Source organism: Anarhichas minor, unplaced genomic scaffold (assembly GCF_050575085.1).
Source record: "Anarhichas minor isolate MPS153535 unplaced genomic scaffold, ASM5057508v1 ptg000136l, whole genome shotgun sequence".
NCBI lineage: Eukaryota > Metazoa > Chordata > Actinopteri > Perciformes > Anarhichadidae > Anarhichas > Anarhichas minor.
Window position 1 is genome coordinate 7121751 of NW_027466582.1, and position 72089 is coordinate 7193839.

General features: G+C 42.0%; 4 protein-coding genes and 1 pseudogene across 8 annotated transcripts in view; 2 read left to right on the forward strand and 3 right to left on the reverse strand.

Moving 5' to 3' along the window:
- LOC142942292 (tyrosine-protein phosphatase non-receptor type 14-like) overlaps nucleotides 1-6557 on the reverse strand; it is a 40424-nt gene extending 33867 nt beyond the window's left edge. The window contains exon 1 of the mRNA XM_076084559.1: nucleotides 6183-6557. The gene's annotated coding sequence lies outside the window, so the exon portion shown is untranslated. The remainder of the gene's footprint in view (nucleotides 1-6182) is intronic.
- Nucleotides 6558-19714: 13157 nt separating this feature from the next.
- Nucleotides 19715-20778, forward strand: LOC142942255 (pro-opiomelanocortin-like). Its single transcript, XM_076084513.1, has 2 exons — nucleotides 19715-19834; nucleotides 20200-20778. Exons 1-2 carry the CDS (start codon nucleotides 19715-19717, stop codon nucleotides 20776-20778), a joined length of 699 nt encoding a protein of 232 aa, XP_075940628.1.
- Nucleotides 20779-24683: 3905 nt separating this feature from the next.
- On the reverse strand, nucleotides 24684-54342 carry efr3bb (EFR3 homolog Bb (S. cerevisiae)). 5 transcript variants are annotated; one of them, XM_076083823.1, is made up of 24 exons: nucleotides 54181-54342; nucleotides 53569-53708; nucleotides 44131-44207; nucleotides 42034-42161; nucleotides 41091-41241; nucleotides 38812-38933; nucleotides 38334-38483; nucleotides 36242-36376; nucleotides 35110-35188; nucleotides 33945-34080; nucleotides 33629-33790; nucleotides 33246-33357; nucleotides 33020-33071; nucleotides 32243-32415; nucleotides 32020-32095; nucleotides 31657-31818; nucleotides 30940-31071; nucleotides 30753-30820; nucleotides 30506-30633; nucleotides 29938-30029; nucleotides 29784-29832; nucleotides 27892-27998; nucleotides 27736-27785; nucleotides 24684-27628 (listed from the first exon to the last, which is right to left on the reverse strand). In XM_076083823.1, the coding sequence occupies exons 2-24, from the start codon at nucleotides 53573-53575 to the stop codon at nucleotides 27523-27525; spliced, it is 2454 nt and encodes an 817-aa protein (XP_075939938.1). In that variant the 5' UTR covers nucleotides 53576-53708; nucleotides 54181-54342; the 3' UTR covers nucleotides 24684-27522. The 5 variants fall into 5 exon arrangements, with proteins under 5 accessions (XP_075939938.1, XP_075939940.1, XP_075939942.1 ...); XM_076083825.1 differs by lacking the exons at nucleotides 41091-41241; nucleotides 42034-42161; nucleotides 44131-44207; nucleotides 53569-53708; nucleotides 54181-54342 and adding exons at nucleotides 39083-39257; nucleotides 39766-39810; nucleotides 39904-40520; XM_076083827.1 differs by lacking the exons at nucleotides 41091-41241; nucleotides 42034-42161; nucleotides 44131-44207; nucleotides 53569-53708; nucleotides 54181-54342 and adding exons at nucleotides 39766-39810; nucleotides 39904-40520.
- Nucleotides 54343-59030: 4688 nt separating this feature from the next.
- Nucleotides 59031-70797, forward strand: LOC142941888 (adenylate cyclase type 8). The gene is made up of 20 exons (XM_076084015.1): nucleotides 59031-59186; nucleotides 60491-61234; nucleotides 61704-61853; nucleotides 61959-62089; nucleotides 62211-62322; nucleotides 62425-62552; nucleotides 62689-62847; nucleotides 63766-64003; nucleotides 64083-64253; nucleotides 64340-64440; nucleotides 64898-65099; nucleotides 65525-65617; nucleotides 65835-65995; nucleotides 66639-66720; nucleotides 66870-67028; nucleotides 67278-67424; nucleotides 67733-67825; nucleotides 67954-68068; nucleotides 68195-68397; nucleotides 69082-70797. The coding sequence occupies exons 1-20, from the start codon at nucleotides 59031-59033 to the stop codon at nucleotides 69295-69297; spliced, it is 3561 nt and encodes a 1186-aa protein (XP_075940130.1). The 3' UTR covers nucleotides 69298-70797.
- Nucleotides 70798-70867: 70 nt separating this feature from the next.
- On the reverse strand, nucleotides 70868-70962 carry LOC142942988 (U2 spliceosomal RNA; annotated as a pseudogene).
- Between the last annotated feature and the right edge of the window lie 1127 nt (nucleotides 70963-72089).

Sequence of the window (72089 nt, forward strand, 5' to 3'; positions counted from 1 at the left end):
AGCTTGACAGGTGTTGCAACAGTGACTAATGGGAACTGGGTTTAACAGTCAGTTGAAGTTATGAGTTGACAGCTGACAGAAGACAGATATAAAATCAGGTAAATAACTATGTTGACACAGGTTTCACCCTCAGGGTGTGATGTTTTGCAGCCAGTCAAAAAGTTGACTTAAATAATGACTTTTACACTGACACAAAGACTAAATACAATTCCCAGGCATCTGCACAGTAACAGAGCTGCTGGTCTGGGTGCTCCGTCTCTCTCAGGGCAGCCCGTCTGTCACTTTGCTCCATTCACGTCCACACAATGGCGGGAACAAAACAGCACTTTGTCGCCTACTGCTAAGACCATTAGACGCAGTCCGCCAAGAGCTGAGGACGCAAGTGTAGCGTGTGTAACTCAATCAATCGGATCTCTGATGCTTGTCTCCGTCTGAAATAGCAACACCACCCTCTGTCCTCCTCCCCTCCTGTTACACATGAGCGCTGTAGCAAAACAAAGGGGTTAAGTGCTTCACAGCTCGTAACTTTACTCTTCCTCCAGCGGACCCTTTTTTACTGTTCGGTCTACGAGCTTAAACCAGGCCTGGATCACAGAGTAGGAGTTCCAATCGAAAGATAATTTAAAGTTAATGTGCTCAGGAGGCTTTTTCTGACAAATGATATTGATATTTAATGAAGTATCATAGACAGCCTAGAAAATCAGCAAATATTGACATTTGAGAGTGTGGAAGTAGTACCTTTTGGGCTTTTTGAGATGACTTAAAAATCAATGATCAATATAGTTGCCATTCTACATTAATCATTTAGAACATAAAATATTGAAACTAGTGAAGAGTACATTATTAAATTGCTTTTCATACCCGACTTAAGAAATATCCAAAACCTACAGATTTTCAATTATATAAATCAGAGCAAATTCTCACAATTTAAAAGCAGGAACTAGAGAATGTTTGGCTTTTGTTTATTTGTATTAATGACTTAAAGATCAATCCAAAATAACAATTAATGTTGATTAACTGTTAATTGACTAACAGTGTCAAATCAGAGAATCTGCAGTCACACAGACGACTCCTAACGAGACTATTTTTTCTACTGCATGTACCGTGTGTTTGTCTAAGAACTTAATTGTTGTATTGTCATATCTGGTGACCAACCAGAGCCAGAACATAAGAAAACATCTTCTCCGAAACAGACAGATTTGGTCTCATGTTTCCCCCGAAAAAAATCTTCTTAGGACTTTGATCCTCTTTTGCCCCACTGGCTTACCGTGGAGCTAAGACGAGCTCACTGGAGAGATGTTTTGGGGTAATAAGGCTGTGAAGTCTGCACACATTCCTGGATACATACAGCCGAAGTCTGTCTGAGAAACAGCAGATACTGGGAGCTGACCCTGGATCAGACTTGACCTGACTGAACCTTGCTGCCCAATCCACTGGGCAGTAAAACACAAATGGTGTAATCTGTTGCTTAATGAGAAAAGACCCAAACAGTAGATGAACATGCCTCCGCTGTACATAGCAATCGTTCTCCCAGCATGCCTCAGGGGCAGAAGGACACTCCATCAGGGCGCTCTGTTATCTGACACTCTGGCCATGCATGTGTGTGTGTGTACTTTCATTCTTTAAAAAACACACAGAAGACTATGCCTTTACGTTTCCTCGACTTAAAAGGAATGAACTTAGATTTTCCATTATATACTTTATGCTTGCTTCCACACAGTCCTGCACACACACACACATATATACACACACACGACGTACTGTCTGTCACACACAAACATTAGCAGCTGCAAACAGATGGTGGAGCCAGGCGGTCAGACAGTGTGTTTCTAACAAGCGCATCTGTTTCCTCACTTTCCAGCTCTCTTATTTTCCTCTCTCTCTCTCTCTCTCTCGCTCCATCTCTGAGACAAAGACACAACCAAACACACACACATGCACACGTTCTCTCTACTACATGAGAGCAGAGCGACGGTTACAAACACAGCGCAGAGTGTTCGCACAGAGGTGACATCCAGACAGTGAAGGAGCCTCGTCTGTAGCTTGACACAGTCGCTCTCACTCACACACACACACACACGCTCTCCTTCACTGTCTCCCCATCTATCTCCATCACACACACACACACACACACACACACAAAGGGGTTAAACTGGGGGTAGAAATCATCAAAGCCTCACTTAAAGGTTAAACAAAACTCACATATATTGTTTTCTTTTGAATTCATTAAGCAGCTGAGATTACAGGCTGTGAATATCTGCTACCATCAAACAATGCAACATCAAGTCCTATTTGAAAGTGGCATGCATTTAGGATTGTTCTGAAAACATACACGATATCTTCCATTTGCAGACGATAGCTTGGCCTGAAATCCTGATTCAAGGCCCATGTGCTTTGTATGTTGCATACTCCTTGTACCCTCCTGTGCAAAAAGAGGTATCTCTTCACATTTTGGTACCCGACTGAGTGTTGAGGAAGGTGGAGTTCAAACATTTTTGCAAAAACTGAAGGTCTTTCATTGGGGATGCAACGATCCAGCTTTTCAGGCCTGATAGCAATACCTGTACTTTCTTACAAATGCAACAGTTGATGGACAGAGTTATTATGAGTGTAGACAGAAGTAGGAGACATGAGGGTGTGCAATGACAAAATCACTACAAATCTAAAAAGATGCTGCTTTATTTAATCTGCTCCAGTCTCCATAAAAAAGGTGAATGATGTGATTTTTTTTTAACATTATTGATAGTGAATGTGTCCGACAGCATGCACACCCATGAACATCATGGTAGAAAAGGAACTGCAGGAATATAATAGAACTATGTGTTGTCGTGCTGCAGCACTGTGCCACAGTTGACAGTAACAGATGGGGAATGCCCCACGTTTCAGGCCGGCGTAGCCATATAAACACACTGTCACTAGAACATGAAGAGGGAGAGGATCAAAGAGGGATACAGCTTCACACAGTGGTTGGTTTTCCAAACCAACGATGACATAGCGCTGCCGACTCATCCTGTGGCAGTGAAAACTGGGAGATTGATGACATGGAAGGCAAGGAGAGTTTGGAGATAGGATTGAGAGAAAGAGTGCAGTGAGTGTCCAAACACCCGGTTGAGAAAATAAAGGGTCAAGATAAGCGAGGATATGTGGAACGGGGCATGAAGGGGAGAAGAAGTGCACCAGCGGTGTTTCTCAGGCTCTTATCATGTTGGTACAGTTGGTCAGCACGAGAGGGGGGTGGGGTGGGGGGGGGGCTGAAGGGAGGATGGAGCGAGGGAGTGACGGAGAGCGGGGCTGATAGCGGAGGCTCTCTCCACCTCAACAACAGAAACACAGGACCATCAACCGTCGGGCCACCGCGTCTGTTCCAGCCAAACCGCGGTGCTGTTCACATTTTCCATGCCCCCTCCCCTCCTGGGAACCACATCACACTCACACAACCATACGCACAAACTCCAGACACACACGCTCAATCACCAAAAAGCCACCGAGTGTTTTCTCACAGCTGAACCCAGAGGCACCAACACTAACAGGGGACCTCAACGGCAGGGAGTTTACAGGCCTGTGAAAGCAGCAACAGTTTGCTACTGCTTACATCCGGCTGTATACAACACACATAATGGCCGTGAGGGAAGGAGAAACTCACACGTTTTTAAACTGGAGATCAAATGGAAAATGTCTCTGCTTGATGCTCTATTAGGAGAAAAGAGAAGTGGGCTCAATCGCATACACACTTCCTCACAAAATACTCAAAAGTCATCGGAGAGCGAGGGCTCCGACCTTGTTTTAAGGGGGCGGGGCCAGCAGTGATTGACTAGCACCTGGAAGGTGCCTATGGTGGAGTGTGGGAGAGTTGGGCAAGTCGCAGCATGCCGTCTGCTCTGTTGTTGTCAGCCGGGCTGCCAGAGAGCACAGCACTTACACAACTCTGACAAAAGCATCTCGGCAAGTCTCGATACACTCAATAAACACACAAGTTGCTGATTACAGTCACAGACATTAACCCAGTTTGCACATTATTGTGTTTGACATTGTTTCATATTATTAGTGTGACTTTTTTATGAATATGTTTTTAAATACCGCTTTTCCTAAAACTGAGATTAATATATTATTTATATGAATGGCTATTTGTTTTATGATTAGACTGTGACACTGCTACAACTGACATGCCAATCATGAGGAATAATTGCATTAACGGCTGCAACTCATGGCATTAGCAATTAATGTGTTGATTATAAAATGTCAGAAAAAGGTGAAAAATGCCCGTCACAATATCCTACAGCCAAAGCTGATGTCTTAAAGTTGCTTGTTTGGGCGAACAACAGTCAAAAAACTGAAATACATTTAATTTACAATGATGAAAATAGGAAACCCTTACATTGGAGAAGCTAGAACCACCACATTTTGGGCAATTTAGCTTTATCTAAAGATTAAATAATCCATTTCTGTGAAATCTGAATTAGTATGTGCTTATTATTAATTGAGAAAACGTCACTGTGTATAATAATCTCAATACAGGATTTCATCCCGCTATTCAATTGAAAGACGATCAATTATCATAATACATTATCACCCTGTCCATATTAACGGGATAGAATTAGGGTTTAGGATGATATAATTATGACAAATCTATAACAATAAAAGGTTTGCAAAAGTTGCCTTTCATCATTTCAAAAACCTTTCAATAACCGCGATATGACTTTGAAGGAATCCTGTACATTTCTTGGCCTTCAGTTAAACTGCTACGACAACAACAACAACAAAAACCTTTCTCCCTCCCTCTCTTCCTGACCAAAATGAAAGGTGTGTTTGCTCCACAAATGGCCTCATGACCACTGGCTACACAAACAATAGCCACTTTTCCTTTTATATGCAGGCTTGCATTATGCAGTAAACACTTGTTATAATCTTACCATGCTGCACATAAACAAAACATGCCTTCGGGATGTTTTCAAATAAGACAGAACAGGACGTGGACGGCAACATTCCTTCGTGGGAGGAATTAAAAACATATATTAGATGTTTAACCCGCTCGTCCTCTTAAACAAGCCTCACAGTGAGGTGAGGAGAAGCATGGATGAAGGCGGAACCTACAACTCTGACTTTTGGTTCTTTAAATTCTCCACCAGTGTTTTAAAAGTGGTGTGTACTCCCAAGCCACTTGCTCTGGCACCATATAATTTACACAGCATGCCTTTGAGCTTATAAAGACAGCCAGATGTGTATGTATATATGTGTGTGTGTGTGTGTGTGTGTGTGTGTGTGTACGGCCTACGCCTCCTGCAGCTATGCTATATTTGCCTTTACATAACTCTCCTCTTTTCTTTTCTTTTTTTACAGTAATGGATGGTAGTCCAAGCTGCATGTCCAAACACATCTTTTTAACATACTCTCACACAAACATTTATGCTCAGTGCGCACACAGGGTGTGAGCAGGGCAAACAAAAGTGATAATGACATCATCACCAGGCTCATTTAACCCATCACGTAAAAAACCATTAGTCACCTCTGAGACGCACGCGTGTGCACCCCTTCAGTCTCTTGTTCCTACCTGAGCGACTCCATGCATCGTCCACTGAAAACCAGGTCAACAAGCTTCTGTTGATGCAGGTTGTTTTCAGTGTACACTAGTAGTAGTAGTAGTAGTAGTAATAGTAGGATGTAGATCATCCAGGTGGTGTAAACTTTGCCTGGCATGTGCGCATTTGCCTCCCCAAGGGATGTCCAAACTGGATCCTAAGGGGAGGGTCCTGCAGAGGGCTCCATAAAGTACCTTTAAGTGTATCAATACAACTTCGGGAGGCCTTCACTGAATGTTTTAGGCTGTTCTGAATGGAGGTGGAACTTCACGCTGTCACCTGCAGGTTGTTTAGTTCTTCAGTTACCTCAGTCCGCATCCTATCTAGAGGAGGATCGGGGGCCCGGTCTGTATTTTAATGTATGTTTATCTGGAGGAGGACGGGGGTGGGGGGGGGTGGGGGTTAGCATGAGAATATTTGTGATCCCCTGTCTGCCCTACGTGGCCCAGCCATTTGGCCTACATTTGCTCGTTGAGGCTTAAGAAAAAATTTGTTTTCCCCTACTCCAAGAATGTTTCGAGGTTTTGGAAACAACCAAAAGCATAACACACTTCTCTCCCGGAGGAGATTTTTTTTCTTTTTTCTTTATGCAACAAGACAACTCACCCTTAATCCTGCGCTACATGCCGTTTTCTGCTCCCCCCCGCTGGAGAAACTCCTCTTCGCTCGAAGGCGTTGAAGCTCACAGCGAACAGAGAATATTCCACATGTCGTTTTGTTCTTCGGAGTACGGTCCCAATGTAGAAGAGCGGAATCTCAAAAGATACTCTTGAATCATACGAGCGCAACAAAGTCGCAAACTCACTCCTGTCACTGCTTTGACTCCCACGTTTTGTTTTAGTCCGTTTTCTTTGTTTTTTTTTCGCGGAGCACAAAAGTCCTGAAAAAAACCAGTTAGAAAAAGTTGCTTAACCGGCCGTGGATGGCTACGACGTGGTCTTCTTCTCGCGTATATGGACTTTGGTATGTTTATAGTAGTGGTCCCTGTAGCCCAATGGAGGAGTTCAGGACAGGGGGAGAGAGTACCACACGCTGCATTCAAGAGCAGCAGGAAATATTGGAATCTGGAGTTTCTGTGTAAGGAGGCGTAAAGGAGTGGTTCGGGACCCTCTTGGATGGTCGCATAAGAAACCCCAAGGAGCCACAAGAGGATAAAGGATAGTAAGGAAGAAAATACATATTTCTGAATGTATTGGATTTTCATACTTTTCTTTTGCTTCATTGGTAATTAATGGATATTTTTTTGGCTTTTCCTACAAATTAGCCTCAGGAAAAGGGTTAAGATAAGGAAATTCCCATGAGGCTGCACAACCGGGGAGACCGTGTGCCAAGTTTTGTTTTAAGACAAGCCAACAGAGCTGGAGACACTTGTGTGTGATTTGATGTGTAAGAGGAGTTGATGGTGAAAGTCATTAATTACACAGAAACTTCCGTCAAAGTCATTTGGCATTTTGGGAAATAGCCTTCTAATTTGTACACTTTGTTTACTAATGTTTACTAATTATCTGGCTTTACAGGTGCTGGTACTTTGATTTTGTTTATATTGACAGAACCAGATTAGCTGTTTGACCTTGTTTCCGTCTGTATGCTAAGCTAAGCTAACTGGCTGCTGGCTGTAACTTCATATTTAGCATATTAAATATCAATAGGTATTGATTGATATTTTCATCTAACTGTCAGCAAGCAAGTGAAAAAGTTATTTACCAAAACCCAAACTATATGTATATTTTATTTTATTCCCACTCTCACACTATTATACATCAGCAAAACTCCTTGCTGCTAATTGGTCAAAAGAAAGCAAGTTTACAACAACAAAAAAGGCTAGAGTGGAAAAATATGTAGGCACAAACATGTTGATTATCTTCACTAAAACAATTAAAGAGTGCGAAAAATCCCTACATAGAGTAGAGCTCAAAAGTCGCAGCCATGTGAGGGACCATGAAGGCAGCATTTGGTCCAGATGCCGTCCCCTCCGCTCTGACATCAGACCGGAGGAATCTGAGGAATGCTGGGCTCCTGGGAGAAGTCCTCCTCGTTTAATGGTTTTACAGGGGCCACAGAGGTGACTAAACGTCGAACAAAGGAGGTCCCCTCGCATATTTATGTCTCCCCTTTGTGCCTTTTGGCCGGGGATGAGTTACAGCCACGGTGGGGCAATTTATTTGCATAACATACATTTTTACAACATGTTGGCTTTAGTAGGCTATGCATAGGCAAATTTATTTCAAACAACATATCGTTTATTTTTAATGATTTTATGTAAACTTACAGTAGGTTGTGAAATACAAGTAGTAAGTGGTAAGAAAAGGTCCATATTTCCCTTGTTCACGCAGGTGCTGCCAAATAATGCCATTTTCTGATTTGTATTTTAACCTTTATTTAGTTAGTTTAGTTAGTTATATATCTCCTTACACAATGTTTTTTAAGCCTCCACATTACAAAAGTATTCCCGATTGGTCGGACAGCATCACTATGTTCAGTTCAACAAATATCTTGAAATCAGGCTTCAAAAACCCCTCATGTCGAATTGACCTCTATTCTCAGTGGTGGATCTGTCCCTGTGGTAGTTAGTAGTTTTAGTATAACAGTAAAGTAGGTAAGTAAGTAGAGTATTTATCATTGACATTTTGTATATATGGTCGTACATACTGGTGATCATTTGTTGCTGTAATAATTTAATGTTTCTATTTTCACAACGATGCCTTAAACTGAAACTAGTCATCTTTAAGTAAAATGTCATTTGATATGCTGCTGAATACTCTTACCCACTTGCTGTCCTGCTGTTATGAGACCTCGGTAGAGTCCACAGTGGTCTCATTATACCTTTTTCAAAGCAAGCTATAAATACCACAGCACATGATAAATCCCTGTATCATGCAAGGGGATCACTGGGATGTTTAATGGAGCCACAGGAGAGTGAAAAAATACAAGAAATAAGAAATTACCTTCAAGTTTATTAGACAGGTATTTAATGTTCTGTTTGAGATGAGGGTGATGTTCAATAAGAAAAGATATTTAACTTATTGTGGTTCTCGGAAGTTACTCTTCAGCACTTATTTAGTTGAAAACAAATGTATATTATGAAAAATACACATATTCAACAACCAACGATAATAATTGCTTTGTGTTTATGTATGTAATTGCATGATCATCAGTCATAAAGCATGTGAAAAAGAACAATTCAACCCCGAGCAGAATAAAGACGACCCTGACTTATTTCTGGCCAAATTGCAGCCTCTTGTGGCTAAAATGTAACTTACAGCAGCTGCAATCAGCATCCATTATGTCAATTTATCACACAATGATTATTATAAGGGACACTTAAAAACATGTTGGTTCCAAAGTTTCGAAAATAGTTAAACCGGATAAAAGTTGTTTTAATAACAAAAACTTACAAACCAATATATTAATTATATGTCTTTGAGGTTAAAGCAATTGTAGTGCCACATTCATCACTAACAAATGTGTATTCTTGCAAGAATTTAATGGCAGAATTGAGCATTATTCAGACAGTATTACACACATTTTGCTATCAGACGGAGAGAGGCCGTCACTCTCAGAATTTCACACTAAATAGGTTCCTAGAAAAGTGACAGCTCCCCTTGGGGCATCCATGTCCGAAAAAACGCTGCAAAAGTGCCGAATTTCAGGTACAGACAACATTGCTGAGTTATGGCGACAGCATTATAGCAGCTTATTAGTAGAGTTTTGCTAAGTCAAATTAAGTTATCTTTTTGTTTTCTTGTGTTTGCTCATATTTGTGATTACCTGTATAGCATGGTGCCAGCTTTGTGTAAATAAAATACATGTTGTTATACCTGGACAAAGTTTTTGGCATCTACCTCCAAACTACCTTAGTCACTGGCCAGGCTTCCTCACACGTTACATAAAGGGACAATACATAAGTGTAAGAGTGTCTGAGAGACCTCCCTTATAGAAAATGATACTGTAGGCTGTGTCTCTATCTACTCTGACCAGTGGTTGAGCCATAGATCCAAGAGAAACAATTGCTGCATTCCAAATCGCAAAGTACAAAGTACTAATGTTGCACGCAGTATGCATACAATTGGGACATACCACTTTGTCTGTCAATAGGATGTCATCAGGCTGTCATCTGTTCGTGCTCTCTCAGCAGCTCAGTCAATGTGAATGAAGTATCCCCATCTGCTCAGAGGATAGTGGGTCAGAATATCCAGAAAAGCATGCTGGCTTGCATACTGCAAAATGTGACCGGCTGCAGTAGGATATCCGGGTATTTTTTGGAATTCTGCATTTGATATAGTATGTATTGGGACATTCTACATCATTTTCTGGCATCCTACATAGTAAGGTAGTATGGGTATTGAAATACACTCAATACATTTTTTTTTCTTTCTCTTTTGGAAACAGGCAGAGGACTGTGCTTCCTACGGTGTCCTGTGGGAGATGCTGTGGGAGTGTTAAACGCTGATATTGCTGTTATGAGACTTCGTTTTACACCCGTTGCTCTTCTTCCCTGACAGTAAGGCGGCTTTGAGACACTCAGTAGGGCACATGTGGTTTTTCCTTATTTATGTGTCTGCATTTATAGTTGTCATCGTCCTACATGAAGTAGTCTAGAGGGCTGAAGATATTGTATTTTACAAGCTTTCTTGGTTAGGTCATTGTTATTGCCAAAGTTATTGTGCACTCTGTTATTTTGCAATGTCAGTTATTGCACACTGTGGTAAGTCTCTGGGAAGGGGAGAGGTTGATAAACTTTGCAATTTAACCATGTCTGCTCTATTGGTCTTAAGTTAGTGAGACATGAAGCTTTAGGTAAATTAGTTTTCCATGCTTTGTATTGTCCACTTGATACGTACTTATGATGGAGAGCTGCATAAATAAACCTGACACGACTTAGACCAAACCACACATCATTTTACGGGAAAACTTTTCAAAAAGCGGCCAGGCAGTCACTATATGTTAGTAGCACAGACTGTTTTGATTTATTAAACTATTTATAACAACCTGTAAATTCAAGAAGGACACATAAGGAAAAATATAAAAATATCGGACTGGCAGCTCATGAAATTGACTGTATTTATCATTTTCATTTAAGTTACATGTGGAACTTTAGTGTGGGTTTGAAGGTCCAGGGGTACAGGGGGTTAACATAGTCTTCAGCATTTATTAACATCTGCAACTCTAAACACTCGGCGTCAGACTTGGGTAAGCTCCGGTGTTTTATTCGACGGATTTCACGTGCAGCAACTGTATTTTGTTTGCACACTTCTGTGTGCTGTCTAGTTTCATTTTGGTCCGATTTATCGTCAGATGCTTCGATACACCTATAAGTAGGCCACTCAAGTCACTATTAGTGTGTGATTTTATTGATTGGTGGCTCCTGTCTGACTTCAGTGTTTTGTTTGAATGAATATCTAAAGACTCAGCTCTTAATGAGATATTGTTGGAGACCAAAGATAAATATATATCCACGCCTCTCTTGCTCATTATTGGGTGAATAATTTGTTTTTTCAAACTCTTTTGAGATCTCAAGGGACCCCAAAAGCTCCCAAGTTCACCGTGTGTCCCTTGCTTATGTTATCTCGAATTTGTTCTGCTTACGTATTTCTTACTAATGCCTCCGTTTAGTGTTGTTGCTGGTAGCAGATTTAATAAATAATAATGAATTAATATTGATTTATGTAACTATTATGAGTAATCAAATTATCATTCATAAACCTGTACATTTGTATAAAAGAAAGATGGTCCTTAGCTTACGCAATAAGCCACCGTTAGTTTAACTAACAGAATATAATTCAAATTTGGACACCACCCAATTGTAGAAAAATTTTGAAAACTTCTAAATTTGATATTAATCAATTAAATCTTAATCTCAGGCTTGCTGCAGGGCTCTTCTCAAGCTGTACAGGGACCTATCATTTTACATATACACACAAATCAAATGATCGAATTTGATCATTTGATTTCAATAAATGAATAAAAGATCAAATAAACAAAAAGAAAGGTATGAATAAAGATGAGGATGAAGAGTACAATGAATAACAATGAACCACAACTAAATGGACAGGGTTACATGTGACCAGGTAGAATCAGGGACCCATATCTTTGACTGATTCTTTAAATTCGTCGATTGGCGTTTTACATTGAATCTCAGGATGTCCCCGCAGCAAGAACTTCATTTCCTCCCATTTTAAAAAGAACACCATGATCCCTCAAACACATGGAAGAGTTTGGGGGTCACAGACACAAAGTACAGGGGACACCCCCCCCCCCCCCCTACTGTTGGTCTGTTTCTTTAAGTAGTTTATTAACAATTGGATGATGTGAATGATCGTAAAAACCACAAAGACGGGGTCATAAAACATGGTAGACTCAGCCTTAACAATTTGAATGTTGAGTCTTATCTCTGAGTATGTCCAGCAGGCACATGGTAAAAGTGACAAGTGATCCATAAGTTGAGTGCAATTACTGAAAGAAGTTTATTAGTTCAGGAGGAAGATTTAACAAGGGGAAAGCCCCACCGCTCCGAGACGGTGCACCAATCATCTCGCTGCTTTCCACAGTGGACAAGTGTTGCTCATTAAACACCAGCAGCGAACAGTAAGCACATTCTCACAGGCTACAGGGCGAGGGAGTCAGACCGACAAACCACACACACATTCACACACATCTTGTGACACTTACACAGAATGTGATCAAATGCAAATGTGTTTAGAATGTGCATAGTACAATGAGATGTGTAGTACATTATTCATTTATGTGGTCCTGTCTCAAAGAGAGGCACTCGGTCAAAATCGAAACTTTATTACTTTTTCCAACACCTGGGCACCCACCGGCCTTGGCTGCAGCATCGAGGAAAATACAGTAATGGAGAAAACGTGTTACGCATTGCGTGCAGTGAACAGCTGAAAAAGGTGAAAGAAGATTATAAGTGTTGAAAGAATTGGCTGAACTTTGGAGAAATAAATGACAAAGGATTAGTGAATATTAGTCAAATAAAATAGTAATTTGTAGGTTTATTTAAAGTGATACTACAGCATAATCTTAAAACTAGAATACTAATGTACACATCTACACCTCAGTGGTGCCTGTAAAGTGTTTGTTGGAAGCAGCGTCCTTCTGTTTGCCCAAGGCTTCCTTGTGTCTGGCTTCAAACCAGAGCAGCTCTTGTTTTGGGAGGTAGAGGAGTAATAAAGCCCTGAGACTCAAAGACTTGTAAAGCTTTGCCAGCCTGTGAAGAGCATTTCAATATGAGGAGATGCAGATTACATCTATACCATGCAGCTAAGGCCTTGGCCACGGTAAATGCATATTGCAACCACACATCTCTCTCTTTGTTTTGCTCTTTCATCCACGCCAAGCCGGACTTTACCCGCTTACAAAAACTCAACTTTTCTAAAAGGCTCTTCCAACGTGATAACCTGAAATTAAAAACAGCTGCCTCACATTGAATGGTTGGAAAAAAAATTGAGCTTTTCAAAACAATCTGACTTTTCTCAACCTTTTGCGGAATGTAAACAAGCCCTAATATTGACATACGGCTGAGCTGAGATGCTCTTGTAAAGCAACAGAGGACATCACAAATAAAAGATGCCATGGAGTAAAAAGGTGGCGTGTTATTTTTAGGACAGTCAAACAGTCTGCTCGTCAGGACGTGGGGGCTGACAAAAGTCCAAGAGAAAATGAGTGATGTCCAAAGGGCAGGAGGATGTCCTCAAGTGTGACCTCATTGTTCTTAATAAACCTATTGGTGAAACTTTAAATACCAGATCGTGCTGATATGGCACAAACATGGTCAGTATACTTAACATTGAAGTGGTAATTCCTCCTTTTGCAACAAAATAAGCTTGCACATTTGACGAAGATGAAAAAATACATAAATCAGCATAAAGCTTGGTTATTCCATCTGCAAAGGTGCGATCTGAAAATGACTGGTTGAGACCTTCACAGTCTGTGAAACCTCCTCAGATGGATGTGATGATGATATTAGTGTGACAGTTGGTTAAATGGCAGTACAGTCTTTGTAAGGCAGTGATTCACACCCTGCACAGCCTTGTCCGGGGGTTGCATTATTATTAAACGGTGGAAGTCAGCAGCATCAACAGGAAATTACATCATCTCATTTTGTTTTATAACCTTTATTTATCCATCGAAGATGTGGCTAAGCATGCATGCTCTTTTTGTTTCAGCATTAATATCCAGTAATGACTCAAATTCACAAGCAGGAGCAAAACAAACACCATCTGCAGAAGGCTGGACGCATGGAGGTAAAGTGGGTTAAATAGATTAGAGAGCATTACTTCCACGTCAGACTGTCCCGGTCTGAAATCTCACTCTCGTTATTGTTTTTAACCATTTGTACTCTACTACCATCACGCTATAAAATGTTTTTTTGAATCATCATGCACCCCTTATTCGAATATTAGCTCTTTTTTTTTAATGTGGGGTTAGAGCAGCACTTTTAATTTGAAAACAAATGTATATTTCTCAACACTTCATTTGAGTCACGCAAACAGAGCATTATAAAATGCCAGAAAACACATTTTACATTTTAAAAAATGCATAACAGTAAATCAACGGAATATCAGATGTGTAAGGAAAGGCGAATGATTTATTCTCATTGGAAGGAGGAGCGAAGTGATTTCCAAGAAAGTAAACTCCCTTTTTAAGGGGTATGTGAAGTATTTATTAGACGATTTGTCGGAGGACAACATTAACTTATGTGTTTTTTACATTTAATTTGGGTGAGATAACACTAGAGACCTCTTTGGAAAAGCACCCTTTGTTCTCATTCATGCAGCACACTGAAGCCCTGAAAACAGGCCGTGGAAGAGAAATAGACCCTCTTTGTCCTTTTGATGAACTCGGTTATGTTATGATATAAAACAGATGAAACATGAACAAGGCTTCACCCTAGAGACACGTATTCTCTGTTGTCATTACAAAAGGGTGCTCAATATCATGACTCAGTTGTCCTTTTTCCTTTATTGTTGTTGGATTTGACAAGAAAATGACCTCCTGGGAAAGAAAAGCATATTGTCCCAATTAAAAAGATAAAAAGAATCCAATTAATAAGGTTCATAGAACTCAATTTTCTTTTCATACATTTAAATCAGACAATAGCCTTGATTACTTTGCATGGTAACCGCGCTACTTTGCACTAGTTTACATTAATTTAACAGGTACTTGTTGCCATATCAACTACAGACAAACTTTTCTTTAATTGTATTCAAGTCTTACTCGTTGTTTAGTCACTTAGGCCTTCTAAAAACACTGCAGGCAGGACGAATGAACATATTTCAAGGACAATGCAAAAATGAAAGAGATAAATTAACTAAATAGACAGTATTTTGAAAGAAAAGTGATTAATCAGCGTCTCTTACAACAGCCACTTGTTGTCTCCTCTTGCCCTCCAGCTAACCTGAAGTTATTCCGTGTGTTTCGTCCTTGTCACCGTTGTCCTTGTGCATTATTCCTTGAACACATATAAAAAGGACATTATATAAAATGTGTGTGGTACTGGCATTTAGCACATGAAAGGAAGGTCGTTCTTTTCAACAGCATCGCCTTTCTTTGTGCGTGTGTGTGTGTGTGTGTGTGTATGTGTGTGTGTGTGTGTGTGTGTATGTGTTTGTGTAGTCATGACGTATAAACAAGTGAGTCAGGTCTCCCTAATGAAGTTTCCACACAGGGATACATGCACACCTGGTAAACAAGAACCGCTGAAAAACGATCCAATCCGTCAAATTGATTTGAACACTTCACCACGGCTCCTCATCCCATTTGAAAGGACCTCTGGGCGTCATGGCACTGACCTTTTCATGGATTCAAAAAAAATGTAACTGAGAGCTCTTAAACATCCTAATAATCACCCATTCAGGAGTCAAGATTGCAACCAGAGGAAGACGCAGGAGGAGACGGGGGAGGGCAGCAAGGTAGTTCACCAAGGCTTCACCTGTTGTTGTGGTGACGTGAGCTGCACCATTGATTAAAAAGTGTGTGGGTGGCCTCTGTAGGCCTATCTACCTTACACACAAATACACAATCCTCCCCGTCCAGAGAGGAGCAGGAAACCCCTTACCTTAATCACTCCCCAAGGCCTTGAGACTCCAAACTCCACTCATGCGTCTTTAAAAAGAGCTTTCCTCCTCTGAGGAAGCAGCAGACCCGCTCCTACCGAGCATTTCATTACAGAGCAGACAGAGAACAGAAGAGGAGGAGCGGGATCATAGTTAAGAGTCGCCACTCTGGAAGATCTGTGGACAAACACAAGGAGAAAAACAAGAAGAGAGGAGAGGACCGCTTTTGGAAAAAGGTAAAAAACAAAACTAATGTCTTTAACTTGTTTGTGGATTCTTGTTTTGGCATGGATCGCAATTGCGTCTGGTTGTTGTTAGCTTCTTGTTTCACACATTCACTGATTTAGGATTTTCTGACGTGTACAGATAATTATAGTTAAAGTGGATTTATATTTCAAAGTCACACCTCAGCTTTTTGCAGAATATGTTGTCTTTAATAATTGCTTGCCATTAACATAAACCTCCACAAACACAAATCTAGCTTACAGACATAACAATAATAACTTAGTATTTTATTAACACACACGGTTTAAATCTATTTTAATCACAGCTGAATATGTCTGTGGAGAGCAGCGCTTCGCTCAGTGAGTCATAATGTAGGAAGAGTGTAGAGTCTCTGCCAGAGTTACAAAGACGATGGCCCACCAAGGAGTCACTCCTTAGAATAGAGGATGGAGGGAGAGACAACAAGAAGCAATTTCCCTACAAAGGAAAGGAAATTAACTCATTGCACCAAAATGAAAAATGTAAAAGAGAAAAGTAGTATACCCAGGTATCAATTTCGTTTATATTTTCTATGTTATTTATAGCTTCTACAAAATAAACTCCGTAAAGATTATGTTTTCTACATAAATGTTTAAACATGGGAAGAGAGCGCATGGGAGGAGGCAAAAGGTAATAGCAGCAAAGAGACCAGGAGGAGCGTTTGCCAGATCAAGATGCGTCATAACTATTATTCATCATTTGAAAGAATTTGTTTGTAGATCTTCGTCATCACCTAAGAATGAAGATATCCCTCCTGATATATGCGTGGTCCATATGAATGCAGCCTCCAACAATAGCAATCTGTTTCCTTGCATTCATTCGTCCATGTCCATCGATCATTGTCCTTGAAGTAACATAAAAAGTAACGTTTGCTGGCACCACTTATCTCACAAAGCAACTTTAATGGTCATTTTTAATTAATAGTCACCGACCTTTCAATGTTTGGCTGCAGAGCTCCCTATTACTGTTACTAAGCTGGGGAAATACAGCCTATTTACTCCAGTACTAAGTTACTACCATCATCATTCTGGTGTGCCCTTGAACAACTATATAAAGGGACTGCTCCATTCACTTTCATTTTTTTTGATTCTGGTTCTTTTTTTTCCTGCAAGTTTCCTGCATTACATTCAGAGCCAACTGGAATGTAGTTTAGGGACTGTGTGGAAATGACTGCAGTGCGGAACGGGGGATGAAAGTATTGTTTGATTTTTTTCAAATGAAAACCTTCCCCAGGGCCATTAAAGAGTAACTGCACACTCAAACGTATTTTTTTTAAGCTGTAAACTAAATGATATAACTGTAGCCTACTGTGATGAAACACATCGATGCTGGTGTTAACATTGACATTTCTCACCACATTTATAAAACAAAAAAAAACGCCAAAACGGTTCAAAACGCCATCTACTCTTTTAAATCAGACCTAATCTTGCAAGGCCAATTCTGACCTCACCACAGCGCCTATCGTTTTGACTTTTTCGGAAACCACTTTGATGCATTATAACCACACCTGTTCTCTCCTTTCTGTGACTGGAGATTAAGCCATCAGCACATTACACAATCCTGGTTATCTGGCAATAGCGATGTGCTTTCCTACGATGTGACAAAAGAGTGTAGATGAAGCATTAACGCCAGCTTGCTAATTCCACCATGTTTTCATGCTAACCTAACACTGGTAACAGATGACGGATCAGTGGGCTGGTGGGCAGCGGCTGCTGCTGGGTCCCTGCTCCCCACTGCTAGGAGACCATACAGCCCAGAGGAGAGCAGACGGACACTCTGGAGACAGAGGTGCTGGCTGACTTTGAGTTGCTACAGCCAACATGCTTTTGCCCACTTTTTTTTGCCTTTTTCAAAATGATGCAGTGGCTCAGACCTGAGAGTGAAGTTACACTTTAATTATTGCTTTGGGTTATTCCCTTCACCTCAACACCTCAACTCAGCCACAATTATCTCAGGTTTAATGTGTTCATGGAACAATCATTCACAGTCCAAATTGCACATTAGGAGTGTAATTATCACTTGGCAAAACTGTAAACATAAGTGGTGCATCATGTTTGCCGAATTACATTACAGCTGCTCTAATTTTGTACCAAGAGCCACTAAATGATCAGTAACATCACTGACATTTAGATTTTTCAGCACTGCAATATTTCCTATTCATTCTTCATACTATCAGGTTGGGTTTGAATTTGCATTTGCATGTTATGGGTTAAAGTTGTAAGCCTTAATAGTTCAGCCCCGAGCAGCTCAACTGTCAGAAATGCACATTGTATCAATAAAGTCAACCTGACCTTTTTTCCATCACGCCAGGCAAACCCGTGATTTGATTTAGTGCTGATGGTAGTGTGGGAAGTAGTTTCCCACACTACAGCTCCATGGCTTTTTTTGCCTTTCTTTTACTAACTAACAACAGTCTTTATTGACTCATGTTTGATCACCGTTAGCCCAAACCAAAGGGACAAACAAATTGCGACTCCTGTGGAAGCTTCTCAAAAAAAGCCACCACCATTTTTCACCAATGGAATAATTAGAATGTGAAGCAGCAGCTGTGTATAAGGCAACAAGGGAAGGACCCAAATGCAGTCGAGAGTGATTTACTGAAAAACTGCAAATACAAAAGCATACGGGTTGCAAGTCCAAACAGACTGAAGTAGCTGGAGACAGGTGTAAGGTAAACAGGAGCGGGGCAGGAGAAAGTTCTCAGAGTTATGAGGTTCAGGTGGCTGGAAAGCAAGAGCACGCAACATTGACAATGCGGCAGGAAATTAATGGAAATGTAACGTTAATATGCTGCAGGGCTGATGAGGGGGATGTGGAAACAGGTGAGCAGGGAGTTAGTTAGTAAGAGTTAGCTGACTGGGACAGTCAGGAGAGTCTGAGGGCATCTGCTTGATAGATGGAGATTGACATTGACAGCAGCAGTAGACAATGCTCAGTTCGCAGTGATAGCAATGAGATAAAATGAAGCTGGATTACATGCATGCCTCATGTGTTGTGTATCCTTCATGTGTGTGAAGCCGACTCAAATCCAGTGCAGGAATGGCGGACTCTGCCTCTAACAATGAAAACTACCAGAGAGGGAGGTAATTGCAAATACATGGAATACCAGTCGACCCTTTTACAGTTTGTAAACAATGATGAGGTATTTATGTGTGTAAACACGAGTACAGAAGTGCAGCCTAATCCAGCGGATTGCATATATTGTCAAACTGTGCAAGGGCATTAACCACCAAAGATACACAGGTTCATTTTACGAAATGTATGTATTTGACGTATTCTTGCCCTGTTGTTAGTTGGCTGTTTTATATAACTATTGCCTGTAAATTTAGACTGTATGGCCCAATAGTAAAGGTGACATTTTCTAACCCTTTCTGTCCCTTTGGGTTAAGAGCCGCAAACCTTAACCAAACACACACGTTTTCAAGGCATTTCTTTCATCAACCGTTTCAATATGATTCACATGCAACTGATAAACAAGACCATCTGTTCAAAGACTCACATGATGTCGGTAGAGGAATGTGGATGAATGGTATTTGAGCTCACAGTTACTATTCAGTTTGGAGACACTAAACTACAAATCCACCAACAACCTCAAAGATATGTACGAAGGAAGTGTTTTGCAGAGACATTTCTTGTATTTCTTCACACACTAACAATGTCTCGCAGAATAAGTGACTATTTGAGCCTGTTAGGACTGTAGAGTTATTGAAGCCTCTTCTATGTTTTGAAGAGAGTGCCCCTTGCTGTGGCTTTGCTTTCTTTTCAACTCATAGCCTCACTTGTGTTTCTGTCCTCCACGCCAGGCTGAAGATGATGTATCTATCTTGGCTGTTGGTGGTGGTGATGGCTTACGTGTGCGTCCCCGGCTTTGGGTCGGTGTGCTGGGGCAGATCCCAATGCAACGACCTGAGCAACAAGGGAAGAATACTGGTAGGTCAAACTGTCTCCATCCATTTCCTCTCTGTCACTGCCATTAGGCAAAGCCTGGTGTATTTCTATAAAAGACTTCACACAGGGTCATTTCAAAGTGATTACAGTGAACAGACTAAAAGAAAAAGTAAAATAGCATAAAAAGTAACATTTTGAGCTTCATTCTTGACTCTCAAGATCCATTTAGTTGCCGTCCCGGAGCTTTCAATGTTCTTCTTCAAACTCTATCTGCTTTGGAAGCGTGTGTGTATCATTGAAAGCTCCAGAACACTCAGTATCAAAGCGATAAAAAGTGCTCATTAGTGTCACATCGTCAACTCTTCTCTTAAAATGTTGCTGGTTTTTCTTTGATTCCTTCCATGCAGGACTGCATTCGCCTCTGCATGTCTGCGATCCAGTCTGAATTCCCTCAGCTCAGTGCAATGGCCCTGAAGGTGAATGATAATGATGATGACCTCCTACTCAGCGTCATTCTGGCCACCACGGTGTCCGAAAACAAGATATCAGAGTCGGATCTGAAAGCCCACAGTGACGAGCGACGCTCCTATTCAATGGAGCATTTCCGCTGGGGCAAACCCTCCGGCCGTAAACGTCGACCCGTAAAGGTTTTTGCCTCTTCTCTGGAGGGAGGGGGCCCTTCTGAGCACAGTTTCCCCCCTCAGTCTCGCATGCTGCTGGGCAGTAACAATGATGAAGTGAGGGATCTGAATGGAGGAAGTCGAAACCAAGGTTTGCAAAGCGTCAGCCTTAAGTCACACGTCCCGGTGAGCCTGCAGGAGAGAAAGAATGCGGCCTATCGGATGAGTCACTTCCGATGGGGGAGCCCACCGGCCTCTAAACGCAACGGCAGCTTTATGAAAAAGCGAATGAAGAAACGTCAGGGGCAGCTGGACAAGCTCCTCAGGAACATTATAGTCAAGGATGTGCAGAGGATAATGGGCTGATTGAAGGATGGAGGAGAGGGTGGGTGGGTGGGGGGGGGGGAGGGGGGGTTGAAAGAATCGAATAGCCATTGCATGTTCGCACACACAGGTACTATTACAGACACTTATCACTATCGTTCGCATGTTGTTGAATGTCTTTTCTGGGCCAAAGGTTTCTCTCATTAAAACCTTAACTAAAGATAAGAAACAAGGCAGTTTAATGTTGAATAAAAACAACAATGCACCCACGGACTGCCTTGACCTTCTTGGTCTGAATGCGAAGCTTTCTTAAGAGTGTTTATTTTATTTTATTGAAGGATTAGTCATTATTGATCCATATGTTTGGAAACACAGAGAATGCCATTCCAGGGCAAGAGGTGAGTGTAAATGTTTATTTACAGAGTGGTGTCTTTTTTTGTAAATTAATATAATAAAGATAAATTCTGTATGTGGCAAACAAAACAAGTAATTGGCTGATTTCACAATAATCACAGACTTTCTACATGAACTAAATTATTATCATTGACACCAGCTACCTGATGAAGGCCCATAGCTGCAGCTGAAAGCTTTGGGGGGAATCTAGTAAGTGGACCGTGTGTGAGGAACTGACATGAAGACAAAACAACAAAACATTAAATCTAAAAGCATGTATTAGAAAAATTGGGAAGACTGATTAAGTTAATGTTTATTTTGTGTTTCACATAGGACACAAACGGCGGCCTCTTGGCTAAAAGTCCAGGATCAAAAGGGGTGAAGCATATCAAAAATCATGTGTAGCGCACCTGCCTGCCTAACTTGCTGTCCACCTTGACCTAACCTAATTAACTTATAGGCGTGAGCAGGTGTGTTGTTGAGTGAAGCTACAATGGTCGGTTGTGCTTCGGAGCAACGTCTGACACTTCAGCTAACATTTAGAAGATAGAAAATGTGTATTTACATGTAGAGGCAGGTGTGACGCGGTTTTTATTGTGTAATGTGTCAGAGAATACGGCGCAAAAACAACATTTAAGCAAGCTGCACGGCATTCACAGGAACTTCTGTGCAAAAAGCTGTTTGTTATGGTAGTTCTTTCACATATAGTGACTAAATATTAGGTATATTAATTATATTATCAATTAACTTGAGTTTGATAAAGACACCTAATCAAACATTTTGTAAAACCTAAGCAACAGTTTCTAGTTACATGTAGAGGCAGGTGTGACGTCATTCTACAGGACACGTGTTTGCCCAAAACAGACTCCCAAAGACGATTATGTGTATTAACTATCAGTTTGTTGACAAAGTAGAGTTGTCAAATCAGCATATAAGCCTCCTGCGTGTACACCCAGAAACCTTCAAACAGATAATACTGACTGAGGACTGCAGTCAGGAGTCAACAGGGTTATGATGGACGTGTCAAGTCATGTCAACGTACAGTAAACAACCCCCTTCAGTCTTTCGACCTTTGATTTGGATAAATGTCCAATCCCTTGCAGTTAAGTTTTCACGTTTCCTGTAAAGCAACTGATTGAATGTTGCATTAAGCAAGAGCCAAGCTGGCAGCTCAGTGGTGCTCTGAGCTAAATGCTAACATCAGCATGCTAACAGGCTCGCAACGACAATGTTAGCATGCTTGCTAAATAGCACTAAACAGAAAGTACAGCCTTGACTGATGGGGATAAAGTATCGACCTTTTTGATTTGATAATGGCGCTTAATGATTTCATGACAATAGTTGACATATTTCCACAGTGATGGAGAGGCCAAATCGACCGACAGATTACCATTCCTAGAGCCATATTTATATATACACATATGTATATATAAATAGATATACATATATCCTACCACTTTTTTTAAGTTATCAATTTTGAGGCTAGTTTGTTCATTTTAATACCACGAGATGTATCTCAAAAGGACACAAGTATGAAGCAGAGCTTCTAGGCTAATGAGTTCTACGTTGTTTTTGGATACTACATTCTGTCGAACGCCGTCACAGTAGGAGAAAAGACGCCACTAAAATACACGTTGAATTTAATTCTGATAAACCACCCAAGCAGATGACAGGCATGGAAATGGCAAACACACAATACAGGCACTGATGCAAGTAGTGCAACAGAAACAAAACAGTCCATTACAGGCAAGTAAAAGAAAAGCACTACAAGCACAGTTAAAGAAACTTTGCAATTGCTTAATACATGTTAATGTATTAATACAATACAAGTATTAATACAAGCTTTCTTAAGAGTGTTTATTTTATTTTATTGAAGGATTAGTCATTATTGATCCATATGTTTGGAAACACAGAGAATGCCATTCCAGGGCAAGAGGTGAGTGTAAATGTTTATTTACAGAGTGGTGTCTTTTTTTGTAAATTAATATAATAAAGATAAATTCTGTATGTGGCAAACAAAACAAGTAATTGGCTGATTTCACAATAATCACAGACTTTCTACATGAACTAAATTATTATCATTGACACCAGCTACCTGATGAAGGCCCATAGCTGCAGCTGAAAGCTTTGGGGGGAATCTAGTAAGTGGACCGTGTGTGAGGAACTGACATGAAGACAAAACAACAAAACATTAAATCTAAAAGCATGTATTAGAAAAATTGGGAAGACTGATTAAGTTAATGTTTATTTTGTGTTTCACATAGGACACAAACGGCGGCCTCTTGGCTAAAAGTCCAGGATCAAAAGGGGTGAAGCATATCAAAAATCATGTGTAGCGCACCTGCCTGCCTAACTTGCTGTCCACCTTGACCTAACCTAATTAACTTATAGGCGTGAGCAGGTGTGTTGTTGAGTGAAGCTACAATGGTCGGTTGTGCTTCGGAGCAACGTCTGACACTTCAGCTAACATTTAGAAGATAGAAAATGTGTATTTACATGTAGAGGCAGGTGTGACGCGGTTTTTATTGTGTAATGTGTCAGAGAATACGGCGCAAAAACAACATTTAAGCAAGCTGCACGGCATTCACAGGAACTTCTGTGCAAAAAGCTGTTTGTTATGGTAGTTCTTTCACATATAGTGACTAAATATTAGGTATATTAATTATATTATCAATTAACTTGAGTTTGATAAAGACACCTAATCAAACATTTTGTAAAACCTAAGCAACAGTTTCTAGTTACATGTAGAGGCAGGTGTGACGTCATTCTACAGGACACGTGTTTGCCCAAAACAGACTCCCAAAGACGATTATGTGTATTAACTATCAGTTTGTTGACAAAGTAGAGTTGTCAAATCAGCATATAAGCCTCCTGCGTGTACACCCAGAAACCTTCAAACAGATAATACTGACTGAGGACTGCAGTCAGGAGTCAACAGGGTTATGATGGACGTGTCAAGTCATGTCAACGTACAGTAAACAACCCCCTTCAGTCTTTCGACCTTTGATTTGGATAAATGTCCAATCCCTTGCAGTTAAGTTTTCACGTTTCCTGTAAAGCAACTGATTGAATGTTGCATTAAGCAAGAGCCAAGCTGGCAGCTCAGTGGTGCTCTGAGCTAAATGCTAACATCAGCATGCTAACAGGCTCGCAACGACAATGTTAGCATGCTTGCTAAATAGCACTAAACAGAAAGTACAGCCTTGACTGATGGGGATAAAGTATCGACCTTTTTGATTTGATAATGGCGCTTAATGATTTCATGACAATAGTTGACATATTTCCACAGTGATGGAGAGGCCAAATCGACCGACAGATTACCATTCCTAGAGCCATATTTATATATACACATATGTATATATAAATAGATATACATATATCCTACCACTTTTTTTAAGTTATCAATTTTGAGGCTAGTTTGTTCATTTTAATACCACGAGATGTATCTCAAAAGGACACAAGTATGAAGCAGAGCTTCTAGGCTAATGAGTTCTACGTTGTTTTTGGATACTACATTCTGTCGAACGCCGTCACAGTAGGAGAAAAGACGCCACTAAAATACACGTTGAATTTAATTCTGATAAACCACCCAAGCAGATGACAGGCATGGAAATGGCAAACACACAATACAGGCACTGATGCAAGTAGTGCAACAGAAACAAAACAGTCCATTACAGGCAAGTAAAAGAAAAGCACTACAAGCACAGTTAAAGAAACTTTGCAATTGCTTAATACTGTGTTGAACACGGCAACTGACTGAGCACTCAATGTTAACAAGACATCGGTGTTTGCAGTCAAAAGGTTATGTTCATACGCTGCATGATCGCACTCTGCAGCTTCCTGTATCTTAAGCAGAAACACATTCCACTTTCCCTTTCACCAGAAAACAAATCAGAAACAGATCAGACATTTTCTGGTTACAGACACATTTATTGTACAACACGGCAACATCACCAGCATGCAAAGTCAGGTATGACACTCATAAGGCATTTTGTCCATGTAAAAGCTGCCTTTGTCACTAGGTAATCCAGTTTTTAAAGTGCAAAGTTCACAGAATGAATAGATTTGACCTACAGCACTACATTGTAAACAGATCTATTAACCAGACATGTAATGACAAAAAGTAAGATTGAATTACCGTCAGTTAATATTACATTACGCTATGCAGTGACAACGAGCACACTGATCGATTCACAGGTCTTCCCTGCAAAGTTGCAAGATGCTGAAAAGACAATTTTACAAGGTGTAACTGGAAGGTTTAGACAGCTGCACATTGCACTAAGATAGCTCATTCTTTGTTAACGTGGTGGAAAGAGTCACTGGACGAAGACTGTAAACCGCGTTTGAAAAGTTTGGTCTTGGGTAACGACGATAAAGACACGCGTCTGCATGAATGGTCATATAGACACATGAACAAATACACACACAATTGTGAACTGATCTGATACACTGGCATGTGTGGATGTGAATAAACCAACAGACGACACTACACTGTAAAATAAATAATAATAAAATGAACAACCAACTGGACTGTGACACATGACAATCAGGGACAAACTAGACACTGCCGTCTACATTGAACAAGGGTGGCTGCAACGCGTTTCACGTCGCCGTGAATTCACAGAAGCGCAGGAGCGGGAGGGTCGGTCTCTTCACGACATCACAAAACTGACCACCACAGCACAGCAACAAGAGTGCACAATTTAAAAACACAAAAAAGGATCTGCTACCAAAAGGTTGAGCTGTGTTAGCCAGGCTAGTGGCACATTATTGCCATTATACCTTGTGTTTTTTTTTTTTTTTTTTAATACCTGTGTGTATGTGCACACATGCACACAAAATGGCTTTTAGACTTGTTTAAATCTTGCTGAATGAGACGGGTTGCGCTGCTTGGAGGCTGCAGCAGCTGTTATGGCGTAAAAACAGAGTGCAAACGTATTCCAGCAGGACTGAGAATGTAACGGCAACAATACAGATCATGATGCTGCTGCTGCTAAAACTTGTCCCCAACATCGGTGGCCATTAATGAAGTTGATTATTTCCGGTTCATTGATTCGTTAGCGGAACACTTTCAGACTTCACTCGTGCGTTGTACTGATTTGGAGATGATGTAGATTTCTACTGTGGGCTGTTTCACCTCTTTGATTTCATGTGTTGCTGGTTATCTATGTGAGAATTTAACAAACGTATCTGAACACTAACTAAGTAGCTCTCTTCCTTACTTATGGACACAATTAGTGCAGTGGCAGTCTAAAATTAGAATCAATATACAGTATATATATATACACACACACACGGAAAAAATCTCCCTACTCTGTACATCAGCTTAAAGATTTATATATTTCTCTGTATATACACATTTATATGGAAAGGAGAAAAATAAAGGATTCATAATAATCTAGTGTTTGATCAGGTAAACATCACAGTAAACACTTGAGAAGTTTAGTGTGGTCATGACTGTGGCGCAGTGTGTGTTTTTGTGTATGTTTTTAACTTGAGTCACCTGTAAGGCACACTCACTTTGGGAGGATAGCACACAGATTGACAGTTTTCTCTCATTTAAACCACGGCTAGAATAAATAAAAAGAAGAAGAAGAAAAACAAAAACTAGGTGCAGGAAATAAATGCCCGTCATGAAAGAAAAAGCACTTGTGGCTGAACAAAAAATAAAATAAAGCATTGAACACTGAAGACAGATGTTCAGAGCTGAGTAACATGGGCGATGGGAAGGAGTAGCTTCATATTTGTATATCTATCCATATTTCATTCAAACATACACAAAAATACACAATCAGGTCAATTAAAATGCATCTAATTCACATGAGCTCTTCCTGGCCATGAAAACAATAGAAAGAAAAGAAAAGAGGTATAAAATATCAGTATCACTAAATCTTAATTTTGTGATCAAGGATAGTATGGCACCCTGTAAGGGACAAACGGGTCAAAAGAATGTCCAATAATTGCAGTGCTATCAAAAAGGTGACGTTACAGGGCATGCGACAAGTCAATTCACTCTCAAGCCACAGAAGTGACTCAGATTTTCCCCTCACAGTTCTCTGCAATCTCTAAATTAAAAATCCAACCAGTGGAGTTTCTACAGACATCTAAGGAGAGCTGAGGGGAAAACACAAGTTCGCCTTTAGTGCTGCATGTATTGACATTAGCAGGCTTGTTTTGGCTGCTATCACAGGGAAACATTCTCAGACAACTAAGTTAATAAAGAAGTAGCTTGTTCTCGAGTTGGCTTCAAAACAACTATGGGTTTTCTCCTCCTCCCCTATGGTTGTTTGACTCCATGATCAAAGATGGCTTAACAGTGAGGATCGGTTGCCCCTCCCAAATCCCTCCCGCCCCCTCAAATGTGAAACAGTTCTGTGAATTTGCTTTCCTGGTCTAGTACACACAGAGGTCAGGAAACTTCATCTCGTAGATGGGCACAGATCGACTCTGGCTTTGGCCATAACCTGACGAAATGGTCCCAGACGGGCTGGGCGGGGGTCTGAATGGGAAGAGCAAACCGTCAGCATCAGCGCGAGTTTAAAACATCTTCATCATCTTAGTCAGTATCACATTTCATTCGAGACATCCCAAAGCACCACCTCTTACCTGATTGTAATCTCAAAGATCTGATTTAGTTTGCTCTGCAGTAGTGTGGCCTAGACAGGACAAAAGCAGATCATATGAGACAATAGTACAAAGCTGAAGCAAGAAAAACAGTTTAAAATAAACAACACAGATAGAAGGAAAGTGTTCTCGTTGTACCCTGGCACCACAGTGGGCAGCTATCTCCTCGAAGGGGGCCTTCTGAAACTTCTCCACCACTTGTCTCCTCCGCTCCCTCTCCTGCTCCTCCATGCCCACACTGTCCACTAGAGGGAGACACAAACGATATTTACATTTCAACATCGCTCTGTGCTGCAGTGTATTGTACGTTGAAAGTGACAATGTCGCGTTAGTGCTTCTCACTGCAGTAAAGGAAAGTTGTATGAACCATTTCAATCCGTGTTTAGATCTCATCACAGCACAGAAACCGCCCCGATCAAAGTCACCCATGACCTCCTCCCCTCCTCTCTTGAGTCCTCCCTCCACATTACTGACACAGCCCTCTCCTGGTTCAAATTACTCCTCTCTGACCGTGAACAGTTCATTAGCATCAATAAATTCACGTCTGACACATCCCCTTGTCTCTCAAGGTGTCCCTCAAGGTTCAGTACTCGGTCCCCTCCTCTTCATCCTCTACCTGGGCGACTGTGGCTAAGTGGAGAGCAGGGCCGTCCTTCAATCAGAGGGTCTTATGTCGATGTGTCCTTGAGCAAGACACTTAACCCCAAAATTGCTCCCATAGCTGTGCCTACGGTGTAATGTGATAGAATCTGAATTGTAAGTCGCTTTGGATAAAAGCGTCTGCTAAATGACTGTAATGTAATGTACCTGCTCCCCCTTGGCGACATCATACGCCACCATAGTCTCCATTTCCACTGCTATGCTGACGACACCCAGCTCTACATCTCCACCAAATCCATCACCCCCACCACCAAGTGCCTCAAAGACATAAAGACCTTAAACTCAACAGCGACAAATCTGAAATCTTCCTCATCGTCCCCAAATCACTAAACAAATCCCAGCACAACTTCTCCCTCTGCATCGATGGCACCACTGTTCCTGCTTCCACAACATGTCCGTAACCTTGGAATCATTTTTGATCAAACCCTCTCCTTCGAACGCCATGTCAATCACATCACAAAAATACGCCTTCTTTCATCTCAGAAACATCACCCGTCTCCGCCCCTCCCTCTCCTCCTCAGCGACTGAGACACTCATCCACGCCTTCATCACCTCTCGACTGGACTACTGCAACAGCATCCTGTACGGCTCAACCACCAAAACCATCAACAAACGACTATACATCCAGAACTCAGCTGCCCGTCTGCTCTCCCACACCAGAGACCACGTCACCCCGGTCCTTCAAAACCTCCACTGGCTCCCCATACAGCAAATAATCCAGTTCAAGATCCTCCTCATCACATGCAAAGCCCTTCATAACCCTGAACCCCTTCACACCTTTAGACCTCCAGCATCGACACGCTCCCAACCGCGACCTCAGATCTGCTGACACCAACCTCCTTACCCCCCCCTACTCTGTCCAAGCATCGGACCTGGGGGGACAGAGTCTTCTCCATTGATGCCCCCTCCCTCTGGAACTCCCTCCCCCAGCACCTCAGACATTCTCCGTCACTCGCCACTTTCAAAACTCTATTTAAATCTGCTTTTAACCTGTGATGCTAGTTATGTATGTTTTTGTTTCTTACTGATGTCATCTCTCTGCCTTGTTTATATTTTAAATGCTCCTATTGTTCCTGTTTTTAACATGTATTAAAGCACTATACAAATAAAATGTATTATTATTATTAATTGTATATATTATTAATTTGAATATGAAAAGTAATTAGTAACTTAAATTATCATATACATTTAGTAAAGCATAGATTGGAAATACTCAAGTAAACAACATTGTTACTTAGTCACATTCCACCACTGGTTTCAACCACACAGGAGGAACATCAATACAAATCAATAGAACGTTTTACACGTGGTGATGCTGTGTTGATGCACGGTGAGAATGTCATTTCATGAATACTTTAAAAAGGACGTACCAATGGCATTTTTCAGGGTTTCAAAAGTGATCTCCTCTGCTGGTGTCCTCTGTAGAAAAGAACAAGAAAAACGTAGTGTATGATGCACCAACAAGGTACTTTAAACTTCCCTAAAGTGGGTATATTTGATTTCGGGAGCGTGAAATCTCTTTACCTCCTCTTTCTCCGGACTGTTCCTGGACTCCACCTCCACCTGCAGTGAGATAGTCTCCCCGATGCTCTTCCTCTTGGACAGACGGTCCTCATCTGGAAAGAGAGCGCAGACCTGTTTTCTCTTTTTCTTAAATGGAAAACTATATATATTTCATGTCTGATGCATTTATTGAGTCTGTAAAACCTGAGTAAACCCATATAGAATAAGACGGAGCCTTTGATGATCTGACAATTAATATAAAAGGTGAAGCGGCATCATAAAGGTTCCCAAACACTAAGTTAGAGAGTGCTTGACCTTTAACTCAATGATAAGCCTCAGAGCTCTGCGCTGATGAAGTGTCCTTCAATGAAACACTAAATCCCCGCTGGCTCCAGGGGAGCAGTTAAGCTCTGCATTTACAAACAGGAATCAATAAAGCACCAACACAAAGTTGTAACACGCCGGCAAGCTGATACACATTATTCTTATTTATTTACTTGAGGAGAGGAGCACATTTCTCACTTTGAGAATTCCTCTCATTTGCCACAGCTGTATTTTGAACTTGATGTGAACAAAAGAGCTGTATTACCAGTATACTGAGGGACATAAGGCGTAGCCAGTCTATCGGTGTTATAACCACTTCCTCCGAGGACCTCGGTGATCTTCGACTGGAGGAACAAAACATCTCCTTCTACCTTCTCCAGTGAAGAAAGCAGCCTGGGAAGAAAGAGGGAGTAGTGATATACACACACACAACCATTATTAAATATAAAAATATCAAATGTAGCAATGGTATAGTTTGGGAGAAAGGAAAACTAAATGTGGCTGGTTCATACTTGGGATTATCAATGAAGACGTCCTCAGGCAACAGGTAGGGACTTTCTTTCTGTCTCACCTCAATTACCTGCAGGACAGACAGAAAAGGCTCTGTATTAAAAAGAGGTTCTTGGTATTCACTTGTACACACACACACACACACACACACACACACACACAATATAAACAAAGGAGCCCAGGCCAGACCTCGTGTATGTGCTGGCAGAAGGCTGGGACGGTGGTGAGCTGGCAGATGAGGTTGAGGTAGGCGGCAGCAAGGGCATGAACAGCACAGCGGTTGAAAACGGGCATAGCCTCGTCGGTGGACAGAGCCAGGTCCTGACAGGAGACAGAGAGACATCAGCAGGGAACACTTCAACGTATAACACCCTGCATGAGGAACTCAAGCACACACATTCTCCATAACTTGTATAGAATAACTTCCTCAAATACACTCGGCCTTGTTAGGACTCTTTGACCGTTCCCACCTCTTAATCTTGTGTTATATATTGGTATTTATAAGCTGCATTTACTGTTAGTTTTTTTATCACTCATCTTGAGATTTTGAGCCTTAAATCGATAAAATAATGGTTGAATCGTTTGAGAAAAATCATATAAAAATCATTAGCTGTAATTAATAAAGTGTGTGCATCCACTATTTGTGACATGCTCATTGGTTTTCTTTCCAGTCCACATTTGTTTTGATAGAATGTGTATAGACCTATATTATATATGTATATAGTTTGTTTTAAATATCGTTTGTATGTGCAAGAATCCTCGTCTATGGTATCCTGTGTAAAACGATTATCATGTCACATATTCAATAAAAAGTTGATCACAGATAACTGCGTCTGGAGGTTATCGACAGCAAATGCCACAATTATTCAAATGATCTAAATGATGTAAAACACAACACATCAGTACCTGCAAGGCAAGCGCCAGGCGAATGAGGTCCACCACCACCTCTTCGTTAGCCAGCTCCACGCTGAGAAGACCCAACAGAGCGAAGAGCGACTCGTAGTGCTGCCGGCCGCTGCTCTGCTCCTTACAGCCCAAGTAGATGTGTCGATACAGCTGCTGGCCGTGCTGTCAGTGGGACGAGAGGACGCTCTAGAGTTTAAGTGGCTACTTTTTCTGCATCACAAGTATGTTCAAAGGTCAGAAACAATACTTGATGTGTAATGGATTTTTTGATTTATACATTTTTGTTTTCATTGGCAGGGAATCAAACTTAATACTGAATTCAAATGATACACAACTCGGCTCTAAAATGGACAGACGGCGTACCTTTTTCATGAATAAGTTGTCCTGTCTGGAACATTTGTCCACTTTCAGTTTGAGCACAGAGATGTCGGAGATGATGCTGCGTAGAGAGACGGCACAGCGATTAACGCACTTCCATTGCTCCCAACGTACTACAAATGAAGCCCCACAACACAAACGCAGAACCACCATGTTTCCTGTCAACGCTCCCTCACACACACACACACACACACACACACACACACACCTTATGTCGGAGAACTTGGGCGTGTTGTCGTGCCTGTCGATGAGACTGAGAAGGATCTGGAGCACCAGCAGCCGAATCTCTGGATCCTCTGTCAGAGAGAAGGAAAGCAGCGGCTCCAGGAAAGAGGTGGGGAGTGCCGTCAGCATGTTGGTGTTCTGGAAACCGGCCGTCACCTGAGAGATTAACGATCACACTTTACAGCCTGCAAGCTACAACTCATTTCTAAAACACATAATCAGAGGGTTCACCAGGTTCATACATGTAACTGTCGGATCAAGTCTGACGAGGCCACTGACTGATTTTCGATCTGTTGCATGTAGAGATTCCGATGTTTGATTCTGTTTACACGACATAAAATACTTTAATCCATCTGGATAGACGGATGGTTGCTTTCATAAGGACACATATTTAGGGTTTAGTTCAAAGCGACCACCAGAAAGGTAGCCGTGCTGAGCGAACACTCCTCGGATCATGGGGAGACAAACGTGAAGCTGTGCAGGGAAATGAAAGACGAGGTTAAAAGAATTGTGAGACCATTAGAGTTCTGCCAAAACACACACGGTTTGTGGAACATGAGAGCTGTATGCCGAGATAAAGTTTGATCGACGACAGCCATCAGCTGAAATGTCACTCGGACTGGACTGAATTTACTTCGTATCAACAGTGATAAACACAGCTTGTAGCACTATTATATAAACCACTTTAAAGCTGTGTAAAAACCCACACAAAGAACCGATGACATTTTAAATTATTAATAACGCAAGGCTGAAAACGTACCTGGACCAAGGACTTCAGTAACATGACCTGAATCATCCTGGTACCCTCAGGTCTGGAGATGGAAACAAATTCAGATACAAATTAAGACTCTTTGATTCACCAACACTCAGGTTTACAAAGTACAGTTGACTGAAGGACGGAATGTAGTAAAATAGAGGATTACATGAGCACATGCAGCGTTCGGTTTTGTGCATATGTAGCACAATGAGAGCAGTGAGTAACTTACCCAGAGCCTGAGGAGGGCAGAGCTGGGTGAATCCCAGGGACAGGGATCTTGCCCATGATGAAGAGCATGACCTCTGACCTCTGGTATGTCGGTAGAGTGTTGGCAAATGAACCTGAAAGAGAGAGAGACGGAAAGAGAGATGGGCATCAGATGGGTAGGAGGAGGATTTGGAGCAAAGGGGAAATAAAAGAGAGATATGTGCGGAAGAAAGAAGATGAGCACTAGTCTGTACAAAACCCACACATGTACACACAAAGGCATGAATACACACAGAGGTAGACATAATCATCACAGACTAACTGTGTGTGTGTGTGTGTGTGTGTGTGTGTGTGTGTGTGTGAGAGAGAGGCTTTGCAAGACAGGATCACACACACGAGACTCACCAATGGTCCTGATGACAGCCTCCTGCAGCTGCCTCTCCTCGTGAGCTTTGATGATCTTTGTGCCGATGTTGGTGCTGCCGTCATAGGAGCCGGTCAACTCGTAGTCCACACTCAGGCGGAGCTGCCGCAGCAGTGTGTTAAACACCTCCAACACGGTGGGGCCTGCAAACACAAACAAGTCAACGATCAAAAGACTAGTTCACCCCTAACACACACGACAGGGGCTCCAGACTGCATGATCCCACTAACAACTCGCCAGCCTGTAATTTAAGAGTGTATATGTATATATGTGTGTGTAGTGTGTTAATCTCCTCACCTACAGAGCCGCTGGCTGCAATGGCGGCTGCCTCCAGCAAAACCTCCACTATCCCAGCTCGCACTGTGGCTGAATTCTTGCTGTTAGCGTCCAGGTGACCGAGGAGCTGCTGGATTACCAAGTGAGAGTGCTGGGACTAGGAGAGAGGGAGAGAAGGAATGAATGAAGCCAGATTAGAAAAATACAAGATGGCAGCCTCGGTGTTGCACTCTGTTGTGCTTTTTCTGTTTTTGTTTGTTTGTTCAGTTTTCAGCTCTCTGGTTACAAGTTCGAAACTCTCGAAAAGTAACGATTTCACCGCTTTTCATACAACCAGAAGGTTTTGCAGAGCTTTTAGTTGGAGCGGCAGCAGCTCTGTATGGGATTACCAGGAGACGCAGACGACTAGATTCGATTTATTTGTCCCAGGGGGATGTTCGTTTCCACAGCCAGTACACAGAAACATACAGATATACAAATAGCGGCATACAAACCGTTCAGATATACATTAAATCTTCACGTATATATGCACTCATTCAGCGCAGCTGAGGTAGATTGTTCAGGGCTACTATGGCAGGAGGTTGCCAAGTGTTCTGTGTCTCTGACCAGACGGTAATAATGTGAAGTGGAGTGATCCGTGTCATCTGATATTTTGAGTGCTCGGCATGTAATGGCTCTGAGGTTCATATCCCAGAGACGGGGCGCAGGAAGGCAGACGATCTTGGAGGCAGTGTGTGTGGGATGCTGGAAGATGTGTTTTCTTTTGTTGGAGATGACGAAGAAGCAGAGGGAACACTGCAACTTACAGAACACTTGACTTGTATATTAACTATTTATTATATTGTATTATTGGTCATTCATGTTTTTTATATATATATATATATTTACATAATATTTATGTACACTAAACTTATTTTAACAGTCCCGTCTATCCTTTACCTTTATGCGTCCAGCTCTGTTTATTTTATAAAACTATTTTTGGCTGTAAACTCCATAAATACTGGAGCATGTTTCACCCATACGAGATTAAAAAAAAGATTTTAAAAAACATGGTACTGAGTGAATCACACAAAATGTTTCAGGTTGTCATTATTTGGACCTGGATTTATGGTCAACAAGGTGAAAGACAGAATAAAAGGGGCGAGGAAGAGGTGTTTGTGGATACGTAGGCACTAAAATCACTCACCTGGATGGAGTACATGATAATTTTAAAGCAACGCACTGCAAAGGTCTTTCCCTCCCATAGAGAGTGGTTATCCAAGTGCCTGAGGGAACACAGACAGGAGGGGAGGGATGAGGAGGATACAGAAGATGTCATAATAGAGTCACAGTAATAATGGAAAGCAGCAAGGGATAGAGAGAAAATGCTAAACACATATACATATATATATATACATATATATATACACATATATATATATACATATATATATACATATATATATACATATATATATACATATACATATATATATACATATACATATATACACACACACCTTATCAATGGTAACAATCAGTAACAACATCCATCAACCATGATCAAGATCATTACTACTGAATCCTTAAGTACACAGAGAAAGAGGAGGAGGAGTCAGAAACATTTCAGAAATACTGAAATATTTTATCTGCAGAACCGCTCAGCAGATTTCTAAAACTAATTTGCTTTTAATCTAACGTCTATTGGAAAATTAAACCATATCGTCAGCCTGCTACATCAGCTGAGGTGCAGGGAACGAAGCCAAGAGGGCCAAAGAACAGGTGGCTACACTAAAGACAACAAATGAAAAGTCAACTCAATACGGAAAGGAATAGTTGATGTCTGGGGCTCAGAGAGATATACAGGGAACGGCTGAGACAGATAAAAAGAAAGAACAACAGAGCTGTACATATTTAAACTAGAGAGAGAAGGAGGAAGCGTGAGATGAAAAGAGAGACAGACGACCAAATAAAACACCGATCACAGAGGACATCCACAGCTAAATCAAAACATCACAGAAGATGACCTCAGAAGCACGATAAAGCTGCAAAAATTACAACCTTGCAAGGCAGACCTCAACATAAATGCAGTAATATACAATTAAAAACATCCTGTCTGCAAATCATGCACTCACATCTAGTCTGGAACAACTATGTAACCTTGCATTCACCTTGTCGCGCCCCCTCATGCCAATCAGAGCACAGATAAATATTCAGCAACACGGCGTTAACATACATCCTTTCCTTCCGTTTTAGTCAATGCGACAAATAAACAACACATGCATAAAAGGAAGGAATCCCAAAAAGAGGACAGAAGAGTTTAGTAGAGGTGGTCTCACATCAACACCGGCGTGACGGCATTCTTGATGTTGCCGTAGGCGGCTCGTCCCAGCAGCTCCCTGAAGCAGCGCTCCGTCAGCTCCACCGGGCTCTCCTTCTCCTTCTCCGACGCCTGCAGCGGAGAGGGGGAGCGGCTGGTCGGGAGCGATGCAGGTGAGGAAGCAGACGAGAAGGAAAGGAGGGGAAAGAGAGCAGGGGGGGGGGGGGGAGGAGTCGGGGAGGGAGAGAGAGAGAGCGAGAGAGAGAATGGACAGGAGTTTGAAATCAATTTGATTCAATCACACTAACGTTTCCACTAAGATTCGATTTCTTGCACAAGCACTCTGTGGACGGCCGTGTCACTGCAGCCTTCCCGCCCGAGGTTACTCTTCCCTCAGCAGTTTGTCTACAGTGAAAATGAGGAAGCCTGCGTTAGCCGGCATGTGTGAACGCATCCGTTGTCATCAACAGGAGACATGTCCGTGTCTAAGTTGGTATGTGTGGGCACTCACGCCGGCCCGTCTTTGTTCTCATGCATAGTTAAAACCTTCACTATAACTCCATCTTAGTCATGACAACCCTCGGGTGGTCCACCAATGACGGCATAATTTATTAACCGCCTCACACTTTCATCTTGCTTGCTGCTGCTGTGGAGGAAATGGGACTTCCTGCCTTTCTAACTTAGCTCAAATCTATAAAAAACAATGACATTTAAGGGGCAATTAAAAACAGCAGAGGCAAGAATAAATACAGGATTAAGATACCGGTTTAACTCTAAAGGGAAACAACTTAAATGTAGCAATTTTCTTTTAGGGCTGCCAATGTGGAAAACGCAGGTGAGTTATAAGCTGCTGGTGTTTAAATGTTGAGCATTTGTTCAGCAGTAACGAATAATGTTTACAAAGCAGTTTACAAAGTGCTTCTAAAAAACACACCCACCGTAGACTTCATTCTGCACAGCTTCGTCTAATGATTTGGAAACGAGAGCAAATCAGCATAAAAGCCTACTTGGCTGCAGCAATCTGACCTCTCATCTGCTTTCAAACAATTCACGGGGGCGATTTTGAGTCTGCGGCGTGGTAATGTTAAAAAGGCAAGGATCATTTCTGTTAACATGTTCTGCTGAGGCAATGCCGAGAGAAAAAATGCTCGTGGGACATTCAGCTTTTGCAGGTACCTGAACACCTCATTAAAACCAGCCGATCATGCTTGCAGTTGTTCTTGAAGTACTTCAGTATCTCCAGAAATAAAACAGAAATTAGTCTCAGCTGTCAGAGGGCTCGACTAAAACTGTGCCTGGTTTGATCTTTAAATGAACTTGTACCCGTGCATGGGGATTAATGCAGAGAAAAATGCACCATCTGTGAGTTTAATTAGACTGTACTGACTGCTGTGGATTTTATGGATGCTAATGAGTGAGGATGCACAGCAGGGGCCGGCTTCATAACACACACAGAGCGAAGGGAAGCTGAGAGGGAACTGTGTCTCTCTGCTGGAGTGTCTGTCTCTCGATCTGTCGCTCTCTTTTCAATAAGCTTCGTATTTCCATCACTGTACTTTCTATTATCTCCACCCAGTCTTCAAATGTTCTTCTCTCTGCCCTCCCCCTTTGCTTCCCTAACCTTCAGATCTCGGCACTGACGTCAAAGTGAATTTCAGTATGTGGAATACTGCCAAGAAAGGGAGGCTCCAGACTCTGCATATCTCTCCCTCTCTCCGGCAACCTCTAGCTCTCAATGCAATTGTGATGCTATTATTCTCCACCCATTGCACTCTCTTTCTTCACGCTCTCCCCCGTTCTCTTTAAATTGTTCTTGCCATGTCTTTGTCCTTGGATGCTGCAGGTTGACAAACAGACGGCCATAAGGGGAGCAGAGCTGTCAGTGGGTTCACTCCATGGTGACAATGATGATGAATGACGGCCGAGTAGACTGCCAGGACAAATATTGCCTAACGTAAGACTAAACCGGTCGGCTGCAGGGTGACTGATGTGTGAAGATGACACGCTAACACCAGGGCCGTATTCACCTCAGGTCAGTGTGTTTTACAGGTCTGATGAACAGCAACATGTAAAACCCAATCAGTTCACATTTCCCTTGTTAACACACTCACCTCTCCGTGCGCACTCCGCTCTGCAGGTTGAAAAGCAAAGAGGGGACGATCTTGTCCATGTGCTGAGGGTCCCAGATGTTGGCCTGCAGCTCGTCGTTCACCGTCTTCCTCACCACACCCTGCAGGCCCTTGATACCTGCCATGCGGATCCTTGGAGGTAACAGAAATAGAAGAGCGGATATCAGGCACTAGACATCGTTTGACTGGTAACCGAATCTATAAATGGATGATTTATATTTAGGAAATCTCATTTTTGTCTTGTTTGGATCCCTCGGTGTGGCTGTTACCCTTAAATTCTGCAACTCTATATTTAACCGTTCAAAGACATCACTTTGTCTATTTTCAGAAGACAGGATCAGAAAGATGTAAGTGTCCAGAGGGAGTGGTAATCTATAAAAAAAGACTTCCTGGAGCAGTCTAAAAACAGAAAGTACTTAATAATTCTCCCTCTAGCGCTATCAAGCATCTGTCCACTCACTTAGTGCGGATGTCAGGGTCCTCGTAGCTAGAGTGGCACATCTCACTGAAGCGGGACACAAAGAAGTCATAACTGCGGTGGTACGACGGCGTATCCTCTTCTATGTTGGCAAACTTCACAAACTGAGAAGGGAGAAAAATAAAATACATTTTCATGTCAAACTGAAGGAAAAGTCTCCTCCTCAAAGGCTCCAGTTTGTTGGGGGATTATTTCAATTTGATTAAAAACTCTTTAATGAATTAAGCCTAAATCCCCATGATGAATATCTCACAGGATAAAGTTAAACCACAGTGCCATAACATCTCAATTAGAGTGAGGGCAAAGGGAGGAGGGGGGGCTCTCCCACTGGGCCAGAAAATGTCACGCTGACATTTAGCTTCACAGCACCCTCCAATTAATAAATGATGAAATGGATTTCTTGAGGATCGAGACAGAACGGATGCTACCTGAAGCAAGAACAAACAGCAGATGGTTATTAAAGTACATAAATCCCCCATTCACAAACACAGGCTGGACTAGTGCAGTAACCCAAACAAGCAAGAATAAAAAGGAATTTATGGAGCAAATGAACATCTAGAGGAAACCCCTTGTGAATCCATTTCCTGCTCACAAAATGAGTGTTTGGAGTGGGTTTGTAATGAAAAGAAGTACCCTTGAGCTAATTAAAGGAAGTGATCCCATCACTACATCTGTGCTCAGTTTGCTGCAGTTAATTGCTGTCGCGGTTGATAACCGGAAGCTGCCCAGTATTACCTGCAGGTCTATTGGGCAGCTTCTAGGTATCAATGTATCGACTCTCTACCTGATCGAAAGCTTTAAGAATAGGGTTAAGCCTTAAGGATGGAGAGATGAGATTATGAACACTTTTGTTGCGACCAAAGGTCACACCGGGAGAAACTAACCCCTGCCCGGAGTCTTTTTTTTCACATAAAGCAAGCGGACAGAAACACTAACTCAGTGACTGATGTGTTGAAGAGTCGGCTTGTGTTAGAAAGGGCTCTGCAGAAAAAAAAAAAAAAAGGTTTTAGGTCAGAGAAAACCTGGCCGGGCTCGAGTCTTGTGGTGATAAACTCTCTAATCCGCTCTCGTCACCTCTCGCTGATACTGGTCTGCTACAGCATTAGCTTGCACTGAAAAATACAGAACATGTATAGTTCTATGTGTGAGGAAGCCCGAGGTTGTGTTTGTACAGTAGGGATTTTCTGCAATTACAGCAAAACTAATCCCAATCAATATCATCACCATGTTCAACAACAAGCAGTCGGAATGCAAAGCGTTAAATTAGCACATACTGCAAAACTCCTCTCCTATTGATCGTGGTAAATAGCACTGTGATGCACAATTAATTACACGCAGCACTGATGTGTGTGTGTGTGTGTGTGTGTGTGTGTGTGTGTGTGTGTGTGTGTATATACGTATATGACTGGATCAGTATGGCCTCTGCATTTGTCCTAAATACACACTCGTGAGTTTGTGCAAGGGAGATTGGTAGCATGAAGATTATGCGTGAGAGGCTGGCGTGACGCGTCAATCTCTGCAGAGCTTTGCTGCTGTGGTTCTGCAGCTAATCTCATTTCCGCTCATCCAACAGCGCCGATAGCTGCACATCAGAGGATACTCATCACCGTCACTCCCTCGCTGAGCTCTGATCTTCCTCAAATAGTGACGCAGTACTCCTCTTAAGGTCTTTTACTTTCCGGTCAGTATGCAGTCATCCCATCAAGAAAGTAAATGCAGCCTGTCAACGTTTGATCAGATAGTACCCCTAAATTCCCTAAATTCGGCATAAATTGATGGACAGAAAAGCTATGAAATGTTGTTTTTTGTTATAAACTAACACACATTAGACATTTTACTGACCAACAGTTTGAGGATGTGGGTATTTATATACATTTATATCAAAACAACATTGTCTGTGTTTGGCTTCTGCAGTAAATTGAAACTGTACATCCATGAATCTAATCACAGACATCCAGTTGAACAGTGCATTTACTCTCTCCTGAATGCAACGACTCACTTCCAAGACTTGTAAAAGGTAAATGCATCAATATATGTCCTTATTCTAATCTTCATCATCTCTTTTATTGCAGTTTTCAGTTATTACAGTGGTGAAAGTTTGTTGCAGATACTTTTCACGCTGTACTTCTGTCCTAGCAAAACTAAATTCTTATCATGATGTTTTATAATATGCAGGGTTTTCTTAATCTATTTGCTTCAAAGCTGCAAAAACAACAAAACATCCGACGTTCTAAACTGGTAATATAGTCGTGTAAACTCACAGAGTTGGTTCCGAGGATCTGCAGGCTGGGTTTGTCCGACTCCAGCAGCTTGCGCACCATCTTGAGGAAACTCTCCACGAACAGGTTGATGCTCTGACAGTGGCAGGCCATCAGCAGCTGGTCCAGGGCTTCCATGGCTATGCACACATACCTGAACAGGAGGGGAAAGAGACACAGAAACATCTGGATGACGCCATTAACCCTGTAGGCAATGACAACTGTTTGGATATCGTATATGGATATATGCATATTCTAAATGTCCAACTGCACACAGCAACAGAAATATAAATGTGATAAGCTCTGCCAGAAGAACTATGGAAAGTCGCATATTGAACAGATTTCAGCCGGACTCTGCCAAGTGCAAATGTATTCTGTGCAAGCTGTTTGCATTGGCGGGAATCGTCACAGAGCGTCCTCGTCATGAGTCATAAAAACCATCAACTCCTCTGGCATATAAAGTAAATACAGAGTGTACAGAAACCCTTGATGCCCGTACACCAACCTGCCTCCCCTTCCACTAGGCTACTTTGTATGGAGTGCACAACAGATATTTTTCATTATAGAGACAGAAAAGTGTAAAGAACACAGACGTATCTGGTGTAAATTCAACGGCATGAAAACAGTTTGCGTGTGGGTTACATGAGACATGTATCCCTTTCGACAGGTCTTTAAAGCATCTTAAGCTCTTTGGTGGACCGTCAGTGGAAATCTTTATCGTGAAAGGCTAATCTGTGCACCATCTATCACTTCACAGCAAGATGACTTTAGATTCTTATCACGATTTGAATGCGTTCACTTCAACTGTGTTGAATTTAAATCAGTTAAGTTCACGTGTGGCAGAGAATAAACAATACAAAAAAAATGTGCAAACAGTATTTCTTAAGGGCTGAAATGTTTTTTCGAAATCTTGATGCGTTTTGAATGACGAGTGACTGACGCTCACCCGTATCTGTGTCGGGCCACATCCCTCGACAATCTCTCAGACAGGTAGGCTCCGATACGGTCAAGCTTCTCTGGAGCCGACAGGGCGTAGAATGTCAGCTTCTCCATGTTGGCCTTCACCAGCCCATCCTAGGAGGGAGACAGAGGGGAGACAGAGAGGGGGGGGGGGGGGGGGGGGGCAACAAGATAGAGAAAATAAGAAGACTTTAGCGTCTCATTTGCATGGTTTAGAATCCTAGAGGATTATTACACCCAAAACAAAAACATCAGTCACTCTCAGGTCAGAGGAGATGCACGTGAGTCTGGTATGTGAACTAAACAAAGAAGCAGCTGATTAAGACAAAACGTCCGTTTGCTTTCACTGAGGAAAAACACATCAGTGGCATTTTTTGCACTAAATCAGGGTAAATAGATCACGATTAATTAATGTGTTCCACTACTGTTCCATAAACATGTCTGATGCAATAGTGTGTGCTTCTCCTTAAAACCCAAATTGTATTAGTAAATCTAGTTCACAAAGTTTCACCACCTACTTTCCCCCTTGACCCACTTCACTGCTCTTCAGTCTGGTCAGGGAGGATTTGTTGGGAGATATGCACTCCAAGCATCCTGTAGCAACACAGCTATGCAATGCAAAGTGGCTCTAAAAATACTGACCGTGATACACGGGCAGAGCATCATCCATCATTTACAGAAATGCCCCGAGACAAAAACAAAAAAAAAAAAAGAGAGAGAAACGTGAGCTGGGAATATGCGAGCAGGAATCCCATTCTGACTAGTAAAAGCACAGGTATTACTATTTACATTTACAACGATCTATTCAAGCACGACAGTAAGTCACGCCGGTGAGCAGGCATGTACGACACCGGCAGCCTGAACTGAAGCAGTTAAATGGAATTCAGCCACCGTTCATTTCTCCACTTGTGGTTGTTTTTTTCTCATATTATATGTAGCATCAACTGCCTTTTGGTCCAATGTAAGATCTTAACTGTCCCGGGGCTTTCCTATTGTGCACTCCGGCTCATTGGCACGGCTTCCTGGCACACCCCAGTGAAAGGAGGGCCTCGTTAATGTTATTAGTTGCACCGGCCCTTTCAAGTCAAAAAAGGGCCAATTCCACACATCAGTGGCTTATTCTAGAGGTCAGCACCGGGCGATTCTAAAACATCCTGTGGCTTTGAATCCAGTGCAGGCTTTTTTTAAAGTGTTAACAATATAATTTGTAATTTCTTCCTAATGATAAAATCCAAGCATATGCAGTCCAAGTGAAACTAGCAATGCACACTACTGTGGTGCCACCTTACCACCAATTATCTGGGAGAAACACTGAAATATAGCAACTGTGTACAAAACATATCCACATGCTCACACAGTGCGACACATTTTTTAATGTAAATGTTATCAGAGGGCTTCGTTATTCCCCAGCTGCTGGGATACATTTAGTTACAGTCTCAGCAGCCCTGGGAGTACAATGACCAGACGCGCACGAAAAACGAGGTCTGCTTGTACTAGTACGTCCTGTATGCTGCAGACTTGGCCACAGACGTGATTGGTAAAGTGGGTTACTGCGGTAGCAAAGAGGCAAAAAGAAAAAAGTTTCCTCTGCAACAAACTGTCTCGTTCTTCTCCACCCGAATGATTCTCTTTATGAGTCATCGGGATCAGATCTCAGACGGTGAGCTGAGGTTTGATACCGACAGCTTTGAAGTAGATAGTTAGGTATGGAGGCTGTTTTCTTATCACCTCCATCTCACTCTTCCTTAAATCTCAGACAATATCACAACACTGTGTTTATATTTATTTTCCAATGACTACAGATCAAAAAGCTTCCAGCTAAATCTGGTGCAGCGCATTTTCTCACATTTTTTAAATATGCGTTCAGTTGTGCACTGTTGTCTAAATTAACCTTAATAAAGTGCTGCAGGGATGACGTACTTAAGTAGGCCAACCTGGTTCCCTCAACAAAGGGCAAATGGGATTTTTCGCATGTACACAATCATACAGACAAACAGGGGAATCGTTATCGACCTCAGACAATAAACATACTTGTTTTAGGGTTCAGAAAGGCATTATTAAAAGAAACACTCGAGCTTCTCACCTCCGGGTCTTCTGGGAAGATGTTGTCCACCAGTCTCTTGTACCGAGGCCTGAGTGCCCCGCAACAACCACAAACCCCTGAGGAGGATGAGAGATGGGGGGGGAGGAAGGCAGAGGGAGATGCTCAGTTACACTTGCAACATGACTGGCATAAATGCAATAAAAACAAATGAAAACAAAGCGCAAGCAAGTCTTATTTTCTCCTCCTTCTCCGTTGTCGCACTATTCACCAGAGCCAAAGTAATAATGTACGTCTTAAATCAGCCTCTTGGGTAACATACTGTAGGTTTAGGTAGTTATTGACACTAATCGGCGATATACAGCCATTCTAAGGCAGCAACCAATAATGGCTTCACATTAACAACATACTGTATCCCCACAAAGGAATTGGTGGCACACTCAATGATGAAAAGCAAGAACATAAAGGTTAACCAAAGAATAAATGAAAAGACATGTGGAGCTGTAACGACTGTCAAATTGACTCGTCAGCAAGGAAAACACAGCTGCAGCTAATAAAATAATAATGGGTACAGCAAGTATGGACAATCGTCTCAGTATTAATGTTAGGGCCTTGTTTAAGTGACACACTTGAATATAAATATACACGTGGTTCATGTTTATTAGGTGCTAAGCTTTATAGCCCGCTGTGATAGCTTCAGATGATCGGCTGGAGTGCAGAGAAGCAGGGATGTTCTTGTGGAGCTGCAGAACACAGACGGACATCACGAGCTTTCATTGCAAACTGCAGAGTCATTTAGTACCCTGCAACAATACAAAAAGCTGCCAAATGTTGGATTACAATCACCAGTGTCATGGCGCGATGCCATCATTCAAACCACTGGGTCCAAGATTAAAAACATCACACGGACAAAGTGAAGGTAGTCAGATATGGAAAGAATGTGGTCACAAGATTACAGACTCAGATGATCCCTCACACACACACACACACAAACACACACACACGCACACACACACACACACACACACCAAGACAGCCTTGAGTAGAAAAGTGCAACACACTGAAGATTGATTTCTCTGACTTTGCGGAGAAAAGCAAGCTAGGCAGCAAAGAGAGGGCTGGATTGTGATTGGTTGAAGAAATTCAGCAGTGGTGAGTCATAAGGGGTCCAAAGAAGAACGAAGAAAGCACAAAAAAAAAAAAAAAAGAAGAAGAGATATAACCTCTAAAAACACCATTTAACATAATTTAACACTTTATGCAGCTCTGCATAATAACTATTATCTCCCTGCTGACACCAAACAAGGATAAATGAATTTAGGAGTCACAAAAGACACTAATGACAGAAAGTAGGTCATTCTGCTGAAAGCAATGCAGTCACTTCTAATGGCTGGTTTGGTAACATGACACTTCAGATAGAGACAGTAGAAGTGTAATGTATGTAAGACGAGCAAAACAATCCGCTATAAAATACATATTTTCTCCCCTTCCTCCCCCCGAACATCAGTTCCCTTCCCTCTCTTCTCCCAAAGGAAAAATATTTCATTATTCGTTTTTGCTGTTACACAGATTGAAGCATTTCTTGCTGACATGGCACTAAAACCCCATTCTGAGTGCATACTGACCGGATATTAACAAAATTGCCAGCTGCCCAATTGCCCCCCCCGCCTCACAGTGTGCTGTATACGACATACAGTAGATGTAGACATGTAGGTGCATTTAGTGTAAAGAACTCAACCAACCAACAAAGCCAGGGAAAACTCTGTCCACACTGTGAGACAGCCGGCATCATACAGAGATTAGTTTGCCCAAACCAGCTGTCAACTGTGCTACACGTCCTAAAAATCACCCCAAAAAAATCTTTTTCTCAATATTAAAACAAACCAACTGTGCACATTTCAAACAGATAACGGAGGCAATAAGCCGCCGCGTGCCCAACTCACTAATACAAATGGATGAGCTGAGCTCAGCTATAACACCGCTTCACAAGACAACCAAGTTCCCACTGCAATACAGTAGATTTCCATCTGATGCACAACCAGAATATATAGAACAAATTAAACTAATTTATACCCAAAACACTTGAAATCCCATCATCAACTTTCTATTGTCTATAAAATGTCAGAAAATAGTAAAAAAAAAAAAAAAAGTCATCACGACTTCCTAGAGGCTGAAATCACAATTTCCTTTTTGCCATTTTTGTTTGAAAATTGACTTCAACAATAAATCGATCATCAAAACAATTGTTGGTTTAGCGCCATCTTATATTGCCTGAATGGCCATTCATTCATTCATAGATATGTTGTGTGAATTTCACTAAGGTGATGATTTAAATAAGGATACTTAATAAGTTTAATACATTGGTTCATTCTCAACTTTGTTAAATCTTTAAGGAGGATTACAATAACAATGTGACTGCCATGAAACCAACATGTTCTCTGTCACACTTCATTATTTCAAACAAAGGACAATGTGGCTTTAAAACACGATTGGTTAGCCCTGTAGGTACAGTATGTATGGAGACCATCTTTTACAGCAAAGCACTGAGGCAATAAAGATTAAATGGCTGCCTTGAATAACAGCTTTTTATACAAAGCCCTTTACAATTTGCATCTCATTCATCCGTTCACACCGATGGCAAGCAAGCTACCATGCAACGTGATACACTTTGGAGTGCTGCCCAAGGACACTTCGACATGTGGACAGGAGGTTTGAATCGCCGACCCTGGCGGGCCCGCTCTACCTCCTGAGCCACGTCCCTGCATTCACTAGCCTCCTGGTGTGTTAGTGACCTACACCTGGGAGGAGGGCAGTCAGTACAGGACAACATCTCCTTGAAAAGCCTCTTAATGGAGAAAAAAGGAATCTTTAGGCCCTGAACCCCTGTTTAAAGGCCTCGGTGTGCTCTCTAAAAGTTCTGCTGAACTCCACAGCAGGCGCTCTGCTGGTGCTCAGGCTTATCTCTGACAGCCGGGTGTCTATTCATAGTGCTGCCCCTCTCTCTCCTCCATCACTTCAAACACTAATGAGGCCTCTTCTGCACCCCTCCCTCCCTCCCGTTGTCCCTTCCTGCTGCAACCCACCAAACCTTCCCTCTACCACCTTCTCTCATCCTTGCTGTATTGGCCCCGGGCCCGAGTGTAGGAGTCGCAGAGGATTTAATGAAAATGCAGCGGGTCCCACGAGTGGAAAGGGTTGAGGACAAAGAGAGTGACAGAGACACAGGCAGCTAAAGAGAGAGAAAGAGAGATGGAGGTGTGACGGGGGAGGAGGATTGTGATGCACCGAATGAGTCACAGATTAGTGCTACTTATTGCATCGTCTCTGTCCAGCACAGATCCGTCCTCTCTGTCAGCACTGCTGTAGACAGGGGAGAGATTTTTGGGAGGAGAAGAGGGATTGCATATACTTTTTATTTATTTATTTTGTACACACACGGGGAAAACAGTAGCGCTCCACAATCATTTTAACAGCTCAGTGGGTGTAGCAGTTTACATGTTATTTCCACTCCTGTGGTGCACTGCAAGCAAACACATTTTCCATTACAATTGGTTACAGGCGGGTTCTATTCCTAGCCACTTATTCTTTATGACTTTAAAGTTGCTGCTATTGCTTATTTGTTTTTAGACCAGCTGGCATAGGCCAACTGCACGCACAGTTATATAATAAATATTATAACTATACATTTGAACAGTTTTGACAAAAGCCAATCAATCTTAAAGCAGAAAAGTAGTTTCTAACTTTTCAGAGGCTTGATGAAAACCAGCTGATGTTGCTCAAAGTGGTACGTGCTAGTCACTATTGGACTGCAACTAATGATTATTGTCATTATCAATAAACGTATTCTTTTTTTTTCATCAAAATATCCAAGCAACAGTCGAAAAACCTATTTTTCTTTGGAGTCATTTCTATTGGAAATGACTCCAGCTGCCTCACCGAGAGAACACTGTACAGCTTCAGAGTTGTGTTGAGTTTGTGTGAAAAACAAAGAGTGTGTTTCTGGTGTTGATAATGGTGGGTTAGTGTGGAAACAGCTAAGAGAGATCAGCAAGGTGGGTGGACAAGAATTTGGACGACAGCGGTGAAAAGCACACACACACACACACACACACACACAGGGGGTCTCACGACATCCACCCACTCTGCATGGCGAGCTGACAACACATTTAGGGGCTGGACACCAAGTGGCTCCAAACACACTGACACATTAAACCCACGCACACACACACACACACAGACACACACAGACACACACACACACACACACACACACACATGCACGGAGCGATGAATTACTAGTTGTTGGTAGGAGGACATCTCTGCAGCCTGGTGCACCAGACGTGGGGAACTTTGGCCCGTGTGACGCATCTTACTCGTTTACCTGATTGGCGATGTTAAGCTACACATCCATGCAGAATGAATTAACGTGTGCATAATGTGTACACATGTGCAGAGGGGTCTCCAGCCCCTCAAATCACCCCAGCAAGGAGCCCAGCCAATCACAACGCTATATTTATCCCTGTAACAACGGGCTGGTACATTAACAGATTACACTCTCCATTTCCCCCAGGATGTCAGCTTAACATGTCCACATTAGGGTAAGCAAGAGATAGAGAGAGGAAGTGAGACATGTTTGTGCACGATACTATAAAAATAAATAGAAATATCCTCCACACACTCGCACAAACACGTTCAAGTGATAATTGCAGTACTGCTGCACCTATCGGCCGTGGACAATAGCACACCACATTTGCTCATTAATACCTCGGACAAAATTAATTTATCTAGAGGAATATAATATTCAAACTACACACACAGAAGGAAGTGAGTGACGAATAGCCCGGCGCATCTTGCAGTATCGTATCTGCACCTGCTGTCCCGAAGCAGCTCTGTTGTATCTAAAGTCCCGTGGCTGACAAGAGAGAGTAAATATAGTCCTGCAAGGAGAATATCAAACACACTTTGGATCTGTGTGTGTGTGTGTGTGTGTGTGTGTGTGTGGCTGTGAGAGAGCGTGACACAAGCGTCAATACACATTTAAACCTCACCTTCACCTCGGTCATGCAAAGCGCTGGTTTTAAGCACTATATAGCCACCTGCACGCTGTGTATGTACACCTGTGCATAATGCATGACACTTCTCATGACGGTCAGAATGCATGTTGCCCTTCAGGAGTGTTATTACATAAGAGTGTGTGGGGGGGGGGGGGGGGGGGGGGGGGGAGACAGACCAAGTCCTGCTATTTTTACAGCAGCAAAACAAAAAAAACATCCTTAAACCGTAGATTCACGCAGTAAAATGCAAAGCACACACACCAGACCTATATACGCAGAGAGAACAGGACAAGAGGCGAGGAGAGCGTACGAACATATTTAGATAATGAGCCCGGCGGATTCAACTGCCAAACCAATATGCACATTAGCTGTCGCTCAATGAGTTTGAGAGAGAGCTGTACAGCAGCTGAGGAGAGGGGGCGAGTACTGTGGAGGAGAGGCTAATAGCGTTTAAAAAAGCGTGACAAAGAGGAAGACATTTTTGTCACTAGGGCATGCAGATAAGGACAAGTATTCAAATGTGTTGCGTATATAACCACAACATCAATCTACCCCCACCCCCACCCCCACACACACACAGACAGACCTCAGAATGTATCTTCAGGCTATAGACACGCATGCACACTGTGCACACACTTTGCCGAGGGTGGAAGCAAACATGGCTGTTATAATGCGACCAACATACTGATGCACAGACCAGGCTGCCAACAAATCCTCATGGCACAAGGCCAAATCAGACACACTGTGAATCACAGTCAAACAGGCGGTGAAACCGGGCTACGAGGGACTCGAGCCCAGAGAACCGTTTCCATACAGCAGCTCACCAGCGCGCTGCACAGCGAAGCCTAACTCAGCTTGTTCTTCTGGTACGCAGTGTCCGTATTCATCAGCCTTCTAACCAAAGCCTTTTTCTTTTTCCATCAATAGTCCGCAAACTCAAAGCAGAGCCGACTACATTTGTAATTAGTGCTAATCAATGAACCGTTTATCAACATGCCCCAGTAACAGCAGAGCGACAGTAAACAAACGCTAACACCAAAAGGGGGATTTCTTCATGATCTCAAAGTTTCACAGAAAAGTACCACCGTCCCTTTAACAGCACGTAGACTACGTTTCCTGTTTTCAAACATGGAGTTAACATGTGCTACGTAAAATATTGAAGAATCATAAAAAACGAGAGGCTTACAAGAAATCTATACACTCATGACAATGTCTCAAAGTCCACCGTACAGATAACTACAACATTTGGCTGAATGTGTTACAAGACAAAACGTTACCACCTCGAATATGACAGAAGGAAACTATTTGAGTAAAAAAAAATAAGTATCTCATTACCAAATATAAACATCTTCAAAAGCGGTGTCTCCTAATTTAATAGAGCGGTATCTTCACAAGAGTCCAGGTTCCCATAATGCGCCTTCAGGAGACGTTACACTGTGGGGACATCTGCGGTCCATCAGCTATGAGGAAACGCATTTGTAGAATGTAGGAAAACTGGCTGAACGCTGGCTGCTTCACATTACACACACACACACACACACACACACACACACACACACACACACACACACACACACACACACACACACACACACACACGCTCACAAACACAAAGTGGAAGAGCGGTTGTAATTCTTACCGTACATCGATCGTGATGTTGAGAGTCCCTCACTACAGACGCTTGTGTTTTCTCAATGCAGCTCCAGTCATACAGAGACACTACTGTGCCAAGAAGCACTGAAAACACACACACACACACACCGACCGCTCACTCTGGTATAAACGCCTGCACGTGTGCGCTTGGAGCTAAAATGCGCACCGTGATTGGTGCAGAGCCTGGCTCGATGCACTGAATTACACACACTCTCCCCGCCGTGCAGGCAGACAGACAGACAGACACACACACACACACAGGGGGCTGAAAGGCAACGTCAGAGAGAAGCGTGCCGTGATGACCTTGGATTTTCCCGTTTGTCTTCTGCAACAGCGCTCCTTCTGAAGGGGGGGGGGGGGGGGCAGATTTCACATGATGGCGCACACACACACACAGAAACACACCCACCTCGCTTCTAACCATTTTCTCAGTCGCAGGGAAAGAAACGGGAGAAATGGGGGCGGGTGGGGTGAGAATATGACAGAAATATGCACTACAGGGATCGACAGGGAGAAGACCTGCCACCCACGCAGTCTCCTTCTCCTCCATCCACGCCGTGGCAGCGTCACTCTTTTCCCTCCTCATCATCATCATCATGCCTCCTGCTTTATTTACTTTCAGTTTTTCCTTCTCTGCTGATGCAACTTTCTGTCACGTTTCCTTCCATTGTCTAGCCGAATACCAAAATGTCTGAGTGATTATATAACCACGTTTACTGCTTATTTTTCATGTAAAACTGTTAAATATCATCCACTACTACTAACACAAACCCGATGATACTGCAGCGTCATTGTAATCGCATGGATGAGAGCTTGAAATAAAATCTATGCCGACTTAGCTTTTTTTCATTCACCTTTTTTCCATTATTCCAGACATCAGTTTATAGAAAACATTGCATGAATTTTTTTTAAGACTCGTCATTTAAAAAGATGATTTGGAAACAATCTAAGATAGAACTGGCTCGTACGATGTGAGAAAGTGAAGTTCCCTCATAAAGCTGGGTTTTTGCAATCAACAAAAGTTCTCCGCTGTCACAGGACCCGGACAGAGGACCACATCAGGATTGCTTAATTGAATTAAAGATGGTGGCGAATTGCTCTCAGTTGAGCGGTTCGTCTTTAGTCTGCATCCTCTTACTGTACGATACCATCATCCGCTGCTTAGAGCAGGTCTATTCATCTCTACACTTTATGTGAATTTCCTGTTTTTACAAGGATCTTGTAAGATATTGCATTGCTAGAATATTAATCCTAATCCTTTTCAATCAAGCTTTGTGTTGCTTCGTTCTCGCATGCCAGATATTCCGGTTGCTGATCAGCAATATTCCCAGTGGATCACTAAGCATCTCTTACCCAACGGAGAGCATTTAAGATTTTATCAATCAGTAAACATTAAGACCCAGACTGAAACTTTCCTTAAAAATCACTCTTTTACAGCAACCTGTGCCAAGTACCAATCACAGCCAGTGTTTCTTCTGTTGGCCTATTCAAGTGTTCAAGTACCCTCTACAAACTATGAAATATGTGAAATCAATTTTTACAAGACAGCAAGTCAAACCCAATCGCTACTTTCCTTTTTGCGGCTCGACATATTTTTGCATAACATCATGGAACCATGAGGAAGAAAGCAACTTTTCTGTGAAATAATGATCCGTTCAGAAACAGAGAAGGAGCCAGAGGGAGAACAGAGGAGGTGGTGTTGTTGTGTCACTTACCCTTGCCAACGCGATGGTCCAGTAGGGTACGACAATCCAGTGCCAGCCTCTGAGAGGCCGGGACATCGGGCGCAGGCAAGGGCATGGCAGGCAAACAGACACGCAACAGCCCACCAACACACACAGACACTACTCCTTTTACAGGATCAGAAAAACTCCTAACCAAAGCCAAAAACAAACATGCAAAACTATAAGCAACACGCTGAAAATCCTTAATTCTATGGCTATAATTTAACAAAAAAAAGTTTGAAAAGTAAGCCGACCAATACTCACAAAAAACTCACCGCCGTCAAATTCGCAATTCCTTGATAGATAAGCTAAATGCAAAGTTTACCAACTCACATGCATCCACAACTCTTTGGCTGCAATAAACATTAAGACACATGCACACGCAAAACATACACTCCCTTAGTCAAGCCTAAACAGAAAAGCCATCTCCAAATTCTTTTTAAAGTTTCACACTGGAACAAACTCCCAAATCCCTTTGAGTCCTTTCTGAACGCCAACTTGCATGTCCCTGTCTCGAGGCTTCTTAGTAATTGATGTCAGTACATAGGCAGATTGACCGTATTAACAAAGAGATTAGCGATTAGTCCTTCAACAGCAGCTCTGCTCTCTGTGTGCACCTCTCTCATTAATAAACATCTCACTAACACAATGGACCTCACTATCCACCCAAAGAGAGGCAGGGAGACACAGGGAGAGGAGGGTGGAGAGAGGCTGGGAGAGAGAGAGGGGCACTGTGGGACAGCCATTCAGTCAGTGGGCTTGAGGTTCAAGGAATGTAGCCATCAGCAGAGATACCAACAAAGGCAAAATGTCTGGTGAGAGATGTCTGTGCAAATTCACACACACAACACACACACACACCTGGGACACTGATACAAAGCTTCCACAATCAGTACATTATCTATTGTGGATTTGGTGAAGCAGCTCAAACTAGCTGTAATGTCCTCAGCAGCCCACTTCTTCTGCACTGTCCATATTAAAGTTTTGGAGGGCCGTACATGATGCCTTCAGACAGAGTACAGGTGTTTTAATAGTTCGGGGTTGCCCACCTGTCATGCTGGATGCTTGTCACAAGGCGGCGATGTTCTTCCAGATTCACAGAGGCAGGAAGATGGGTGGCACTTCAGCCCCGAATAAGAGTCTCCAGCGGCGGTCCAAAAATCAGGAAAACGGCTGGATTGTCTTTGGCCTGTGCAAGTTTGTATTCCAAAAATTAGCCGATGCACTCATGCATGTTGTTGTCATCAAAACACGGGAAGTACCGGTCGTTAATGTTTAACCTGACCCGTGCCAAGTAAGTAATTTAATGCACGATAGTTAACGTCTTATAATACACCGGGACAGAAATCCCAAATCATGACAGTTGCATGTAAATAAAATGAACGCTAACGTTAGCAATGCTAGCTTTTAAAGGTTTTCATCCCACGTTAATTTGTCCTCCCGTGATAGCTTAGGTTACTCTTTACTTTCCCTTGATTCCGAGTAGGTTTAGACATACATTCACGCCTATCAATACATAAGAACATTAACTCATTATTCAGAGCCATAGCTATTCGGCTATGCTAGTAGCAAAGTATGCTAACGTTAGCTAGCTGACTGACTTGCTCAACGAGAATCCCCCTGGCTGCCAACGTTGATTGGCGTCAGCACTGATTACTTACCATGAAGTGAACAGAATTAAAATCCTTAACATGTGTGGCATGCAGACAGTTAACATCAGCCACCTTGACTAAAGTTCAGCCCAGGACAGCATAGATTTAGTCACAGCGTTACTGTTCCTCCAGCTGACAGATGTGACTGGCTAACGTTAGCTCTAAATAGGTAACAGCCCACCACCAGTCACTAGTGTCATGTTTGAATACGTGCAGTCTAGGCGCCCACTACCGTATCTTTATTCATAACCCTTTGTTTTTTTTACTGGATACATATTGAACAGCATATCACACAAATACTCTATCAGATGTTTGGTCAAATAAATGCTATAACATTCCAGAATAATGAGAGTATTGTGATTTTAAAATATATATGATAGCCTAATGTTGCTCTCTAATGTTGCTCTCCTCATTATAGCTGACATACATTGCTTTCAGAGGAATCAAATCACCACATGGTTAGACATTGTCATTTCAGAGTAAAGCTTCACTTTATTTTGTGTACAAGGACAACATGCTTTTGTATTGATCAGTGAATGATTATTCTGACCTATTTAGAGTGTGCAATTCCCTTTTATGTGTGCACTCCCACATCATATATCCTAATTTATGCAGACCTGTTGCAGAGTTAAGCCATCCAGACATGTTAAGTGATGGAAGAATGAAGGAAAATAAATGATTACTAATTCAAAAAAGCAATTCATTCTGACTATCAGGCTGTAATAGATTTATTCAAAAATATAGCCTGGAGCCTGTATCTGTGAATGGGACATCCTGCTTTTGAAAGTATTTTTTTCTACCAGTTGGTGACAGTAGTGAGTCAGGAGAATCTAATAAGAGATTGTTATGAGCAAAATAGTTGGCAATTTCCTGAAGTTATTAATGTGCATAAACCAGTTTCATTGCAAATGACATGACCTAAGACCTAAGTGTTTTTACTTGTTGAGCTAATGATGGCTAAGCTACAGCTCAAAACTAAGGGTTTGGTGTCATTACAGGATATGCTTTTTGTATTTTAGTGCAAGAGTAGAAAATAATTTGCAGAACTGTGTAGAAAATGTGAACCTCATAAAAGCTTGCAGCCAAGGTCTCTGACAAAACATTGAAGCAAGCTTTACACGTTGAAAAGGAGCCTTTATTCCCGCTAGTGCTCCTTACTATCACCATACCACCTCTTTAGTGCGGGAGGCTGCTTGTAGCCATCGTCTCATATCATTCGTGTTTATTTGTTGATTTGCAAATCCTTTTGACACAACACATTGAAGGTTTTGTGAGGTGGGAAATGGGATCAATCCCTGCTCTGGTCAGCATTTTTGTTTCACTTTGACCCTACTGACCTGTACATGTCTTCACTTTCAAGAGCTTAGGGAAACTGCCAACAAAAGCTGGCATGCATTCACTGTCCAACTGTAGTCCAACGGCACACATACGAGTTTGTGATACAACAACATCAACACTGTGTTGGCAAGCACGTATAGACCAAAGGGTCAGTTCTGTTGCTGGTCTCACTTGAATGCATGTGAGAATCAGCTGATTAGTGGACAGCCAAAGCAGTTAGGCCTTAATACTAACTAGCTTCTGGGGTTTTGCCCTGAGTGGATTAATTCATCCTAACTCCTCCCTCGGGTGGGCACAAGTTCACAGGCTCTCCAAATAGAGTCACTAAATGAAACGACAGATTTGTGCAGTTGACAGACACTCGTGAGCATTAACTTAAATGTCTCATCATTACCATAAAGGCTATGCTATGTCAGAATGAGCTCATTGTTTCTAGTAACAGTGGCATCTTATTAAACATATTCAACGGTGCTTTCTTTACTTCATGCTTGCCAAAGTCTAAGAGAGATTATGCTGATGTGTTAGCAGCCATAGCACCGTAGAACTAATTGCCTTAGACCTGGTGGCTATCTTTAGATTGACAGTAATCAGCAAGAAAGGTCTGAGCTATGCAATCACAGTTTGACAGATGGCAACTCATTAGATCAGCCTTAGGGGCCTGGCCAAAATTAGCAAAGCCAGTCTGAAAAACTTTAACCAGCTTACAACCGCAGGGAGCACAGACCTGCTGATGATCAGCCAATGCTCCTCTTCATCAATGGTGTCATGTTCAAACAGCAAACAAGAGAATACGATTAGCAGGTAAATACTTAACTGTAACAGGTGAATCTGAATAGAATAATCCTTCTAACTTGTGAAAAACAACCTCAGGATGCTCTAACGACTCGGAATCAACCACAAAATGCTGATACAATACAATACTGCAATATCTAACAATGCCACGAAAATGATCGGAACATTTGTGCATTGGTTACAGATTAGTCCTTGCTGTGCATTAACATTAACCAGCCTGGTATAAAAAGGACAAACATAAAACAGAAGATACTGAGCAGCAGAGTATATTAATGTTTTTCAGAATTACTCAATATATTTACTCAAAATATTCAATCAACCATCTATAGTGTTTTTATAAATAACGTATTTCAGAGAATATTTAGAGAGTGTTACAGTGACACTTGTGTTTTTTAATAATATCCTGAACAATATAGCTCACAATTGAATGAAACACAATAAAACATACAAAACATTTATTTTCTTCTGCAAGGAATCAAAATATTTTCTCCTTTTTAAAATGTTGGTCACAACGAGGCGCCTGAAACTAGTTTAGTAAAGGTCGTTTCATTAGCGTCCATTTGCTGTTGAATCACCTCAGGGTGCTGTTACCAGGTGGGAGGTGATTCAGCGAAGTCTGCCTGGGTTTATAAGCCTTTAGGTAATGTTTTTAGCTGCTCACCTTATGGCTCTAATTGCACTTTAGCATACTGACATAACCAAGTGCACAAAGGCAATCAGGAGACAATTTCAATGATGACATCAGAATGAGAGTAGAGTCCATGAAAAAGAAAAATGCAAAGTGAAAGAGAGAGCATATTAAGAAGCACTGATCGTAATGCTGTTTCATTTAAATGTCAACTCTGCTCTTAAAAGAAACGGTTGAGTTAGCCAAATTGCATTTTTCATGCCGTTGTCTAGGTGCCAATGATCTCAGCTTTGCAGTCCAGTAAGAGTGGCTGCTGACTTACTAATCCTCTTTGCACTCCTCGCTCCTGCAGCTCTGCTTCGTGGCCGTTTCAAAACGGTCCTGGTGGTGACCCTGGTGGTGATCCGGCCAGAAGGTCTCCACACATCTTGGCTGGATATTTGCCCCCCCCCCCCCACCCCCCACCCCCACCCTTCTCTGCATCCGTTTTGGACACTTCATCACAGTGGGGACTGTCTCAAGTTTCATTTTCACTTTCATGGATTATGCCTTAATATTCAGATCTGCATACAATTCCTCTGCAATGGATCCAGCACAAGTGGATTATGACGGGATGGACGAATATATCCTATGGCAAATGCTAGACATGAGGAGTGGATACACAATATGTAAAACAATACAGGTCAGTTGTGGCCACAAGCCTGACAGTGAAATTGTTCTTTATACTACAAGTGTTACTGGAGTTTTGTCCTCTTCAGACTCTTCCCCTTGTTCATGCACCGGGGAAGTAGGTGAAGTAGTGCAAGAAATCCTGCTTCTACACAACAGGTGTATACTTTATCAAACAGGGGGCCTAAACACGTGTTAAAATGTAATAACTAAGTCAGTAAGTCTGTATATTAATATTAGAGTAACACATGATCCTTTCACAGCAGAGAAGCTCGAATGCTTGCTGCCTGATTAACACGGTCATAAATGCTGCCATATTACAGCATTCACTCACAAGGTGAATATGTTTAGCTGCCGTAGTGACAGCCTTGATTTAAACGCAGCTCTTCTAATATGAAGTGTTTTATTATATCCCGTCTTTGACGGTCAGACTGCTGACAGTGGACTGTGAGTGGGTGGGACAGCGGAGAAGTTAAACTCTGTGCATTAACCAGCTCAGTTCTAAATCTAATCTAAAGCCACCAGGTAATTTGTTGGGAAGCTGCCTTTCTTCTGGCACACACTGTGCCAGCACGTGGAGCTCCAACATGCTGAATGTGTGCAGCATAACCAGTTCTGTCCACATCATCATCATCATTTTAAGAAGGGTTGAAACACTAATGAAGATTTGATATGGTTCTTTTTAGAAGCTGTTGGCACATTCATTGGACACACGTCCTGTGTAACCCAAGTGGTAGATCATATCAGGAGCCACAAAGGCTGTAAAATCAATTGCTTTATTTATGACAAAATAGGAAAGATTTTCATGGTTCAAATTATGATTATTTTTTTAGCTCAATTTAGAGTATGTTGATGTGCTTTTTTTTTAGTTTTATTGTAGAAAATCTGTTTCAAAAATCGTAAAATTTATAAAATGATCAACATCCGCTGAGATATCCTCACTTTGAGTCAAGCTCCAAAATCCCTGGATCCCACATTTCCCATAATGCAACTCGAAAGCATCATTCATTAGAAACCTCAACTCCATGCGCTCGGTAAACACCCACATCCTTCAACCTTCACACCTCCAGTTTGTAAAGCTTCCTGTTACAAATGTGTGGTCTCCAAGCCCAAGCTTAGACAACCCTGATGACATCGTTGTGACATCATCAGGGTTATCTTCTTGACAAAGCTTCTCCAGAGCCACGGAAGACGTTACGCCGATGTTTTCACATGCTGAGTAGAACTAAACATTACTAGTTTACTGAACTCAATGTAAAACATTTGTGGAGTGTCCCTTTTAAGAATGAGTACGTCGATAGTGTGAGAAAAAGTTTGACATCTCGTCACCATCTTTTCCTTGTTCCCCCCCAACGATGACACTGTTCCTGCTCCAGGCTGCGGTCTCCTTCTGATCTGAGACCAGCAGATGAGGTCAGCTAAGCTCATCACAATGGTGACCTTCTCTGAGACGACACAGGTCTCCCCCATGGAGCTGCGTGAGCCGTCCTGCCTGACCCCGACCCTGTCCCCTGGGCTGCGGCGGAAAAAGAAGCTCTGGCAGAACGCTGTCAAACACATCATTATCCAGCAGGAGCTCAGTGCCAAGGTGATTTTCTGTCCCACAGTCATCAGTAGAATTGTTGCATCCAGTTGGAACTGGAATTATCGTCGCCAGGTGTAAGCCTGGGGAGAGGTTATGTCATTGATTGTGTGTGTGTGACTGTGTGAGTCTGTGCGTCCGTGAATGATCTCGCATTCTGCTGCAGCACATTTCGAGTGCCCAGTTATGACCGCACGATAGGACCTCTTGTTGTTCTATGACCTCTTGACTCCCGCATTCTCTAAATGCCTTTTTCACCTCACTCACCACTCTCAACCCGTTATTGTTCTGCACGGTGAGTTCGGCTAACGGCTAATGGAACTACTAGTGCACACACTGCTGTACCTTTGTGTTTTACACGATAGAATGAAGTGTGTGTTATAAGATGAGTTCAAACCCGTTGCTTGTATATTGCTGCTTGTTTTTGAGTTTGCCTGAAATCTGTTTGATGCCGCTTTACAGCACTGGTTGTGTTAATTCAATCACACAATACATCAGCGGTCGTTGCGGACACATCTGGCGGATAACTGCACTCTAATGCACTTTTCTAGTTTGTACTGTTTTGTTTTCTATTGTTTTGTACATATTCCCTACGAGATTAGGAGTACTGTGTGGCCAGATGTGGTATCCTCTGAACCACTGCCTCATTTTACACAAACCAAAGAAAATTTAACTAAACTGAAACTCATGTTTGATGTCTGTGTCTGACAATGTCTCGACTCCAGACCATCCACGCTGTAATGAAATATTAAATTCAAATAATCAACCTGAACAAATACTTTAAAGGGCCAGTTCCCCAAATAAAACTACTTTCTCAGTTGGTTTTTAAGGTATTTTTCCAGTGTTTTGAGATGTCTGCTATCACTCTAATACAACGGAGGTGAATGGAATTACATCTGTAGCGGTTTTCAAAAATTTTCTAAAATGTAATACAATTTATATACGTAATATAGGGTTGGGAACTACAAATTTAATTCAGTTCCTTCAAGTGTGTTGACATCGGGGCTGAAATCAGGCAGATAGATGAATTTGTCACAAGATCTAAACAAATAAACTAATTTATCTACATGGGTACCACTAAGTGAAATAATGAATGTTCCAAAAACACAGTCCAGTGATGATTATTAAGAACTGTAAACCACATGGATACAAAAAGACTCCGTAGTTAGTTTGCTTTCCACCATAAAGCCATTTCTGGACCTACCTAAATATCACTAAGGAATGGTTTGAGGTTTGGTAAAAAGATTGGTAATTGATAAAAGTGGCAGATGTTAAAGCCAACACACCTGATTTTCTGTGGTGTTTGACAGGTGGGTTTGGAGCCAGCAAGTAAAATCTTTGTGACGGATACCTACATGGAGGAGATCAACAGACAAATCCGCAACAAGGCCTCCCGAGGGGTCACAAAGCGCCGCTCCTCCTCAATTAGAGTGGACCCTTCCCAGCCCCGAGGCTCCACCAGCACATGCAACAGTGTCAGGGCTTCTTTTAATGAATACAGCAGCGATGCCGACTTCTTCGTGCACTGGGGCCACACTATTCGTGGAGTCTACATACCCAGCCTGAGGCACACCTTTAAGTCTCGCGAATTGGAGAAACTCTACCAGCAACACTACTCCTGCCAAAGACGCAACTCTCTAGCCATTACTAATGTAATCGATGCCATGGCCAAGTTACACATATTGATTATGTACCTTGCAATGGTCCCTGAGGCGGTCACAGACACTCTGCGAGGCTGCCTGACGGGCGTTTTCATGGTGCTAGCTGTAGCGCTGAGCATCGTGGTGTTAACCTGCAAAGACTCCATGTCCCCGCGTTGGCTTCACTACGCCGGCCTCGCTTGCTGGTTGTCGCAGACCACGCAGGTGCTGGGAGGACTGGTGTATGGACTGGAGAAGGACCCAACGTGGTATGTCTTGTTCACATTGTTCGCGACATACACGCTGCTGCCATTACCTCTGCTGTGGGCCATGTGCGCCGGCTCCCTCACCTCAGTACTGCACCTGCTGGTGGAGATACTGCGCTACTACAATGATACCGCGCTTTTGAGAAAGGTGAGAAAGTCAACTGAACTTAACGGGTCTCAAATATCCCCAGGAAAATATTACAAAGTGTAATGTCTGAAATTGTCATTGATTTATCATTATCAAACCAACATTTTTATTTATTTATTAATGGCATTCTTTTATTGATAACTTTACTGTTTAAGCATACTATACTTTAACGTCTGAGCTAAGTCATATTTATTTACTGTATACCCTGCCCAGTTTTATGTTCCAGATCCTAATAAACTAGAAGTACCTGCACCGTATAAAGCTGATAATGTAATGTCTGTCTATGCACCCAATTCTCAAACATTTCCATATTTCAAAGTGGAAAAGCATACAAGCTTTATCCATGTAATGAACTTACTGAAGTTAATTAAAAGAAGAAGACCCCATTTATTAGTTATTATCCTCTTCTCAGCCCACATGCATTGGGTTAAAATGAATTCCATGAATGCAAAATCTCTCTCGGATGCAGGTGTTTGCCAAAGGCCTGCTGTACCTAGGAATGAACACAGCCGGCTTGTTCATCCACTACCTGACAGACCACGCCCAGAGACAGGTGTTCCTGGAGACGCGGCGGTGCATTGAGGGTCGCCTCAAACTCGAGCAAGAGAACCAGAGACAGGTACAGTGACCGTTGTGCTATGGGTTGGACTTCGAGGAATATGAAGACAGGGACATGCTCAATATGTTAAACCACACACCGTCAAATAGAGTATTTTACACACAGGAGCGCCTGGTGCTGTCGATCCTGCCTCGTTTTGTTGCGTTGGAGATGATCGGTGACATGAGCTCTTTGGAAGATGAAGTCAACCCTCAGGAGTTTCACAAGATCTACATCCACCAGTACAAAGACGTCAGGTACACACACACATAAGTTTCTCATGGATGGCACCAAACACTTCAACAGGCTCCTCTATTTCAATTTAAATGTGTATGTTGTTAGCGTTCCACTTCTTTTCTGTTTCTCTCGTCTTTGCAGCATTCTTTTTGCAGATATCAAAGGCTTCACCTTGTTGTCCATGAACCTGTCGGCCCAGGATCTGGTCCGGACGCTCAACGAGCTCTTTGGGCGCTTTGACCGACTGGCAGATGTGAGAATTCGAGCTCTTCTTTTTTGATATAACATCTATTTTTTATTCTATCGATACCTTATTATCTCTTTTCCCGGGTGTCTTGACTCTTTATCATCACAGGAGCACCACTGCCTGCGGATAAAGATACTGGGAGACTGTTACTACTGTGTGTCAGGGGTCCCTGAGCCACAGCGGGCCCATGCCCGTCATTGTGTTGAGTTGGGCCTGGACATGATCAGCACCATACGGTCAGTCTTAACTCGCTGGAGTTCTTGAGGGGTTGATTTTATTTCACTATACTTGACTACTCTATGTTTATGTGCAGAAAGAAAAATAGCAATAATAATAATAATAAGGTGTCGCTTTACTCCCCACCAACAAAAGGTACGTGCGGAAGCAGCTGAACTTTGACATGGACATGAGGATTGGGATCCACTCGGGTTCTGTCCTGTGTGGGGTGCTGGGCCTGCAGAAATGGCAGTTTGACGTCTGGTCCTGGGACGTGGGCATTGCCAACATGCTGGAAGCCGGAGGCATACCAGGGTGAGTGGTCTCTGCTAGTGCCCGAGTTCAGCCAAAGTACACATTTGATCTCTTCCTGGATTACCACATGTTTATCTCTGTAAAAGTTAATGTGAGGAACTTTAAAGTGGTCATAAAACTATTTAATACAGATGCCTCTAAATGACCTACATAAGCAAACGAGACCATCAGCGAGACGATTTCTATATAGTTATTCTTAATGCTTGTCATTGATGCCACCGGGTCAGATTCAGCAACTAACTAACCCACCGTGGACAGACCCAGATCCAGCTTTATGCTGCTTTCAACCTGCAGTCGGAGCTCCGGCGGGAAGGGGAGAGCTCTGCGCCCGGCAGCAGTGGCTCCTCTTCCAGCAAGGAGCAGAGCTTCGCCTCATTGCTTTGCCTCACTGCTCCGCCAGTCCCCGCTAAAAGCCAAGACCACCAGAACCAGTACTGCGCGGAATAGACTTTCAGACCCTCCTGCAGTCAAATTAGAGGTTTTGTAAAGGGACTCTGGCTCTCAGAAACACTTTTGTCCACTGGGATCAATAAAATCAACACCATTGCTGCCATGTCAATGCCGTGGTGTCGTGAAAATCTATAACTTTACAAAATGACCGAGAATTAAATTAAAGTTCCAGAACCTCCATTAGAAAAAACATATGGTAAGTGTGTGCATTTAGCCTCTTGTCCCAGTTTTCAACAAGGATCCAAATCACCTTTTTTTTTTCAAGAAACATTGTAAACACAACAAAGTGTATATAGCTTGATACTTGACAGACTGCAGGCTTATCAAGTCGATGGCTTCCTCGTGTAAAAAGCATATTTATTCCGAATGAAACTATTCAAAGTCAAATATCTTTGTATTATTATGATTGGCAAGCAATTCTTTATACATTACTGATACTTTTCTCTGCTACTACCTTCTCTCATCCAGACGCATCCACATCTCAAGGGCCACTCTGGACAGTCTAGAAGGCACCTACAAGACAGAAGCTGGTCATGGCCGTGACAGGAACGAGTTCCTGCTCAAACACAACATCGACACTTTCCTCATCGTCCCTCAGAAGGAAAAGAAAGATGTTGGTCGTGCTGAGCCCCCCAAAGTCCAGAAAACCAATCGAACCTGGAACCCGCAGCTGCACTTTGAAAAAAGCGCCATTGACATGAACAGTGTAGGTGTTTGTAAACAGCTTTTTATCGTTGGCACTACGTACCTGATTAATCTCACACCACCGTATTCTTTTCCTGCAGATCCTGGCCGCCTTTACCAACGGCTCACTGCCCAACATATGCCAGTCCACCTCCAAGGAGATCAACAAACGCATCAAACACGCTATCGAGGTTCAAAGCAGTGAGCGCATGCACAGGGAGCACATCACTCCTCTGACCCTGGTGTTCAAAGACCCGCACATCGAGGAAAAGGTAGGAAAGGGCGCTGGTTCAGGCGGTGTTTGGTCGGAGGAAATAAATGAATGCTGCAATGTAAATGATGCTTTTGGTTTTACCAGTTCTCCCAGATGAGGGACGAAATGTTCAACTCCAACCTGGTCTGCTCCTTCATCATGCTCCTCTTTCTCATGGCCGTCCAGGCCCTCATTCCTGCGCCCAGGTGGGGAGACACCAACGTTGTCCAGTAGAAGCTCACATTGTTAGCACTTTGTTTGTTTTTTCAGATTTGAATGCCCTTTTATTAAACGCTAACCTCTGTAAAGTTTTTATCAAAGTAATATGGTCAAATATATTTTCACATTGCCTAAAGTCATTAGAAGAATCCTAAAGAATCTGTTCATGTGGACAATGAGCAATATCAACTTGTAACTTTTTTTGACTGAATATTTCAGCTTTCATGAAAGTTTGTTTGATTTCAAAGCCTTTATTTGCAGGATTTAAAAATGTTTACTTTTGTGTTATCTGGAGGTAGTATCGAAAATGAAATTCACATTTTTCTGGAATATAATTCACATGCTTCCTCTTGTTTCTTAATTCTACAGTGGATTGACTTTTTCTCTACTTTACTCACTTCCTTCCTCTTCCCCTTACATTCCTCTCTTCCTCTCCCTCTGCAGGCTCTTCCCGGCCGTCCTCCAGTTTTCAGTCTTCCTGCTCATCTACATGCTGCTGCTGCTGTTGGCCCTGGCGGAAGAGTTCAGGTGCACTCCTTCACCTCTGCAGCAGTTATGCTGCTGGATCCATGAAAACAACAGTGCCCGCAACATCCTCACCCTTACCGCCATCGTCATCAACTTTGGCTTGGTCTCTACTGACATGGTGAGAGTCTCAACAACACAGGGCCAGACTTACAAACATTTCCCCTGCTACAACTTTCCTTTTGATACGTCTGTACGGTTTTGGGCCTGCTCTTTAGAGGAGGTGGAGAGATTTCCACATAAAACTGAACCTTGCAAGTGAACCTGAGGGAAAGTCTCCTGCTGTTTGCATGATCCCCATCTTAGATGTATATTCATAAAGGAGAAAGATTCGCCTCCCTGCTGACATGTGAAATGTGCCTCAGATGACAAGCAAACTATGCTTCCAGGCACTTATTGGCATTCAATCCAAGTATAAAATACAAAAAAAAACTCCTCAAATCTTTAATATGTCAGAATGATAAATATGTTTCCGTTACGTTATTGGACTCCTTCTTTCAGTCTTTTGTTTTATGTGACTATGTTGTGCTGTGTGCCTGTGTCCAGATATGGTGCATTCTCGCAGACACAGGGGAGGCTGATGTAATGGACAGAACCAACACAGCCTCACGTCCACTCACCGTCTGCACTTACCCCGAGGTAAAGACAGCAGCAGTTCAAATGTGTTCCTTTAGAAAATAATTACAACAATATCTGTCAACACAAACATTTGGTCTCGTATTAAATAAAACATTATTATCACATTTTCTACTTGAGGTTTCTCACCCAATGCCCTTTTTTTTTTTTTTTACTTCAAGAAGTTGAAGTCATCCAAATACGTTCTTCTTCTGTGTCTTTAACCACTTCTTCACCGCAGGTCTTTATATTGAGCGGCGTAATTGCCATGGTGACTTGTGCCGTGTTCCTGCGTCTGAACTCTCTGCTGAAGCTGGCGGTGTTGCTGCTGGCGATGGCCGTCTACTCCTACCTCATCCACCTGGCCTTCCTCACACTCACACGCCATGATACACTGCACAGGTTTGTGTGAAATACACACCGGCCGGCTCAAACTGGGCTTTTTTTTCTACATTGAGTTTGATGTTTATAATTATTTTTGCCTCGTTACAAAAAGTGTCAGTATTTCATTGGGCTGTTGCTATTAGGAGCGTGTTGGTAGTTGACTTTATATATTCTATATACACTTGTACACAGCGGTGGAGAAGTACTCAGACAGTAAAAAGACAGTAAAGTGGAAATATAATGGTCTCAAAATATTCCATTGAAGTCCTGAATTAAAAATGTTACTTAAATAACGTTTATGTTATTATATAATATAATATTATTCTTTTTATGTTGTAGTTCATCAATGTGGTGCAAATTTACATACTTTGTATTCTACTGGGTAGATTAGTAGTATAGTACTCCATCATATAAGTGTCAAATAAATGTAGTGAAGTAACAAGCATAATATTTCCCTCTATGGAGTAGAAGTATTAAGTAGCATACTCAAGTATGTACAGTAAGTACTGTACTTGAGTAAATGTAGATATACATATACTCATATACATATACATATACTCTTATTTACTTCTACTGTACTATTCGAACATATCTTTAGTCGTTTTTTTTTAACATCATTTAAATCTTTATATTCCACCTCTCTTCATTCATTTCTGCTCAGATCTCACTATGTCAGGATCAAAGGAATCTCCATCCTTCTCATGGCCATGTTTATTGTTGCCGTCTTCTACAATGGGCGGCAGGTACCGTTGAAGTTTCACTGTGTTGAGCATATTGCTGTTCAGTTTAGTTTGCTCCTCTTATTTTTCGTTTACTTGAACTGATAGATAAAGGAGTATGTAGGAAACAGGCAGGTGACCTCTGATAGTTGTATCCATCTTTTACTTCCCAGTGGGAGGCCACTGCCAGACTGGACTTCCTGTGGCGTCTACAGGCCCAACAGGAAGTGGAGGACATGAGGGAATTGCGGGAACACAACGAGTGTCTGTTACACAACATCCTGCCGGTGCATGTGGCGCGTCATTTTCTGGACCGCAGCAAGAACGATGAGGTGCAGAAAGCATGACCTCACCTCTGACTGTGTCAGCCTCTTCCTTTACGTGTTTTTTTTCTCAAATGATTCTTGCCTTTATCAGACGAGCTAGCATCATGATGAAGAAGGTGTAGGTGAAATATTTTCGTGTTATATAAACATATTATATCGAAGGGGAGTTGTTTTAATGGACTTTTTAAGTGTTATTTCCCAATCTCAAGGATGAAATGTTTAAAAGGCAAGTGCATGACACCATTTTCTTTTCAGGAGCTTTACGCCCAGTCGTACAATGAAGTTGGTGTGATGTTTGCCTCCGTCGCTGGATTCAACGAGTACTTTGAGCAGAAAGAGATCAAACATGAAGGAGTGGACTGCCTCCGACTTCTGAATGAAATCATTGCTTGCTTTGATGAGGTGAAAATGGGACTTCAAATGAAAGTACAGTGGATTCAGAATATGTTTTTGACTCCATACATTATATAAGAATTTGAAAAGTGAAATACTCAAAGTATAATATTGCTTTTGAAGGGTAAAGGCTAATTTTAGCATAAACAGTTTATATCCAGGCACTGAAAACAAGAGCAATAAAAACCTCCATTATAAATCATCTTTCATATATGTTTATATATTTGTATATGAATGCACCATTGCATAACTCTACTGTATACAGTATATGAGATTGATGTGTGATTTGATGTCTTTATCTCTACATATTCCACAAGTTGTTGGAGGAGTCGTACTTCGACTATGTGGAGAAGATCAAGACCATTGGGAGCTGCTACATGGCAGCCTCGGGCTTAGCTCCCGAGAGACAGGTGGGACGTCTTCTCGCACACATTCTGCTATTTACTTCCATCCTCTGCACATGCTTTGATATCTTCAATATCCCACCTCTTTCTCTCTCTCTCTCTCATGTCTAACTACCCATCTGTCTCTCTCTCAGGCATCCATGGATGAATGGAATCACCTGAGTGAGCTGGTTTTGTTTGCACTGGCAATGCAAGAGACCTTGAAAGAGATTAACAGCCTATCTGCCAACAACTTCCTGTTGCGTGTTGGTAAGTGGCTTACCTCCTTCACACATAAACAATGACAGGTCGATTTTAAACAGCTCTCCGCGACGGTTTCTGATGTCATAGGTTTAATACGTATTCATTATTGGTCTTGTGTTGCACTGAAAACAGGCATTGCCCACGGGCCGGTGGTCGCAGGGGTGATCGGTGCCACCAAGCCGCAGTATGACATCTGGGGGTCGACGGTGAACCTGGCCAGCCGCATGGACAGCACAGGTGTGAGCGGACGTATCCAGGTACCTGAGGCCACGCGCAGGATCCTGGCACAATGGGGTTTTGTCCTGGAGCTGCGTGGAGAAATCTTTGTCAAGGGGGTGAGTGGCTAGTGGCCATTTATTTGGGTGGCAACAGCACCGTTCAAAATACAGTGGAACTGATTTTACTGGATAGCCACAAAGTTTAGTTCAGGCTCGATCATTTTCAGTGAGGCGTCAAAAGAAACACAGGGCTTTCACCCAGGAGACTGCTGTTTGTGTCCCATGTGAACCAAGTACTTTAGTTGCGTTTTTGTTTTGAATTGAGTAATCATTTGAAGCCAAACCATGATACTTCTTACTAAAACTAACCAAGTAGTTGAGTTGCCTTTTGTCTTTTGATTTGTTTCAATTTGCAATGTTAACCACGTGTTTAAAACTGTTTAAAACTGTTTAAAACTGCGACCTTGATTCAGGAGGAAAAGCATTTCCCTTGAAACGTGCAGTTTAATCGTGTGGGAATGCCATTTTGTACTAGACCAGGGTTGCATTGAGGCTTCAGTGAAACAGTTAATAGTGCAGCTAATGGTCAGACTCTCAGGCTCGGACAAAGGGAACATCTACTGGTGAAAAGAAACAACAGAGAGATAAATGAGTTGCATCACTGATCAGGAAGGAAGTGCATGAAATGTGTAGATATTAATGCATCTTAACCATATTTGTGAACAAGCATTGATAGTAAAAAACCTTAAGGCTCATTGAGAAAAGGTTTACCACACTTAGTGACCGCTGCTGTCGTTGCAGGTCAGCGAGTGTCAGGGGAAAGTCCGCACCTACTTCATCAGCACCACGCGCAGCAAGAGGGCCAATTTTGGGACGGATGGTCGCCTGGGGGTGCGGACGGGAGGACGCATGACGCTTGCAGAGGTGGTGTTTGGTCTCGTCCAGGCCAGACACAAGGAAAAGATTAGAGAGACCCACGGGGCGTTTGGTCTGTCTCCCTCTAGACTTAAATGCTGAGGGGACTTTTAAGGTCAGATGGCTGCAGGTGAAGGAGGACACGGCCCAGCCATATTGTTTCTACTGGTTTACAGTTTTTGTTGCGTGTGTTTCTTACTTTGCCTTGCCATAACTAAATTTGCTGCACAAACTGGAGAAAAGGGTGCGACTGCTAGGATCCAAATCCTACCAGAGCCTTTGTTCCTGTTTACTCGATGACTGTGTCCTCCTCTGCTTTCCTGTCATCTATAAAATAAATGTTTTGGGGAACACTACCTAAATTTAGAATTCCAATATGTTATTTCCATGGCCTATAAGTTAAATCAGTATTTGTGAACATGAGCTACTCTCTCTCTCTCTCTCTCATAGCTAAAAACCAGAGAAGTCTCGAACTTACAGCTCCAGACTTTGTACTTGAAGACATCACACATTGGAGTTTTAGCACATGATTTGGGAGAGTTTTTCATATTTACTAATATTTCTTTGACCAAAGGAATAACATGTATGAACTTTGAGAATGGCTGTAGATCCCCTTTAATGGACGAATAGGGGAACTAATAAATGGGCAAATTTCTCTTGCTTAGAAGGGACCTAACTGTCCCACTGGCTTCGAATAAGCATCTTAAGGGCACTGCTTTCTGTTTTTTATTGCCATATTATAAACGGTGTAAAGCATGTTAGGTTCATTTTGTACAAAACTAAAGACGGCCAACGTGTCTATATTTTTTCGCTGGAATCACACTTCAGACCTCTAAGCCAAAATACCTCAAAACAGCCAGCTCAACCTCTCATAGACTTTCTACTGGCCTATAGTGCTGACTAGTGTTGTTTTTTTTACTGTATCATCATGCGCCATTCTCACAATGTTCACTATGTTTTGTATTGTGAGTTGACACATTTATTAAGATAATGTTAGCCAAGATTTTCAAAGATATGTTTTAGTGGGACTTTGGTCGACATAATAAGTCTCATTATTTATGGATCGATTGCTGTTCGCTTTCATATCGTGCTGTAAATATGTTTGATTCGTGTGGACCTCACTGTAGAGGTATTTCTTGTCAGCTTGCATGTCAATGTCAGTGTCGCTCTGGATTTCTGAGACTTTAGTTAATGACATAGGACAAGGGGATTCAGTTTTGCCTCAGTACACTATTACTCTCACTTCCGTTACTTGACTCGAGATGTATTTCTAACGTGGAGTTTCACTGCCACGTTTCTGTAACGTGCCAGTGAAACTCCACAAAGAGGTGAGTGTGCATCTGTTGATCCAACTTTAATGCCAAAACCACCTCCCATGTCACTCCACTTCACTTTTCACATGAAAAACATATTGTCACTGCAAATTATCATGTATATTTAATGTCGTAAGTGATGGATAACAAGCTCATCTATGGGACTTCCTGGGGAATTCTTCAAGTAAGTTGGTATATGAACACCTTTTTAAAAAACAGAGAAACTCAGGAAGTATTCATTAATATTTAGATTTATCCATGATCAAAATGTTTACCCAAAAACAGACTTGGCTGGGAATTTAAAATAAAGCTGTGGTTTCTAAATGTTTGGCATTCTGGGAATGTAATGTGCAGCACCAAAATGGTGACATTGTGAGATTAATAAGATATAATACGTTTTTTAAGATAAGAACAGATACTACACTTGATCTTAGCCTCAAGGCCGTGAAGTGAGGTGTGTAGACTGACAGTTTTGAAAACCTGCTTCTTTGCACAGCTCCTCTATATGAGCGGTCTGAAAGTTGAAGAAACAGTTTCGGGACAGTCGGAGAAATGAGAGTTAAACACGAACAACGACAGTTGAGGAAAATATCACAGAAGTACAAAGAATTTTTATTTAAAGAAGCAAATGGAACAACTGTGGTTAGTCGACGCTTCCTGCATCGTGCCTTATAAGCCAATAAGAATTAAAATAATGAGAAACCCAGTTATAACAATAATTTGTATTTAATATTGAAATATAAAAGACTGATCATGACAGGGTTCTCTGGTTCGGTTAATATATCATATAACGAATGAAGCTCCAACAGTGTCTGGACATAAAACTGCAGTTGACACTCATTTTAATACAAAAAACACAAGTAATGCACGTGGCAGTTGCAAAGATTAAAACATATATGTTGTAATTTGCTTATATTAAAGTATATGTGATGCTTAGGAAGAAGTAATAAACCCTGTGTCCAATTTCCATGTTTCCATTTTATGCTGCTTTGTACTTCTACTTAACTACATTAATCTGACGTCTACAAGAAGTTAGTTACCTTGCAGGTTAAGATTTTAAATATGACAGTCTTATAAAATGTGATCTACATTAAACTATTAGTTTATCGGTCAAACTGCTCAACACTATAATGGAACAATGTGGCTCTGAGACAACAACACAAAAATAAACCTTTGAAACTGAAAAAAAGTGTTTTTTTGACACATTAAATAACAAACATCTCTTTTAATTATATTTCACAGTAATTTTAAACATGAATGAATTAAAACAGATGTTCAGTCCTATGAATCATCAACATTTAGTTGTGTTGTATAACTTCTGTCTCGCTGCTGTTGTTCCACTATTATATATCTCCTTCAGTCTGGTCCATATACCTCTCAGAGAGAAAGACCTCCATCCTCCTGGAAGTGCTGAGACTCCAACCAGAGAAGAAACGAGTGGAGCTAACAGGCTGCTCACATGAAGAGAGTGAAGTGAGGAGTTTCCTACAGTGTCTGCCTCTTATCTCACAGCTCAGGTAACTCTGATAAATACTGGATATTTAAGAATACTGTATATAAAGAAGAAGAATGTCAGTATTT

Coding starts and splice junctions, on each gene's coding strand:
- efr3bb (XM_076083823.1), bottom strand. Junction 42,162..44,130: donor TCTTCCCAGAAGACCCGGAG/GTGAGAAGCTCG, acceptor TCTCCCTCCTAG/GATGGGCTGGTGAAGGCCAA. Junction 38,484..38,811: donor GACCCTGACATCCGCACTAA/GTGAGTGGACAG, acceptor GTTACCTCCAAG/GATCCGCATGGCAGGTATCA.
- LOC142941888 (XM_076084015.1), top strand. CDS start 59,031: ATGGTGACCTTCTCTGAGACGACACAGGTCTCCCCCATGGAGCTGCGT. Junction 62,090..62,210: donor CACCAGTACAAAGACGTCAG/GTACACACACAC, acceptor TCGTCTTTGCAG/CATTCTTTTTGCAGATATCA. Junction 65,618..65,834: donor CCGTCTGCACTTACCCCGAG/GTAAAGACAGCA, acceptor TCTTCACCGCAG/GTCTTTATATTGAGCGGCGT.
- LOC142942255 (XM_076084513.1), top strand. CDS start 19,715: ATGATGTATCTATCTTGGCTGTTGGTGGTGGTGATGGCTTACGTGTGC. Junction 19,835..20,199: donor GCAACAAGGGAAGAATACTG/GTAGGTCAAACT, acceptor CCTTCCATGCAG/GACTGCATTCGCCTCTGCAT.